General features: G+C 40.9%; 2 protein-coding genes across 3 annotated transcripts in view; one reads left to right on the top strand and one right to left on the bottom strand.

Moving 5' to 3' along the window:
- DLL1 (delta like canonical Notch ligand 1) overlaps nt 1-7,946 on the bottom strand; it is an 8,854-nt gene extending 908 nt beyond the window's left edge. The window contains exons 1-10 of the mRNA XM_086744277.1: nt 7,045-7,946; nt 6,491-6,802; nt 6,161-6,221; nt 5,634-5,891; nt 3,127-3,187; nt 2,517-2,647; nt 2,201-2,370; nt 1,846-2,062; nt 334-1,126; nt 102-216 (exon numbers count right to left, since the gene is read on the bottom strand). Of these exons, the coding sequence (XP_086600403.1) occupies nt 102-216; nt 334-1,126; nt 1,846-2,062; nt 2,201-2,370; nt 2,517-2,647; nt 3,127-3,187; nt 5,634-5,891; nt 6,161-6,221; nt 6,491-6,802; nt 7,045-7,104 (2,178 nt within the window). The 5' untranslated portion in view covers nt 7,105-7,946. The remainder of the gene's footprint in view (nt 1-101; nt 217-333; nt 1,127-1,845; nt 2,063-2,200; nt 2,371-2,516; nt 2,648-3,126; nt 3,188-5,633; nt 5,892-6,160; nt 6,222-6,490; nt 6,803-7,044) is intronic.
- A 6,615-nt stretch (nt 7,947-14,561) lies between these two features.
- On the top strand, nt 14,562-64,998 carry FAM120B (family with sequence similarity 120 member B). Of its 2 annotated transcripts, XM_086745071.1 has the most exons (11): nt 14,562-14,584; nt 17,093-17,258; nt 17,755-18,800; nt 22,022-22,202; nt 28,753-28,848; nt 34,627-34,799; nt 38,454-38,546; nt 54,237-54,443; nt 58,381-58,489; nt 59,764-59,877; nt 64,012-64,998. In XM_086745071.1, exons 3-11 carry the CDS (start codon nt 17,781-17,783, stop codon nt 64,071-64,073), a joined length of 2,055 nt encoding a protein of 684 aa, XP_086601197.1. In that variant the 5' UTR covers nt 14,562-14,584; nt 17,093-17,258; nt 17,755-17,780; the 3' UTR covers nt 64,074-64,998. The 2 variants fall into 2 exon arrangements, with proteins under 2 accessions (XP_086601197.1, XP_086601198.1); XM_086745072.1 differs by lacking the exon at nt 17,755-18,800.
- The last annotated feature ends 6,491 nt before the right edge of the window (nt 64,999-71,489 follow it).

Raw genomic sequence — 71,489 nt, 5'->3', positions numbered from 1 at the left:
ACAAACCGCTGTGGCACCATGGAAAAGAGTTTGGCTGCCCTGATGTGGGTTGTGCACCAAGACTTTTCTCTGCTGTTCCAGCTGCCAGGCAGTATACTAACCTCAGTTGCTATGATGCACTCATCTTTCTCTTCTGATATGACATACACCGACTGGTACTTTGTGTCCTTTGAAGTGGAATATACTGAATCTGGTCGTTTTCTTTCAGAAGTATCACTATTGAAGACAAAAAGAGACAATACAGGTCAGATGGCTTTTGTTTAACGCTATCTACGAGATACACACATGCCCTTCAGAGTCAGGCTGCCCCCCGCACTCAGATGTGAGAGGTACCTCTTTAGTTGTACTGCACTTTTCTCCTCTGCCTCTGAATCATATGTTTCACACTTGGCTTCACATTTGCTGTGCTCCTCTTTAACAGAGTCCTCGTTCTTGAGTTCATGCACCAAATTGTAATCCACTGATGGGTATCTGACTTTGTAGCCATTTTTGTCGGAGTTATCGCTGTGAAAGTCTACTTTCTTATTCGTGTTTTTAATCTGAGTGGCACCAATGACACTTATGGAAATGTCCTTCTCGCGCTGGCAATTCGCCAGGTTGTTCATGGTCTCAGTCTCACTCCTGCAGGCATCAGGCTGGTGGTGCCTCTTCTGCACTCTGAGCCTGACGCAGACGACCACAGCAGCGCACCCCAGCAGCAGCATGAGGACCAGAATAATCCCGGCACAGACGGCGATCCAGGGGAACTGGGCGTTCTGGCCTTCCGTGTACTTCTCGGTGAAGTCGACGATGACCGGTCCCTGAGGCGGCTCGGGGAGCAAAAACTGGCAGTTGAGCCCACCGTACCCCCGGGCGCACTCACAGACATAGCGGTTGTTTCTTTCATGGCAGGTGGCCCCATTGTGACAGGGGTTGTGTTCGCATCTGCTCACCGGGGTGCTGCAGTTCTTCCCATTGTATCCTGGAGGGCAGGTGCAGGAATAGTCATTGATGCCATCCTGGCAGGTCCCTCCATTGACGCAGGGAAAGGAGGCGCAGTCGTCCACGTTATCATCACAGTGCCTCCCGGTGAAACCAGCCTGGCACTGGCATATGTAGGAATTCCCCAGGTCGACACACTGGGCTCCTGCAAGACATCAAGAGGGACGAGTGCTGAGCTATGGGCAGCCAGACCAAACAGCCTCCCACCTGCAGCTCTCAGGGCAATCGTCACAAGCAGCAGCTGAGAAAAGCTTTCTTTTTGAGAGATTAGCTCAACCTCTGCCAAGTCTGATCCACCATAAAAAGTATGAGGGCTTTTTTAAGGCAGATATTTGTTAATCAGATCTACTTTTCATTCACCATCCTATTCCCTTTTTGACATTTCACTCAGCTGGGACAACAAAGCTAGTCCAGATCAGGTAAACACAACAAACTCATGTTATGGAGTTTGAGTGGCAATGAATGAGGAGGACTGCAGTAAAGAAAGTCTTCATTAGTTTAATCAAAACAGGAAGATTACTGTTACCAGATTACAAGTAATAATATTTAGCACTTGTATGGCATTTTGCATCCTTAGACCTCAGAGAGTCTTTGCAAAACATTTGCAAGTATAATCCTCCACATTTTTATGCATGAAGCTTCAGGCCAAGTTACCTGGCCACATTCACCGCTTGAGAAAATGCTATCTGCAGCAGTGTCCCAAACCACACCATTACTTTTTAAGTACAGCTCCTCCACCAAGTCAACTACTGACATGACGTGGACCATGATTGATCAGTGGGCCTTGTTATGAACACCAGACCAGAAGCTAAAGTAACTGGAAGGTCTCCTTTTAGAAGGTCACCGTAGCATGTTTGGTCTTACCATTAGCACAAGGGCTGGAACTGCAGTAATCAATTTTCTTCTCACAGTTGAACCCAGAATAACCCAGTGGGCAGCGGCAGCTGTATCCCCCATCAGGGTTGTCAGTGCATCGCCCACCATTGAAGCATGGTCCGTCAGCACAAGTCATTGCGCTCAGCTCACAGTTTTTACCATAGAAGCCCGGGGGACAGGTGCAGGAATAGCTGTTCTCAAGATCCTGGGGGAAAGAAACAAGAATTGCTCCAATTATTTATCTGAAGTTGCTCTGAAATCCAAAAAGGGATTTTGGAAATCAGTAAAACTAACATTAACTCCTCCCTTGGGGTTTCAGATGGCACAAGGAACTCAAACTTACAGTGCAGCTTCCACCATTCTTGCAAGGGTTGGCGTCACATTCATTGATTTCAATCTCACAGTCAGAGCCTGTGTACCCGGGTCGGCAAGAACAAGTGTAGCTCCCCTGACCAGTGTTGGCACATGTGGCACCATTCTTGCAGGGCTTGTGGTGGGTGCAGTAGTTCAGGTCTGTAAAAGATTTAAAAAAAAAAAAAAAGAGAGAGCAGTCAAGATACTTGCTACTTTGCAAGGCTAGCGCAGGGTGGGTGAGCTGGAAATAGCTGCTTGCTTTCTGCATTTTAAAACAGACGTTCAGGCAAGGACTGAGAACTCACCCTGGTTGCAGAAAAGGCCACCCCAGCCTTCCTGGCAGTTGCACTGCCACGGCTGCTGACAGGTACCATGAAGGCAGCCTGGGTATCGGATGCACTCATCACAATATCGCCCCTGCCAACCCACTCTGCATCTGAAAAAAAAAACCCAACAACAAAGTCTCGTCAGATTTAGACTTCTCACAGTTGGAAACCCTATCGCAAACTCTGCAAACACACTGATGCCAAGGATCAAATTTCCTAAAAGCCCTCAGTGATCCTTCATGTGAGAAAGTCACGGAGTCCAACCGTAGCATCAGCTTTCATCAGTCCCAGCTATTTCTTCCACTTCTTTAGATAGAGCCATGGTTCCAGGTAGTTAATTTGTTTACTCTAACAACAAACAGCTAAACTGTACACACAGCACTGTAAACTCATTAGGTTAATATTAATGGCACTGATGTTTGACTTGTAGATTGATACTTTGATCTGGCATCACCTGGATTTCTCAAGTTACCATCTAATATGAAGAAAGGCACTGAAACTGACCCTTCGAATGACCAATGGCTTAGTTAACGCCAGAGTATCAATGATAAAGACAAAGAAGGGAGTTGGAGGGGAGCAGAAAACTTACTTGCATTCCCCAGGTTTGTCGCAAAAGCCATGTTGCTCATCGCATCCAGGCAAGCAAATCGCTGTAAACAAACCAAGCAGGGAGAGACATCAGCACCGGGGCCCAATGCCTGCCTTTTACAAGTCTGATCCCGAGAGCACCTTGCGGGTGGGGAGCGAGCCCCTTTTACTAGGTCGGGGCGGTTAAATGCAGCTGAGTTAATCTCTGGAGTCTGCAGGAGTATTGATCTCGCCCCGTAACTGGGCACTTTACTTATCGCCGGGGATGAGCATTCTTCTTAATACAGTTGCACACAGACAAAAGAGGGCTCACAATTGCTCCCTTCCCCACAGCCCCTCACCCCCCTTCCCTTCCCAGTGAGGGTCAGAAGTCCTTTTTTCCAATTCTATGCACACAGCTCCACCTCTTAATATCCCCCGAAAGTGTGTGTGCAGATAAGAGTGGACAGCTGGTGTGCAGGGTGCCAGTGCAAGACAGCTGCTCTATTGTCTATTCTCTCCCAGCAGCTGCCCCACTGCAACAATACCCCGGTCCCGGAGCCAATGGGGCCGGCGGCCGGCGGCCGGGCAGCCTATCCCTGCCCACAGCTAATCTATGGCACGCGCGTGATTTCGTTGCAAAAAAAAACTTTTTTTTTTTTCTTATTCAAATAAATAAGTCTAAAGTTCTTCCTCCCTCCTTCCCCCCCCTTCTCTGCCCCACTCCGAAAAGGGGCGGGTGGGTGGGTGCAGCACTGGTAAAAGAGGTAAGCGGGCCAGCGGGAGGGAGGATGAGGGAAGGGAAAAAAGGGACTTCTGCTCATTACTTTGCCTGGTTATGGAACTCATTAAGCAGGCACTGCAAAGTTTTAATTCAACAAAGCCAGCCGGAGACAATGGCATGCGAGGGGAAGGCGAGGGGGGAGAAAAAGAAAGAAAGAATCAGCGCTGATAATCAGATCGCCTCCAAGTTGGAAAGAATGGAGCTGGGGGCAAGGCGACGGGAAGCAATCTGCGACTGGCAGCTCCGCTCGCTAACGGCAAAACATTCTTTTTGCATGCACACATAAACACATCTCCCCTGCCTAGTAGGTTTGCATCACTGTCACAAGCTGGTTTTTTTTTTTTTTTTCTGAGAGGGAAAGGAAAGCGAAGAGCGTACGTAACAAGTCGAGAAAGACGGATAGCCTTCTGCTTTGCTATGGGAAGAGGAGCAATGTACAGGCATCCAAAAGTGCTGACAGCCCTGAAAGAGCTCATTACCAAAATGCTTCCCTTTTGCCCACCCCTTAACGCAACTGAGCTAGGAACTTTTGATCATGGGAAAGGTTGTAGTTCCTATTTAAAACATTTTCAAAGGAAATGCGAGCCCCTCTGCCTGCTATTTATTGTGCAGCATTGTACCATGAACTCCTAAAAGCATTCTAGCAGTCACCAACAGTGTGAATAATCAACTGGGGCTCGTTTGAGAGCTGAGACCACAGTGCAGGTGGGCTTGAAGAAAAATGAAAACACAACAAGGAGAAAACTGAGAGACTGCCTCACAGCCTATAACTGTTTTCTCCCTGCCTGCCTGGCCCTTTGATGACTGGCGAGGAGCACTCGCCCAGTACGTCATCTGCCAGCATACTTCAGATCCGTGTGTACACACAAACAGAGAATGCCACCACACGCTGCAGCAGGAGCTCTGTGTGCGTGTCTGGGTGTACACCGCTGTGTAGCTACAAAGGGCTGTAATCTTGAACAAAGCTGCAGATATCTGACATCCCTGACTATCCTCTCTGTGATCGGCTGACTGTCCCAGCTTTTCCTGCTGTATCAACACACCACACTCCCCGGCAACTTCAAGCTCAGGCATTCTTTAAAACCCACGTCCCTCATTGCTTTATTAGTAGTAATGATCCTGGCAATGGCACAGAAGGGAGATGGGGAAGAAGTTGCATGTCCTTGTGGCTCCAGGTGCAACAGTCTCTGTTAGTGGCAGTTTATGAGTACCTCAAATGAGAAATGCATGGTCTAGAGGCCACAAAGAATATCTTGGACCTCCCAATACTTTTCTCAATACATCAGACTGTAACAAGCCTACCAACAGGCCTGCCACATGAATGCTGCCAAAGCCTAGCTCCCTCTCCTGAAGCCATGTACCCCGTAGATGATGATACCGATGTACCATGGTTGAAGGGGTGGCCAGGTATAAAAAGTAGTCCTGATTATTTTAACAAATCCTCATGCAACTGCTGAACACTTTGCTATCAGATTTGATGTCTACAGCAAACAAGCAAGAGTATAATGTTGGCACTGACGTTTTAATAGCTTTAGAAGGGGCTGTCCACCTTAACTTTCTGTGGCAATCCTGAGGACCTTCCATCCCCCACACCCATAAAGCCTGTGCACACACAGCAGATCTCCAGCCACTGTAGCTTGATTCCCTCTCTCCCGTGGGGCCTGGTGTCAGAGAAACACCCTCCCAAGAACTCAGGGGACACTGCCGCAACCGGCACCCAAGGATATGAGAAGGTGGACACTCACGCTCAGTGCAGTACTGGCCTTTCCAGCCCGGGTTGCAGACTTTCTCGCCACGCTCTCCACAAGTGAAGTGACCAAAGGCATCGTCCCGGGGGCGGCAGAAGACAGAGCAGCCTTCTCCATAGTAGTGCTCGTCGCACACGAAGCGATAGGAGTACTTGAGGTCAGTGCGGCCGCTGCTGTGCAGGTCCTGGGACCACTCTTCACCCACTGCCAAGTGCCTCTGGGTGGCCAGGCGGCTGATGAGGCGCTCGGGGTTTTCTGTGTGAAAATGGAGAGGAGAGGCGCAATTAGGGAGCCCAAAGTGGGAAGGGGCATAGGAAGATGCTCAACGGGGGCGGGGAGGGGTTCTGGTGGGAGGGGAACATGCAGAGGCGGGATGTGTCAACAGGTTGGCCTCCCTTCCCATGGTCTCCCGATGAGGAGAAGGGATGGAATGCAGGAACGCGCTGCACAAGGCAGAGAGGAGGGCCGAGTGGGGCCGGAGAGATGGGACTATTCCAGGGAAGGGTCTGTTTCAGGACAGTTACCTGTGGTGAGGTCGTCAGGCGAGTCTGTATGCAGAGCCTCAATGATGAGCGAGAAGGTGCCCTGGGGAAAGAACAAGCAGAGACGCCGGGAGAGTGTGAGAGCAGGCAGGGCCGGGAAGCAGCTCCCCCAACCCCCAGGGGTTACTCATCACCACCAGCACCCCACCCCCCCTCCGCCCTCAAGACACCCTCGGTGGATCGGCAGCCTCTCAGATGGGCGTTCGCCCGGCTGGGGCGGCCGAGGGGTGTGGGATGGGATGGGATGGGATGGGATGGGATGGGATGGGATGGGATATGAGTCGCCCTCTCCCGCGGGTCCCCCACACTCACAGGCCAGGTGAAGCCGAAGGGGAAGCGGATGGGGTTGCTGAAGGCGGGGTCGGCGCCGCCCGCGCCGTCGGGGACGCTGAAGGAGTTGGCGCCCAGGACGGGGGTGATGGCGCTGCCGTAGGTGCAGGGCGGCTCGGGGGAGACGCTGGCCTGGTAGTGCTTGAGGCAGACGCGGAAGAAGGTCTTGCAGTCGCACTGCTGCAGCCCGCCGCCGCCGGGGCCGCCCCCGCGGCAGCAGTTGCGGTTGCTGAGCAGCCCCTTCTTATTGACAAACTCCTGCAGCTTCAGCTCGAAGACTCCGGAGCCGCCGACCTGCCGGACGGAGACAGCGGCCGTCAGCCCCGCCGAGCAGCCCCCTCCCCACGGCCCGATCCCACCGGCCCCGCCGGGCATCGGCGGGACCCACGCCCCCTTCCCCGAATCCCCCCACCCCCCTCCCCGCTTTTACCGGCTGCAACAGGCGGCGACAGTCCCCAGCACCCCCGCGGGACCCCCCGGTGCAGGGGCCACTGCAGGTACCTCTGCCCTCCCCCCCGCGCTCCGCGGACACTCACCGGGCAGCGGCTCAGCAGCACTGAGAGGAGGGCGAGCGTCAGCAGGAACCGACCTCCCATTTTGGAGGGGCAGCTCTGGTGCCCTCGCTTTCCTCCCCCTTGTCTTCTCGTCAGAGGGGAAAGGGGAAAGTGTCTCTCGGGAGAAGGGGAAAAACGCAGCGGCCAAAGCCGCTCGCCCCAGCAGAGCTGGAAGAGTTAGTGTCACGGTCTCCCTCTTTCAGGAGTGTCTCTGACTTTTTTTTTTTTTCCCCTCTGTCGATACCTCTACGTGTAGCCTGTCGGCGAGTGACAGCTCTTTCAGATGGCAAAAGAAAAAGAAAGGGGGAAAAAAAAAAAGAAAAAAAATGTTAAGATTAATCTGCTAAACTCTTTTCCTTTCCCAATCCACGGTGCTCCTCCTTCTCTCCAGGAAGAAAAAAAAAAAATAAAAGCAACTTAATTCCCAACAGAGGCAGAGAAAAGGCTTCCCAAGGAAGATTAAAAAGCGGCGATCTGGCAATCCCTGCAGAGGCAGCGGCGGACGCGGCGGTAATTCCCGGTGCGGTGAGATGTGGGAGCGGCTCTGCGCGGCACTGCGCGGCTGCGCTCGCCCTGCGCAACGTCGGGGCTGGCGGGTGTCAAACGGCAGCGGGCAGCAGGTCACGTCGGAGCCTTGATCCCCTTTTTTTTCTCCTTTTTTTTTTTTTTTTTTTTTTTTTTGCCAAAGAAGCGAAGCTCTCTTTCCTCGTTGCGGGCTTACTTTTGTTTTTGGAGGAATCCCAGCCAACAAAAATAAGCTGGTGTCTCAATAGCGGCGCACGGAGCGTGTCCGGGTGTGCTCCTCCGGGGGAGGGGGGGGGCTGCCCTGCCCTGCCCTGCCCTGCCCTGCTCTGCCCTGCTCTGCCCTTCCCTGCCCTGCCCTGCGCCGCGGCTCTCTCCCAGGGTGAAGCGCTAAGGATCTGCCTCTCCTTGGGCGCCTGCCTCCCTTATATCCCGCCGGCCGCCTGCATGCCTAATGAGATGCAAATGAGCAGCCCCCCAATCTGGCTGGAGCTGTCACAAAGGAGCCACTTTTCCAAACCCTCCTCTCAATGGATCGCCAAATGGTCAGTGAGCTGTAAAATGTGCAATCCCTCCTCCCCCCTCCCCTCCGCGCTCCACAAAACGCGCTCATTTACATTCCTGCAAATTTGGTAACCGCAAGAATCCCCCTTCTGCTCCGGGGAGAAGGTGACAGCCCCTCTTGCACCGGAGGGAGAGGCAACACGCTCTGGCCAGAAAACCGTCCCGGGGATCACCTCTCCAAACGGGGGAAGCAACTGCCTTACCCCCCCGCCCCCCCCCCCCCAAAAAAAAGAAACAGTAGCTGGGTGCTCATGACCACTTCCGAGGGGCATCTTCGGCTTGGAAGGGACGAGGGACGTGAGAGCCAGCGAGCCGCAACAAGGGGAATCTGATCCCTTGAAATTAACACCGCGTTTCCCCTGGCATAGCCGGGAGAATTGGGAAGGGGTTGGGGTGGGAGGGGCTGGAAGGTGAATTTGCGCGCCCCGAGCCAGGGCTCGCTCATCCCTCGGCTCCGCTCCCAGCGCTCACCCCGCCGGCGGAGGGAAGGGAAGGGGGAGAGAGGCGGGAGTCCCGGGGGTCCCGGCGGCGGGGGAGGGCGCGGGTGGGTTCGCGGAGGGGACCCGCGGTCCCGTCTCCTTCAGCACCGCGGCCGGAGAGAGCCACCCGCTCCGCGCGGGTCCCGCACCCCTCTATGATTATCATCATCATCGCCAGCAACCTCTCCCTCTCTCTCTCTTTTTTTTTTTTTTTTTTTTTTTTTTCCTCCTTCAGCTTAGTAAAAAGTGAGTTTGGTGTGTGTCGTTCGCGTGGCTGTCATTAAGGCCGTTTGTTATTGTGTGAGGGCTGAATCAGTTAGCTCTTTGTGCTCTCAGCTGTATGGTAATGTAGACAGCACCTGCTCCCTGCACAATGCGAGGGAGAGAAAGAGCTCCCCTCGGCGCACGCTACTGCCTCTACAACAATGTCCGCACATTTTTTAAAGAAATCTCTTCCAGCACTTCCCCCCTCCGTAAAAAAAAAAAAAAAAAAAAAAAAAGCAAGCATTACCACACAACCCAACTTCACACCAACCGTCACCTTATTATTTTTTTACATATCCATCAGACACTAGAACTTTTGTTTTGATCTTAAAAACATAGGAAGGAGTTTACCAGTGCGGTGAAAGAGGGATAGGGATGATTACCACTTGAGCAGTTTCTTAATGACGGGTGGAAGCGGGGGATAAAAGTTGGAGGGCGACTCTGGCATGTCACTCCGAGTGGGGTTTTCCACTTTGTTCGGGCCCTCTGTTTAAACACCTTCGGTAGGCGCGGGCGGATTCATTAGGATGCAAGGTGTAACTGTCTCTGTAAATGTCATCTTAATTGTAACAGATCATTTCAGCGCAGATTAAGCTTGTGTGCGAAAGGAGAGGATTTGGCTACAATAACCTCACTGTAGGTATGCCGTGCTAAAAGCCTTATTATGGCGACTTTATTGGGTTGAAACGTGCATTTGCATGGCAAAATGTGACTTTCATTGAAGCAGATGTCTTGATCACAAATTATCTTACAATGCGCTAGGGGAAAAAAAAATTCTTAAAGACTTCTTAAAGTACAAGCATTGGGTAATACCAATTAAAAGAAAATCACTAATGAGTTCATTCAGCCCAGCTCTTCTTGACTGTTCCAGGACTGTCGCTGCCCACGTTCATTTCGTAGGGGCTTGGGGCACCTACCCCAAACCCAGGCAGGTAGCCTCCGTACTTAAACAAGTATCCAGCCTTTTGCAACGTTTCGCCGCTCAACGTCTGCATCCTTTACATCAAACTTTGGTCGAACGAGCCACCCGCATCCTGGCACTTCCTTCTCTCCCCTCTCCCCGCCTCTTGAGCCTTAAGCGAAAGCTTAAATGTGTAGGAATGCTCGGGGTTTGGGGTTTGGTTTTTTGGGTGTTTTGGTTTGGTTTGGGTTTGGGGTTTTTTTGTTTCTTTGGGGTTTTTTTGTGTTTTTTTTTTTTGTTTGGTTTTTTTTTTTTTTTTTTTTTTTTACCCCGGAGTTCTGCCTGGGCAGAGAGGAGAGCGGCGATCCCGCCGGCACCGTGCGAAGGCGGCCCGGGAGCGGAGCGGGGCGGGCGGCAGGGCCCGGGTCCCCGGAGGATGCTCGGCCTCTGCAGCGGGGACCGGGGACCAGGGGGTGTGGGGGGTGTGCAAGCCCCGCGGCAACGCCGGCTTTCACCGCACATTGCTTTTGCCACCTAGCGTCAACATCTCTGCAAAGTGGCTTTGCCGCTGCTTCACAAACTTTGCTGCGGCGTTATCCCCGGGAAAGGGAGAGAGAGGGAGGGGAAAAAAAAAAAAAAAAAAAACCAACAAAAAAACCCCACTTCGTATGGGGTTTACTAAGCGAGTGGGGCGGGGCGGGCAGTATCTGTCTTGAAATTTGGGGGCAGCTCGTCGGTGAAGGCGAGAAGTGATATATCACCGCGGATCTTTTAATCGACGAGAGACACAAAGTTGGTCCATTAGCATCCCCTTGCTTAAAAAACTGGAAATAAAGTTACACGCGCGAGGGCTTTAACTTGCGATAGGAGGGGAAAAAAAAAAAAAGACCCGAAAAAACTTGCCCCCAAATCCTTAACAACCCCCCTTCGGTACCGGGTATTTGTTAAATTGACGTGGCACAGATTTCTCGATTACCGCTGCTGAGCGTGACTGAAAGGCGCCGTGAGAGCCGGCAGGATCCTGCCCACGGCGCTCATTCTTCTCCGGCTTAATTTATGCCACGCGATTCTGTATTGGGGAAATCAAGCAGAAAGCTCCTTTTTCTGCTTTTTTTTCCCCCCTCTCCCTCTCTCTTTCAGATGCCGGGCTAACGGGGAGACTGTTTAACTTAAGTGTTTCTATAGGAGGCTGTTGTAGTTTAACTCCTGCCCACCAGTAGCTGAGGCGAACAAAGGAGGGACTCGAGGTCTAACTATTCATCCATTCTCTGCACTTTAATTTTCATTGATTTCGAAGACAAGGGGAGCCCTCAGGGATTCTCGCTGAAGGGGGATGACACGCCTTTAGACGCGATCAGCCCCCCAGCCAGCCATCTGCTCCCAACCAAATGGCGCTTTTTCGCTCCCAACCGCGTGTCTCCGCACCGCGCTCCCCCCGCCCCGAACCGCCCCGCCACCGCCGCCCCCGCGGTGTTAACCGCGCATCGCCCCGCCGGACCCCGCTGCTGGGGATGGGCGGCCGGGCCCGCCCCGTCGAAGTGGAGCGGGCAGTGGGATCCCCATCACCACCTCCGGGAGTGGGATCCTCTCCTCCCTGGGGGGGGCAGGCACCCGTCGGGGCACCCGTGGTGGCCCCGGCCCCACCCCTGGCCGGGGTGGTTGGGGGTATCGTGCTCCCCCCTCCCTGCTCCTAATTGATACCCTACCCGCAACGCCGGCCCCAGCTCCCGCCCCGGCGAGGATTTACGGTCCCACCGCGCAGCAGCGCGGCCGAGAGCTCCCCGTCAGCCGCAGCTTTTATTGCTAAGCGAGCCCGATTATGGGAAAAGTCACTTCGGAAAGGGGAGGCGGGGGGAGGGGGGTGTTAATTAGGGGGACGCGCTGCCATCGCTGGCGCGCAACCCTGAATTTTTTTTTTTTTTTCTTTTCCCCTTCCCCAGGACGGAGGGCTGCGGGCATATGGCGAACGGTGCGTGGGCGGAGGGACGTGTACGTGTGGAGCTATGTGTAGCCGACTGTGCATAATATTTTAATTAGGTCTGTAGTCCCTACGGAGGTATGTGTGTGCGCGGCTGCCCCTCCGCCGCAGCCCTCCCGCACTCCCCCTTCACCTGTCCCCACCCCGGGACGGGCCGGGCCGGGCCGGGATGGGACGGGATGCTACGGGACGGGAGGGGAAGGAGTGAAGGGCAGGCTGGGCTCTGTCACCCCCACCGGCCCCGAGGCTGGGCGGCGCGGCCGGGATGCGGGCGGTGGCCGGGATGCGGGAGCTGCCCGGGTCCCCGCCGCCGGGCGCCCCGACCCGACCCAACCCGAGGCGGGTGGGCGGCGGGCGCGGAGGTGCCGGAGGGGCCCTCCGCCGGCCTTGCCGTGTGCGAGGAGGGGGGATTAAGAAGTTTAGCGTGTAGGTTAGCCCCAAGTTGCAAAGGCATGTGCTGATTAGAATAAGAAAGGGCAGTCGCGTGGCTCAGCTGGCACACAGCGAGGCCAGATGATAGATAAGCAGCTCTGGGCCCTCCCTCCCCCCTACCCCCACACCCCCCCAGCCCCCTTTTTCAAATCGCAAATCATCTGCTCCGGCCCTATCCTAGCCCCTCATTTTCATGACAATGGTTGTGTGTTTACCTGTGATCCTGGGACCGACGGGGCATTCCTTTGTCTCCCGAGGAGATTACCGCAGCCAGCTGCTCTCCAACCCTTCCCTGGGCAAATCCCGAAGCGGCCCCTATATGTGTTTTACTGATCGCACACGAGGGAGAAAGCGAGCCCCCCTCCCGCCCCCCGCTCCCCTGCGCTACTTGTTTGTTTGGGTTTGCTCCCGGGCTCGCTTCCGACGGGATTTTGCTTGTGGGAAACTACAAGGGATAAAACCGGTCACTCGTGTGCGTGAGCTGTCGTTGCTCCCAAAGTTGGAAGGGTGAAGGGCTGCCTACCCCTGCCAGGGCGCGCACGGCCCGCCCGGGGGGACAAAGCCGCAGGGTCTCCCGGGGACGAGGGGGCGACAGAGGCCTGGGGGAAGGGGGCTGCCCCCCACCTTGCTCTGTCCCGGCTCCTCGGCCTCCCCCGGTCTCTGCTCCGCGACACGGCGATTCAAACACTCTCACCACCCGCACCCCTTTGGAGAGCAGCTCTGCCTCGCGCTCGGAGATCAGCCTCTTCACCCCTCCTTTAATTCCAAGGACGCTCACGATCTTCGCCACGCTAGACACCACAGATCACGCTTGTACTACTTCTGAGGTCCCTTCCAACCTGAAATATCCCGGGATCCTGAGATCTACCCTGTGCCCTAGCACCCCATCTGCCAAGCCCGGCATAACCCTATGCAGCGCTGAGGCCTGGCTTGTCTTGGGAGGGTGTCACCGAACAGGGCGGGGTAGCGATCGGATTCAGATCACGGGATAAAAAATGCGATGGCACTTCTCAGAAAAATGTTTTGTGTTCCGAGTATGAGATTTCCCTGGATGGCTTCTGCTGCTGACCTCAGTAGCAACACTCACTGTGTTCACCAGTTCTCATAGGGAAAGCCCCTCTTCTCTTTTTCCCGGTTTTACTAATCATCATGTTAAGCCAGAACTCCAAATAGTAGTTGCAAACTACCACTGCACAGGCCACTCTTCCCCTATGACAGCCAGCGCAGCGTGCCACTGTACCCTACTGCATTTCATGCATGAAGGGTTTTTCTGCTCCCCCGGGGCCTGCAGCCCCCTTTGCGCGGTGTGCGCATCTTGTGCATTGTGCACTGGCTGTGGTGCAAAACTTTGGAGGAGGGGTGGGAGCAGTGCGATCGTATGTTTCCAGGACTTTCTGAGCCACTTCCAATTTGTGTTGTTTTTATTTCTTTCCACATCTCTCTATGTGCAGGGAAAGTGGGGGGAGGAGGGAGAAGGGGGCAGAAACTCCTCTGCAGAAGGTGATTACGAGAAAGAGGATGGGTATGGACGGGGTGGGCCCAAGCTTTTGGAAATGCTCTCCCCTTTTCTCAGAGCATCTGCCCGGAGACGAACAGATGTGGGCACCTGCGGTGACAGGCCACATATGCTCCATCCTATTCACAGGCATTCAGACACGGCTACAATGGCAAGGCTTTGTCCGTGCGGAGTCACCAAATATATTAATCTGCGCTCCCCAGAGCACCGCTCTGTTTAATTTTTCACCAGCAATAACATCTGATCTAATCCTCCCATCGGCTGCCCCACGTCCCTCTTTCTGCCCCTGGAAAGATGTGAAGTTATTCGGGTCCCCACCTGTTGCTGGTGGGTCGGAAGCGGGTCACACTCCCGGCAGGCCCGCGGCCAGGCCGCCATCTCGGGCTGTTCCCGGGGGAAAGAGGGGCTCCCCTCCGCTGGCAAGCGCCCAGCAAAGCCAAGCGACCTCCGCCCCCTCCCGGTGTGTCCCCCCGGGGCCAGCGCGGCTCAGCAGGCCGCACGGCCCAGGCCCGATATAAATCTTCCATGCCCCACTCGAGGATTTTCAAGCCATTTCGGTGCGCGACGCTTTCGTCTCCCCACGTCCCCCTCCCCGTCCCGGCTGGATTTGTCAGGGGGCTGCCGAGGGACAGCAGGCCGCGGGCGGGGACGGCCGCGGTTCAAACCAGCGCGGCCCTCCCTCGTCCCTGTCACGCGAAGAAGCCCCGCTGCAGCCGGCTGTCGCCGCGCAGGGCCGGCGCTACGGGCGGGCAGGGCCAGGGCTGGGGACAGCGACAGCCTTGTGCCCCCAGGCCCGGCCGCTCCGGCGCAGCCGCTGGGCCGCATGCGCGGCCCCGCCCCCGCGGGAAGCGGAAGCGCAGGCTCGGGTCAGTGCGGGGGTGCCGTTGGGAGGCGGCGGGCGGCCGTTTAACGGGCGGCCTGCGCGGGGGCGAGGGGAAATGGGGAGGCTTGTTGGGGGTGAGAGCGACTGGAGGTCCGGTTCTCACTCGCAGCATCGTCCAGATGCCGCGCGGCCTTCTGACGGAGTGGCTTCGGCCCTTCCGGGGCCGGACGCAGCGGCCCTCGCACCTCGCCCGGTGCAGGCCTCGGCCCTCCCCTCCGCGGCGGGCGGGTACCGCCGGCCCTTCGCCTGCCTGTCCGCGGCCTCCCACTGTCGTGCCTCTGGGACGGGCTGCGGGCCTGTTAGTGTGGAGGCTGCTGCATGGCAGAAGTGGAGGACTTTGCTCCTCGTCCCTCGTAGGCCTCGGCTAGAGAGCTCTTGTGAGGGCTGGAGCGGTTACTGTGAACATGTCTGCTAACAACCCTTTGCAATGCTGCACGTTATTGTGGGCACAATAAAGTTTGTGTCGTGGTAGCTGCTTGCTGACAAGGTGGTGTTTAGTGCTACCGTCATCTGTTGTAGGGATCTTTTCTGAATTTTTATGTATGTATGAAATGGGGGAAATTTTTTTTTATTATTTAAATTTGTGGAGAAGACCTTTTTTTTTTTTTCTTTTTTTCTTCCCTCCTGCAGATTCATGCACTTGATAGTTGTGCAATTGAGATCCTATGGTAACCTGAGGTCTCAATTTTGCGGAAGTAACATTTGAAATAAGTGTCTAGCCTTAAATTGTTCATCTGTTGCACTGAATGTCCATGTGTTCCACTCCTGGGAGACGTAACATTACAACATAAAACGTTCTAGTCCTGATTCTCCCAGCTTTACTGAGGTGCCTCTGACGAAAGTACTTCTCAAGTCAGTGGCTTTTACTTGTTCTCTTTTCTGCTACTGTGATGGATTAGAGAGTGATTTCCTTGACATGACTTACTGTTTAGTACTGAAACAGGATAGTTGACAAAATATAAACTATTATGCTTTCAGTGAATGTATTTGATAGTAGTATTAAAATGCTAGTTGTGGCTAAGGTGTTTGCTTATGTGTTTGGGTGTGGAGTTGCTATTGATTGAGCTAAACTAGTACTGGTAATGGAAATTTTTCTCATAATCTCTATGTCATAGACTTGCTTAAATTGTCAGATTTCTCAGATCATTTAGTCTGACCACGTGTGTTAGTGATTGAAAGATGAAGACCTTTGCACTCATTGCTAGGTCTTCATGGAAAGTAATAAAAAATGGTAACCTACCAGTGGTCAAACTGTTGAGAGTCTGAGGTGCAGCTTTCCTGGAAAAACAAATGGCTGGAGTCTTAAGGGCAGCCGGGTAACACTGGAAGTAGTATCATAGGGAGAACAGTGCCCTACTTTGTATCCATGTGCAGCAATGAAGCAGATTCATCCATATTTATTTCTGTTTTTTTTTAACAATGAGGTCTGCTCTGTGATCTCAGGTTAATTTTATATTGCATTGTATAAAGAATAAATTTTTTACGATCAGGATGGTGAAGCACTGGAACAGGTTGCCCAGAGGTGGTGGATGCCCCATCCCTGGAAACATTCAAGGCCAGGTTGGACGGGGCTCTGAGCAACCTGATCTGGTTGGAGATGTCCATGCTGCTTGCAGAGGGGCTGGACTAGGTGGCCTTTGAAGGTCCCTTCCAACTCAAACCATTCTATGATTAAAGAGGATTACATTTAAAAACTACATCTGGGAAGTATTAGATATTTAAACTCCAAGGACTCAGGAATACCTTTAAAAGCTGTCAATTCAGGATACTTTTGTGAATTCAACTTCACTTTTTTTCTTTTTGTATACCATAAGCATGTATATTGTAATGTAACACTCCTGAGGCAGTCTGTAATTGAAATGTCAGAAATCAACAGTGTGAAAACAGGGAAAAAAAGGTATCTGTTTAATTAAAACATAGTGAATTTCTTCACTGTTTAAGTGAGAAGAGTTTTGACTCTTGAGTAAAATAAAAATAAAAACAAAATGGATTTTCTGAGAATGATGAAGAAAACAAAGCTTGATGAAGCTTGCTACCTCAATTTTTCCATGGAAAGTCCTTTAAAATAAAATGGTGCTGTGGTAGAGGAAATTAATGATGTCGTAGAGAAAAAAGCATATCTATTGTGAAGGCTGTGCCAGGCTTTGAGATTTCTAGAAATAAAAATGGAGATTATCAACGGTTTTAATTTTTTCCCACGACTCTCTTTGTATGGAACGTGTAAGTTGGTTCATTTGACATGCTATTAGGTTCTGCCACAGAATTTGGAGAATCTCTTCAAGCTTTTGGCATTTCCTAAACTGAAAGTAGGATTATTCCATTTTTAATTATTTAATGTCTAGCTAATGTTTGCATGCGTGCCTTTTAAAATAGATCAGTTCAAAATTGTTGTGCATGTTAGAAATCTCATTTACTGTATTAACTTCAATGTTAATGATAGTCAGATTTCTAGATTCACAAAATACAGGTAAACCTCTAATTCTTTAAACAGGCCTTGAAAATTATGTCTTCAAATGACAAGATGGTAACATTTTTGATTCAAAGGAGACCCAGTGCTACCAAAAACATTATGGAAGTAGAGGTATTGCAACTGGTGCCATATCAATGGACTACTGTCTATAGCCTCAGGTGGTAACTGAGCCATTTGCATGATCAAGGTACAGGACTGATTTCCAAAGTTATTCAATACTTTTTTTCCACTGACTTCTGTTAAAGATGTTCGTATACTTTTGTATGACAATCAAGCCAGTAATTCCTGTGTTGTACACTTGTCAGCTAAGATGTTATAAAGCTTTTAATTATGTCTATACTTGTGGTTTTTTTTCTGGCAATACATGCTTTGCTGTGTTTTACACTATTAATCTGAACTTTTAAAAGTCATGTTTATGAAAACCTTTTGATAGTTACAGTTTTCACTGATATAAAAAGCAGGAGTGGAAGGCAAAATGAATGGGCACCCATGTCCAGTTTGTTGATGGGAAGAAAACTGGTTCAAATTGTTTAAAGGCCAGGACAACACAACAAGCCATCAGGAAAAGCAGAAAAATAACAGTTCCATTTCCAAGCTGCTTTTGTTTTTTTTTTTTTAACTGTAGAATTTCATTGTGTTTCTCAGTATTGTATTTTAGAATGTTGTTTTTATTCTTCTTTCAGGCTGCTGAGCGTTTCAGAGATCAGCCATGGGCATTAAAGGCTTGCAGGGATTTATGGCAAGAGTTTGCCCTGATGGATGCAGAACAGTAGATCTGAGAGAAATGGCAGAAAAACATCGCATTGATCATCCCAATTTCCCACCTGTTATCGTAGTAGATGCGATGAGTTGTGTTAGATTCTGGTACACACCAGAATCTTGGGTGTGCGGTGGCCAGTGGCGGGAGTACCTTGCCGTCTTAGAGGATTTTATTAAAGCTTTTATGGCAGCTGGTATCAGGTTGGTGTTTTACTTTGACGGAGTGGTAGAAGAGAAAAAGAGGGATGAATGGATCAAACGGAGGTTGCAGAATAACAAGGAAATAGCTAGGCTATTCCAGTTTGTCAAGACTCACAGGAAACAACCAGGGAGAGAAATGTTTGTTCTTCCTTCAGCTTTGCCTACTTTTACACGTTTTGCCCTGAAGTCGCTTGGTCAGAAAACAGTATGCACGTTGCAAGAGGCAGACTTTGAGGTGGCTGCATACGGTTTGCAACATAACTGCATAGGAATTCTTGGGCAAGATAGTGACTACCTGATCTATAATACGTGCCCCTACTTTTCCATTGAGAAGCTCCGTATGGACAGCCTGGTCACTGTTATGTACTCTCGAGAAGATCTTTGCCGTGTGTTGGGTCTTAGTTTGACACACCTCCCTCTCTTTGCTTGCTTGCTTGGCAATGATGTTGTTCCCGAAAGCTTGTTGGAAGGCTTTTGGCATAAATGTTTAGCCACCAGTCCCCACAGGAATAACAGCTACAACAGAAGAGCAAACATACTTCTAGCTGTAGCAAATTACATCTCAAAAGTTCCATGCTCGTACAGCAGCCTGAAGCACTTGGAAGAGATGCTGCCTTTGGGATCAGACAAGACATTACTTTACAGAGGAGTGGAGTCCTATCTTTTGCCTGGGCAGCCTTCTCCATGGATTCCTCCCAATGTAAGAAACTGCCAGATGTTCTCCCTTCAACAACAAACAGCAATGTGTCAAGATAAGGAAATCTTTCAGGTACCTTGTTTTTTAAAGCTTAATGGTCAGTTTATTGCTATGACTACTTAGTGGAAGTTGGTAATTAGTACACTGAGCCTATTGATTTAAATTTGCTTGAGCAAAATCTTTTGTCTGTTAAGTACAGCCATAGTTAGGACTATTACATGCATCTTGATGAGGGCAGATGCAGCACATTTAATTAAAAGTGGTTCCTCACTTTTGGAAGCATCAGGCAGGTCAAATAATGGGGAGCAGCTTTTGTATAGGCCTATAGCTGGGCATAGAGCTGTGCTTCCCACGTATTGCACGATGTAATGAGTTGCTTTTTGCTTTGAGAATCCACAGGTCAGGTACAGCTGGATAGCGATCTGCTTGGCTGTGCCTGGCACGTGCAGTCAAGGTATCAAAGGGCGCTGTGCTTAGAATGCAGAAGTTGAAATTGCATTCAACTTCTTGTGGAGTTGTGGAGGAGATGAGGAAACTTTGTATAAATCTGTGCTTCGTGGTTTTTGGATCAGGTTAGTTATCCTTCAGATTCATTGTCCCTGAAGGAACCAAAAGCACTTTGGGTGGCTTGTTAATCCTTAAAGGGCGGGGCTGTGCTAGCAACTTTGACTTATGGCTTCCGGCATGGGCAGAAATGCTCTGGTGTTGGGGTGAGAAATGGTACAATCAGATTGGGGCACTCTGAAAGACCGGATATGTTAGCTAGGGTAGCTTACCTGGCTGATAGAAAGCTGAGCTACCTTGCATCAGAGTTTATGCAATAGTAGTAAGTACAGAAAATCTATACAAGGTAGTGTATTTCAGACTCTATATTAGCCATCTGTTCCTCTCTGTTTTGTTAGGTACCTATAGACTTCAGATAAAGAGTCTGTTGTCTGTCTGTTACTTACCTTGAGCATTTTCTTTAAAACTGTTTTTCTCTTTCCTCATATGACTCTGAAGTAATCCTATACTTTACATTTTCCTTTTCTAAAATGACCCTAAAACATTTTAAAACTACATTGTAACCTGTGCAGTGCTAATTTCAGTTAAATTGTAGTTATATTTGAGTTTTTAATGAACCACACATAGATACAATACATGTAACTTTTGACCCTGGTACTTCAATAGAAGATGTTATTTAAAAAGAACAGCAAAGCTGCATCCTAATAAAGTGTTGAAAAATATTGTTTATGCTTAAAATGCAAGGAAAAATAACCAGAATGTAATTATCTAGGTTGGATTATGACCAGGACAATAGTGGTAATATCCTTGCTCCTTAAGAGAATATGCCATGTGGTCTTTATGACAAGTGGTCATTATTTCCTGGCTGGATCTTTCATTTGAAGACTTGCAGTTCTCGAGCATCATGCTGAGCTACTGCTGTAATAAAATAATAATGTTTAGAAACTCCGTTGAAGAATGCCTCACTGTTGCTGCACAAATCCTCTGTTAAGCCAGTCCCTGGAACAAGGAAATTACAGTCAAAGTTGTAGACATGTTAACTTGTCTTTTGTTTTTGTTACAGGTGTTTAAATATTTGTATATGTAATGTGTGTGCTTTGCTTCATATTTTGAAACCCATAAGTAGTTCTGCTTACCTTGTACATAATCTGAACTGCACGTGAATGACATGCACAGCTTAGTTCCAGCCTTGAGGATATAGCCTCGTGTTGCTGCCTCTCAGAAAAGAAGAGCATAACTTTCTAGCTGATTGTATATGTAAATTGGAAATATTTTTCAAGATACAGCATTTAGTACAGCAATATTTTTGGAATCAGCTTGTATTTTTTTCAATACATAAGGATGTGTAGATTATTGACAAATTGCACAAAACTAGTATTTTCAGATTATCTCATATCTGTGACAGAAGTTTCTATGAAATAGTTCAATGCTTCATTCAAGTCATGCTTAGAAATACTTAACTCTTGTTTTTGTTTTATACAGAAGTGGATTTGGGGTTTTGTATTGGTTTTGTATGCTAGGAGTACTGAAGTATTTCTTCCAGGGCAATCATTAATTTATTGCTGTAAGCAAATGCTCTGTTGGTTGGCATTGGACACAGAAGCCTGTTATTGATTTTATGCTCATGTGAGATTTCTTCTGAAAGGATGACATTTCAGTAGAATTAGTTTTGATCAGTAATGACTCAGTGATTGACTGCAACTTTGACCTGCTGATTTCCCAGGTTTGCAGATAGCAGAATTCTGCAGAAATGGTGAATTTTGTTCTGGCCAGTGGTCTGGTAATTCCCAGTGAAAGAGGCTGAAATAGCTGTGTGAATGGCACAACCCAAATAATACTGGTAGCGTGACACATGCAGGGAATGCAGAGGAGAGAAGCTACAGTGCCTGCTCAGCATACAGCATAGGTCCAGGAGAATTTATTAGTGGCACCCCATGGAAATAATAGGCTCCGCTCAGCTGTTTGAACACCCCCACAGTTTTGATCTGAGGTTGTGAAGTGGAAGTCTGTCTGGCTCTGCACTTGGCCAGTCCAGGTTACAAGGGTTACTGATTGAAATTCTGCACCGCCTGGGAGCAGCTTTGTTGCTTCTGCATCTAAGCTGCTCCAGACCAGCGGTCCCTGTTGGTACTGAGGCTGCTTGTAGCCAGATGTGTCTGCATCCAGTTCGTAGTTAATAGGCGGCCTGGGTGATGCTGTGATACTGCTTTTCGGCAGCAGCCTGCAGACCTGGTTTTCCTCTCTAGAGCAGATTGTATTTCTTTTCTTGGGGAAGATCTATTGCATATTAAAAGTGTGGTAAACTTAAGTGTTAAAATTTCACCACAATGTAAACTATGCAGCTCAGGAAGGAAATGGAGCTGTGTTATGTCTTGCAATAAAATTAAAATTCGGGGTTTTGTTGTACCTTCACTCACTATTTGAAGAGGGAAGATACGTTTTCAGGTGAATGAAGGAGGGCAGCTCATTTTTCTATGTCTGAGTTCAGAATTCATTTTAAGAACGATTACTCTCTAAAAAACTGTCACTAAAACCTGCAAGTTTTAAGAATTCAAGGAGGGCCTAAGAATGGCAATGATGGGCTTCCTGGGCTTTCTTGTCCACAAAAAGAAAGATTTCTGAAAATATACTATACTGGTGTTATTTGAAAAAGCACCTGTTCCCTCCCTGGCTATTCCCTCCATTTCCATTGCCAGAGAAAGTACTATTTCCTGGAACAGTGAATACATTTTGTTACTTTTTGATACTTGTTAATTTTGGAGGTAATGCCTTCTTTCTTCTTTGAACAGTTAGCTAAAGAACAGCATATCCAATCTGAAAATTATACAATCTTCAATATCCTGAGTAGTGGAGAAATTGAGTGCAGCAACTCTTTGGAAGATGAATGTGATACAGAGATTCCTGGACAGGCACTTATCTACCGCCCTGCTCGTCAGCATATTTATTCTGTCTTGTTGGAATCTGGAAAAGGTAAGGGTTAAACTACTTAACACCATTATTGAAGTATACTTTCAGTTTTGAAATATGAAATCTTGAATTTGTTATTTCAGTGGCTACATCAGTATGACATTTAGGATAAAACTGTGGGCAGCTGTAGTGTGCTTCTTAAGGAATTGAGAGAACGTGATAATTGAAATTGCAGGTTTTCTACATGCTGTTCAATTTCAGTGCTTTTAAAGAGATTTTTTTAAATTGTAATTTTTTCCTTGTTAAATGGGAAATTGTGAAAGTTATCAAAAGATCGAGCAAAACAATTACATTTGGAAGATTTTAAAAGTTTGAGAGGGTATGAAACCTTGTGTTGCTTTGATAAGTATAGCTCCTAATGAATTAGTGAGTTGTAATACACTTCTGCAAAACAGTAATGCACTGTTACGGTTTTACCTTCTGTTGATTTTAAGTCTGCAATTTAACAACAGTGGATAGACAAATATAGTTACTGTGGTAACACAGATACAAGTAGTCATGCCAGTGATTATTAGTTCTTTCATCAAAGTGCAAGAAAATATTATTTCTTTACCAGCGGTGTAAACAGATTCTGTAGCAGGTATCTGTTCTTCCATCCTTCTGCTTTAGGACAGAGAATTCTTTATTCGTATCGTTGGGCAAACTTTATGTTCTTAAGACTTCCATTAGTTAAATGTTACCTTTACAGTGTCTTTTAGGCAGTGAGTTGAAAATTGAAAATGTACTGAACTTTTATTCTTTTTAATATGTTGATTTCTCCTTGGTAATCACTTTACATTTTATTGATGAAAGTGCACCGCCGTCAAACCTCATAGTCACACTATGTGCTTAGAAAGGCACAGAAACGTAATTAAATACCTGACTTCCTTCAGCAACTAGAGGTTGAAGTTGTGCCATAATAGGAAGAAAAAAATAGGAAAAACTGAATCAGAGTTTACATAGTCATTTGGAGAAGGTAACAAAAATCTCAGCAGTAATCATGCACATCTGTCACTTTTCATTTTTCGGCCTACTGCCTCTAAATTTTGTAGACAATTATAACTTGGTTCAGTTTTGTTTATTCCTCTAAGCAGCAGGATATTCACTGATGTTTTCAGAAACACCTAGACCAAAACTTCTAATTAACAATTGTTGCTGCGAGACAGCAGGGTAGTAGGCAGATTTGCATTTGTGTTACAGTGTTTGTAGTACTCAGATGAAGAAGATTAGAATTGAAGTACAGAAACATAAATTTAGAATCTTACTGAAAATTAAATTTGAACATGGAAGAGGTCTCCTTTTAAGAAAGTGATTTTAGAATAAAACCACAGATAACATGTATTATTTGTTCTCAGTTCATGATTCAAATTCCAGAGATAATTTTCTAAAGTAAATCATTAGTGCACCCTCAATCTTTAACCCTTCCAGAAAGGTAGGTAGAATGTGTCTAGAAGGGCACCCCTATTAAATCTCGGTTTTACTGCATGTATATACTTCTAAGGGCTTTAACCATGTCACTTAGTTAATGGGGTTTTTATTCCAGTGTATAGTTGCTTCTAAGTCAAAAGTGTGCACCATTAATCAGAGTCTGTCTGGGAATTCATAAGTAAATGTCAGCATTATTTTTTATTAATTTGCTGCTAGACCTACAAGGAAGTTTTATTCTTTACAAAGTAGAATCCTTTGCCAGTTACCCTCAAATGAGGTCAAGTTGACTGTTTTTTGTAATACAATGAGGAGCAAGATGGGAAGAAGTAACCTACACTGTATGTAGGTTGTAGTATAATGTAGAATTACTTTGGAGTAGCATTAGAAAGGAGTTTATTGGAAGGAGTCAGGCAGTTAAATTACTCCATGTGGAGTCTGCTGCCATTGTGATACAGTTGCTGATGTAGCTCATTTGAAGCTAACCTGGCTAACCTAATGTTCCAGTTTGCAGTGGAGATGTATTTATTTGTTAGTTATCCTCTTTTTTGTTCCCGAAGATCCCTCAATTATAAGATTCCTCTGTTGGAAACTGGCCTCTTTCAGGTTTGCAGATCTAAGCAAGTTTAGTGTTACATAGGGATAGAAAAGCAGCCAACATTTAGTAAAAGTAGCGGTTGCAGTTTTAGTAAGAACAGGTTAACAATAATATAAACTGTTTCCTGTACGCTGAAACTGTTAGTTTTGAATGTCTAGGTTGAGATTTCCAAGGGTGCCTAACAGACCCAAGAATCTATAGGAGCTGGATGTTGTCATATCCCCTGAAATCACCTGCCTAGACCATGCCACTTTGCCTGAAGCCATAGCGTGATAAGCGTTTCTTTTGCTGTCAGTGCTGCTTTAAGTGATTCTCTTGCACGGCCACTCATTTCAGGCCCTGTGCAACCTCTCAGTTGTGCTGGTGCAGCTGTTTGTGCAGCTGCGTGGTGCCCTAGTTTGAGAAGCTGAAAGTAGCCCCTCTCTCTCTTCCCTCCCTTTCTTGCAGTCAGGTAACTAACCTGGTTCTGTTTCCCCATCTGATTCTTTGTGTAGCCACAGACAGCTGTGGTGAAACAGCCCAAGGGAATGGCAGGGAGTGGGAATGAGCAAATCAGTGGTCGCCTGTGAAAGTGAGCAGTGCTGCTGAAGGAAGTGCTCATGAGCTTTTGCCTTTGGTATAGTTTGGTATATGGTAAGCATGTGCATACCTTTAGTCATGGAAATGTTGCTAGAATCACAGCTTTATTTTTGACCCTACAAAAAGAAATAGGTGGTTAATGCTGATCCTGATAACATGGCTTTTGTTGCCTGTGTATTTTAAAACTATCTTTATAACTGAGCTGTTTCTGATAATTATGTGAAATACTGCATATAGTGACATATAAATTGTCAACTTTTAGCATATTTCCTAGAAAAACAGTATTATTGGAAAAATTCAAGAAGGAGAGAAAAGTAACAGCAAATAATGCACCTTGATAGGCCAGCCAGGCTCTTTCTTTTGTGTGCAATGAGTTCAGAACAAAGCCGGCAGGTTTTGGCACCAGCTCAGTCCGTGGAAATACCTGCATCTGCGTGACTGTTACCAATTAGGAGATTGTGTAATGTAGCCTAAGCCTGTGGCCAGCTCCTGGAAGTCCTGGCATCACTCCCAGTTCTAACATTAGCAGGCCAGACTGATCCTTGCTTTGACACTGTCAGAAACAGTCCATTAGCAGAATTTTTGCCAGTTATCACCAGTGACAACTCAGGAGGGTGGAATTGTTGCAGGTGTAGAGGAGCACACATAACAGCATTTCCAACTGTCTCGTGTTTTTCACACAGTTGAAATTTTCCTTAGGTTGCTTAAGCACTGCTTCCACAGGTGGTTCAGAATCTATTTCAACCGAGAAACTGCTGTTTTAAAAATTTCACTTATGATGTCCTGTATGTGCATTGTGGGGAAAAAAGTTTGAAAAATTACTGGGTTTTTTTTTTCCAGGTATATTTCCATGCAGTGAGGGTTGGCATCTAGTAATCACATCTCCATTTTGTTCTTGATATGCTAATGTGCTGTCAGTTTGCAGGACCTTGCTTTCAACTGTATTTTTTGGCTCCTTATGTGAACAGTAATATACTTCTGCTACTAACGGACTATAATAGTGAAAAGCTCTGAGCTGATGTGGTGGTACATCCTGTACCAACATTCACATACATTAAAAGAACAAAACTAGAGATTTCCTATTGATGTCTCTTTTTACTGCGCTTCAGCTCAGTGGATGATGTGAAAGTAGTACTTCACTGCCATTTGTAACTGAGAGACGTTTTGAGAAGTTGTTCTGTGAGTTGTGGAACTCACAAAGAGTGATTCTTCCCGCCAGCTTCCCCTCAGCAAAGCTTTTCTATTTCCATGCTTCTTCCTAGCATCCTTTCAACTTCTCCCCATGTCTTTGATAACTCCCTCCTCCACTATATAATGTTCTCAAATATGTTCCTTATTGCTTCCTGTTCTCCCCAAATGCCATCTACCTTTTTATTCAGCTTTAGCTCTTCCATAGCTACTTGCATATTGATTTGTGCAAAGCATGGACTTGTGCAAAGCATTTGACACCCTCCTGCACGACATCTTTGTCTTTAAACTGGAGAGACAAGGATTTGACAGATGGACCACTCGGTGGATAAGGAATTGGCTGGATGGTCGCATTCAGAATCGCGGTCAGTGGCTCAATGTCCAATTGGAGACCAGTGAGGAGTGATGTTCTTCAGGGGTCGGTATTGGGACTGGCACTGTTCAACATTTTTGTTGGTGACATGGACAGTGGGATTGAGTGCACCCTCACCTTCAGCAAGTTTGCCAATGACACCAAACTGAGTGGTGTGGCTGACACGCCTGAGGGATGAGATGCCATCCTGCTCCTTGCAGGGGGGTTGGACTAGATGTTCTTCAAAAGTCTCTTCCAACCCAAACCATTCTATGATGATTCTGTTCTATGATTTGCCATTCAGTGTGTTCAGATACGACAAGTAACTTTACTTTCCTACCTTTTTTTTTTGAGTTGGTGCCATAATGGGATCCCTCTGTCAGCTGAGTCACCAGTTCACAAAATGTTTAGGAATTTAAAACATTTGAAATCTCTTTTCCTCTGTCAGATTTATTTGAAACAGAGCAGTGCATCCATGAATTAATTATAAGACAGATGTCCTAATTGTATTAGGCTTGCTTCCTTAAGAAGCCAGGCTAAAATCTGTGAGGCTGAGTGAGCTGAATAGGTTGAATAAAGCAGAGTAATTTACATAATAAAACTTAAACCAGAATGCTAAAACATCAGAATGTTTCTGAAAGTGACTTTGGGATATTAAATTGGAGGGCTTTGTTAATGAAATAGCATTATCATAGGCAGTGATTTATAATCAAGATGTAAGATTATTCAGCTACTGGAATGTGCAGTTTAAGCCTTCCCCCCCTCCCCAGTGTAGGCATTTTTCATTTTATTCTTAGTGTCATCGGTTTTTGAACAGTGAGGCATGGCAAGACAGGTGTAATACTGTTCCTTATAGTCCAGTTGTTGGTTCTTCAGTCCCTTGCCTTTAGCGAGTGTTTGCGTTGCAAGCCCATGGGTAAGGAAGGAAGAAGAAGCAGGGCTGTAAGACAGATTTAGTTGTGCTCTTTTCCCCCTCTCTTATCCCTCACACTAGAACTCCATCTGAGGAATGTCTGCCCTTGCACGCAATGTCATAGCACACTACTTGTTCATTCATGCTAACAGTCATTTGCAGTGGTGAGCTATGAACGAAATCAAGAAATTGATGTGACCAAGCTTTTTAGGGTGGTGGCAGGAAGGGAGACTGTTGGAAAGATTTGTTTGGTTTGCTTTAAGCCAGGTGAAGTTTTTGATTAAGGTGCATAATATGGCATCAGAAATACTTGCACAGTAACGTGCAGGGTGATTGGGATTGATGATAAAAACCAGGAATTTTTAAGAACAGTGGTTTCGGCACTGAGTGAGAGCTAGGAGTTATTAGAGATGCAATTCTGTGAATCTGGAAAGGGACAAGGGGAAGGAAAAAAAAGTTTTGAGATTTGCCTGGAAAATATTTGAAAACACTCTTCCATGTACCCGGGACTAGCTAGATCTGTTTACTTCATACTATTTACCAGACTACACAGTGTGGAAATTTAGGGCACTATGATGTGGTTACCATAAGCAAAATCTGGACAGAATGCAGAAGGACCATTTATAACAATGATAATGATTCTAGGGTTTTGGGTTTTTTTTAATGACAACTCGCATTAGAATGATTACAAGTTGACTATTGGAAATTGGATAGACTGCATTTCAAAAATTCTTACGTGCCTGAAGTTGTTTTTTTTTTCTGAGGGTGTTTTAATTTTTTTTTTAAAGCATCGAGTAGTTAGATGCACAAGTCAAGTAGTGAAATTTTTAATTTAAGGGGCACCCTACTCTTTACTGGTGGGCGGGGCAGTGTTGAGGTTGAGGCATAGGAAGCCACTTGAGCTATTATGCGTAAACAATTCCTTTATACTAGATAAAAGGTCTGGAACAATGGGCTGTAAAAGCTCTGCATCTGATGGTGGGATGACTCCATTGCTGTCAGCTTTCAAATAGCCATCAGGGCCTCCTTATAAAGATTTTGTCTCAAACGCTGACACAGGAAATGTCAGGGCAAGTTGGGAGGAGAATCATATTAAAGACTGCCTGCATAAGTGGCAATTTGACAGCCCTGAGAGACTGAGGTAGCTCATGTAGTTCCCTAAGCTATGCCAGATGCCTCCAAAGCTTCCTGAACTGCCTTGAAATGGGAAGGCCTAAAATTGGCTGAAAGCCATTTTAGAATGCTTTCTGCAGACTCTTGTACTTACATTTTTGGCTGCAGTTCCCAATTCTAAACTCATGTTTATAGTACATAATTCAAACTCCCTTCATTTTTTCTGATCATTTGTCATAAAGATACTAAAACTAATTTTTCTTGGTTTGTTTTTAAAGAAGCTGAGCAAACAAGTCATTATGAAGTGCCTTCTATTATTTTAGAATCCTGATCATCACTGCTTCAAACTTTTGCACTAGTGTCAATATTTGTGTTTGACTTACTGATTCAATTCTGTCTTTTTTAGATGGAGCCTATCCTCTGGTAAAAGAGTGGTTTGTCTATTTTGGAAATCCTCTCCGGCAGCCTGAGCTGATACAACCTGTACAACCTTCTGTTCCAGGTATAATAAAAATGAGTTTATATCTGAACTGAAATAATGACATCACTAAAATCAAGGTAGACAATCCATCATCTTATGTTTGATATGGAGTCCAAAACAACCGTGGAGAACAAGGAGCTGAAGTAGAAATGCTGCATGCTTGTAATTGCTTTTAATTACTTTGTTTAACTCTAATAGGATTCAGCTTTGAGCTACATGTTATTACTATGACTTGTTAGACCCAGTGCTATTTCAAATTGCTATTTGCAAAATGCAAACAATTTCTTAAATACTGCTCTGAGGCCAGAATAGGTGGTGTGTAGGGCTGTATTAAAATTCTTCAATTAAGCTGTTTGAGAGAATGTGTTAAAAGACTGATGGAGGATATAAAAAAGGGTAATTTTTAGATCATCTGTGACACCCCAAAAAGAAAAAACAGTTTCCAATAAAATACAATTAGGGTATCTTTTTCTGTGAAGTTGTTTCTACTGTCTTAAGTGTCAAGTGTTTTGTGTGTTTTTATCTTCTTTGCTTTGGTAAAGGACATGTTGATGAACACACTTAGTGAAATTAGTATTATGAGGAATAGGTTTCATTTACAAGGAAGTATCATACACTTTAGTGAAAGATTGAGTACCGTATATGTCACTCATCTCTTTATCACTAAATTGTATGATTTCAATACAAGTTTAGGATAGGAAGTAAACAGTACTGTATCAATTTTGTTATTTCAGAGCGAAAATTGTTCTAATTGTTCATTTGTCCATGCTATTGTAGTCATAACCCCTCTATCTTTACTCTCACAGCTCCTCTGTCGAGTCATCTGCTATCACGTGGATTAGGAGCTCAAAGGTTTTTGTAGTCTTTCAAATGAAATTAATTTATTCCATTGATATACAATACCATTGATATCTTGTTAAGAAAAATTATCATCTACCTCACTTTTTGAGAGTAATTACCAGCGCTTCTTCCTTCAGAACCCAGTGCTTTCTGTAGCAGTCCTTGTTTTGATCTGGTCTAAATTCAGATTCAGAAGAAGTTGAAATGCATGCACTTTTCTATTGTTTTTGTTTAGAGATTGCTTTAGAACTTACTTGATTTTAATTTTCTAGGATTATAGTAAATTTTATTTTAAGGTATCCTAAGATTATACGTTTGTCTTCATATTTGAAACTTCTCTATTTAATGAGTGTCTTCAAATTTAAGGATGAAGGAAAACCAGTTGCTCTTTAGATATGAGCCTTTTCTAAACCCTTTTGAAAGGAACTGTTTGGAAAGAAAAGAGTTACATAGACAAAGCACAAACAAGATTTCATTTGATATACAGTAGTTTCACTGTCCAGTACCCCCGACAGAATATTAGGAGAGTGATTAACTAATTGATTTGATGATAGCATTAAATTGCTGTGAAATTTTCCAAATGCATATGAATATGCAGGATAAAAATGGATCGATTTGTCCTAGGCAACTGTTTTATTTCAGCATACAACGGTCTGGGAACATACATTTGTAAAATAAGCAAACAAAACTCAATGAAGTATAAATCATACCTATGTAGTTACATTTCAGTTTGCGTGGGCAAATGTATTGTACTTATTGTTGTGAAATTTTCCTTCCCAGATAGCATTGTACCTTCCTCCCTTTCTGAAGAGGAATCCACTCAACCTCATGTACTCTGGTTCTACTGCTCTGCAAACATGCTACACATAGAACTCACCTTTACGTTGACAGTAAACAGTATTTATAATTACTGTGTTTGTTTATAGCAAACACATAAGAGGAGTTTTTAAAACCAGCATCTTCTCAGCCATAATCTTTACTAACTCAGTAATGAAAGGCTGTTCAAGCAGGCTATTAAAAAAAGGGAGGAGGACTTCTAGTGTTTATTTTTAGTCCTCTGTTGTCATTCCTTCAGCGAACAAATATTTTTCTAAAATTTTTGTAGTCCATATTTGTATGCCTTACATTCGCTCATGCATCTTGTATTTTCCACAGCACGACTTTCTAATTCACCAAATAAGGTTCTCAACAGCGCGTCACATTTTTCAGACAGGGATCATATTTAGAGCTAAATTTAAATAAGACGTTGTAGGAAGTTAGAGTTCAAAGCTGTCAGTCAAGATCATGTTGCTCAAAAAGAGGAAAAACCTGACTAGAAACTATTTGAAAAAATCACAGGTGAAATTAATCTGGGAAGATTCTTTATTTATCTCTTTTGGAAGAAGTTATAACCTCATCATTACAACTACTTTAGAAGTGTACTGAGAATATATGGGAAATCCTGACTCTATTAAATTTGATTTAGATTAAAAACTCTGAAGAAGGAATATTTGATATGAACTTTGAACTGCAGTGTGCATAACTATAAATATTTCAATTTTCACATTGATTAAAAAAAAAAAAAGGAGAATTCCCACTGATTTTTGGTGTGTATAAAACAGCAGAACTGTCTTGCATCTGAAAAGCTTGCAAGTGATAGACTGAATGTTAGGTTTTTTTCCTAAAATGAAGTATCACATCCTAAAGGCTGTAAGATGATAGCTTAAAATATATTTAAAATATAATGCGTATGTATTTTTCTTGAGAGACAGTCTTCTGAATTAGCATCTGCGCTTGCTTGCATTCTCTGTCGCTCGTTTTCCCTTCTGGAATGTTTGCTTTCAATTGAATGATTGTGATCATGATGTTTCCCACATATTGACAGAACAGCACTTAAATTGATAGAAAATGTTCCTGAGACGTGAATTTTGTTAGAAGATTTGTGGTCAAACAAAATACTGTTTAACATCCATATCTTGTGAACATAGTGGATCTATTTGATACATGTACAGTTTATATGGAACAGAGGAAGTTTTAAAGCCTTTGCTGGAAATGTATGGATTCTGCTTTTCATTTCTGAAAATGTTTAAGATATTGTAGCTTCATACCACAGGAGTTTGGATGTATTTTCAGTATTCTAATCATTGCATTTTACAGGACTGTGTCATGAATAAGCTTATGTTCAAAATGCTGTTTCTGGAATGCTTCTTTAATGGTCAGATTTAATTGGCATTTGGGTTTGTGGGATCTTTAAAATTTGCCACAGTTGTTGACAAGTTATTGTTGAGTGTTCCTAGCAAGTACATTTTTATAAACTTACTTTTATTGCTCAGTATTTACCTGAGCGTGTAAAATGATGAAGTGTTAAAGTTCTGTTACTGGTGTTATAAAATGAAATTTCAGTAGTCGTTACTTAAAATATACATGAACAGTTAATATTATATATTTATATCTACATACATAGTGAGTACATGTTTTAAGTTGGTATGAATGTGAGGATAACCTTTGTATAAGCCTTGAGCTCAACGATATCATAGTATTAATGCATTCCACAACTTTTGCATGCATTGCGTATTCATAAATCAGTTATTGAAGTTCAAACAAATTAAATAAATATTTGTGTTCCCTTGAAGTGCTCTTGTTTATCATGATGCTTTCTATAAGACAGTGTCTTTAAATGTGTGAGTGAAAAGGAAAAGTATAATTCAATCAGTGCATTTTCTCTTAACTTCTCCTCCCTATTCAAGTAAATTTCTCTCTTCCAGAAATGTTTACTAATTGCTCTAAAGTGTGTAATGAGGATATAACTAGAGAAGATTGGGGGTTCTACTGTATGTGAATCTTAGGTCTGTTGTTAACTGTACGCATGATGGGAGAGTCATTAAACTTCAGTGTATTTGTTTCTTTGTTTTACTTATCTTTCATTTAAGAGTTAATATAATGTCTCACTCTAGGGTATTACATGGAATTTAATTACTTGTAGAAGAGATCCTTTCAGAAAAATAATGCTTTTGGTTGGCATGTTCCAAAAGGAGATAGCGTCAATTTTTCTTTCCCAGAGTAAATAACTCATAATTCATCACTACCTCTTTTTCCCAGGCACAAGTAGATGCTGTTTCTGAAAGTATAACATATTGTTTATGGAAGAGATGTCTTGAATTTTTTTTGTTGAGCTCTCTCGATATAGATTTGTAATCTTGATTATTGATGTAGTTCATGGTTTTACTCTGAAGAAAGAAGAAATTCTATTATTAGGTATACCCCTGGATGCAGTTCATTTAAAAAAAAAAAAAAAAAGCCTGTACAGATGGAAAGAGTGCTTTCCTTTAACTGATTCTTGGCATATCTTTTCATATGCAGGGGATGGGGAACCTTCTGGAAAGCAGAAACCATCAAACTATTTGAGTTTACCCATACAAAAATTGTCTCACATATTGGTCAGAAAAGTTGACTTTATTTTGGTTTTATGCATGTAATATTTGCTTTTCTTCCTGGAAGTCAGTCTCTGCTGTTCTTTTTTTTTCTTAAGGCGGTACTTACCAATATCAAAAACAAAAATCTGGGTTTTATTGTGGTATCTGTACTGGCCCGCTCAGTACCAATGTTGTGTTGTCATTAACCTGCATTTCTAAGTCCAGTCAAGCAACTGGCATTTTTATAAATATATTTCCCTACAAAATAAGGTTAGAAACTTACAGATGATATTATAGTAGTTCTTTACATGGTTAAAACTTTTGAAGGGAGAGTTAGTCTTAAAAATAGTAAAAGAGACATCCACCAGGGGGATGGAGAAAGAAAATACTCACTTTTCTTCTAGTTTCCCCCTCTCCAAAGAATTAGTACCATTTGGTTAATGGGCTTTCTTGGCCAAATAAACATTGTCTATGTAGATTTCAGCACCTTGTCACTTTAACCATTTATTATCACCAGTGTTCCTAACTGGACTGCAGCTGCTGCCTGTCACACAAAAAAGGAAGAGGTGTTACCAAATGTAGCTTAATTAGTCCACATTTAAAATTCACACCTCGTTTTATTTAACTACAGAAGCAGCAGTACTTTATGGGAGGATTCTGTCTTTGGTTTGGATTCTTAGGCATAACTAGTTAGCTGTTCTGTTATTTCACCTGCATTAGTGTTTATTTTGATAATGGATTAAATGTAATTTAAATGGAGAACAAATTTTACATTAGTTCACACATGTCACAAATTGGGAGATCACAACATGAGGTAAATATTAAGGATTTAGAGACCAGGATGAATGATACTATAGAAAGTCTGGAAAGATACATTATACATAACTGATGACAGTTCTTTTGTGTGTGTTTGCAACAGCGTTTCATACAGTAGCCTAGGAAGCACAAAATACCAGAAAGCCTTGGTTTTTGTTCTCAAACTGGAACCTTCTGCAGAGGAATCATACCAGTACAGTGTTTTGTGGAGAATGCGTGTTTGCCAGCAAACAGCATAGGTGACCAGTTTGTTCATTAAAACAGGTGATTATAAGGGAGATAATGCAAGGGTCCTTCAAGGACTCCTGATAAACTAATGCTAGGAGAGAGACAGAGAGAGAAGAAACAGATATGGTTGCTTTCTGCTGAATCACTATTTTATGACGAAGCTAACCTCACTTAATGCTGTGGATCCCTAAGGGAAAGGGCATACTTGTAGGCAAACTTTGTTCTTGCAAAGGGTAAAAAGCCTGTTGTCTCAAAGTTGTCTATATTGTTGTAACAATTGGATTCAGTCCACTCTATTTAAACATGCCTATATTCAATACAATTTGTTTAAATTACATGCCTTATTTTTTTCTGTTATTTTTTTTCTTTCAAAGGCCAAGTTCTGTTAAATACACTTTATTTTCATCTCTGTCATCCTTGCAAGTGCCAAGAGCAGGGATCACTTGTTTCCTTTCAGATTGTACTGAGGTAGGCATGTTTTATCTTGCTGCTGCCAAGATAAAATACTGGATTTCTTTTGTAGGTGGAGCACCTAATTTGAAAACACTGTGGTTTGCCAAAGGACCTGATGTGGAAAAGCAACGGTATAGTACCTTTCTGGCATGCTTCCACCTTCAGGACTGGATGGAAGAGTTCCAGGCTCTAGAAGCACCTGTTGCAGCATTCTGCTGCTTGCTGGCTTATCTTATGATGCAGGTAACTGGGACAGTTGCTTTTTCTTGAACTATCAGCCCTGATAGATGTGATTGACTAAGAAACTGTTTCTTGCTTGCCTGTGCTGGATTTTTTCTCTTAATCTTTATTGTAGGCATAGTTGATAAAATATAATAGTACTGCATTACAGGATTTTTAATTACTCCATTTAACATGCATCATCCTGTTCAAGAAACGTGGGTTTTTTTAGTAGTTAATCATAACTTTCACATGCCCCTGACAAAGCCCCTTGGGCAGTTTAACAGAGAGAGTATAAACTGAGGGATTTCCTCTGCTTTTTGGGACCTGTTTGCAAATTAAAGCTTCGCTTTTTGTGTTTCCCTTGTGGCATCAGAAGAAGATATTCCCTTGGTGACTATACAGGCTGTGCAAACAGACAGTATAAATATTTAGTCAGCTCTCACTACTTCTTCACAGCATCTTGTCAATCTACTCAGTTTCAAGCCAGAATTGAGGATATGGCTCTTCTCATTAAATTCTGAGTAATAGTGGGTCATTAGGCAGCAGTTCTGTTATAATTCCAAACATTTGACAGCCTGCCGACTACCTTAATTGTAATAAAAGGTAACACAAGATTATATACAATATTGCTTCATTATTTACATTTCTCTTAGTTATTTAATATATTGTCTGTACTTGCCACCTTTCAAATGCTGATCTCAGAAGCAGATTTTCATCTCTGAGGATGAGAAAATTATAATGCATTTGTCTTTTGTTTTGGGACTTTGCTCAATAACAGATTTATACTGGTGGGAGATACATGAGAACAAGATCTCTCTGACTTTTCCTTTCTTTTTCCTTCATATATGTTTGCTCAGACTTAGATGATGCATTGAGGAAGTACATATGGAAATTATACAAATGATCCCTATTTATCTATTTTCACTGTTTCACTTATTTATTTTGCTATCCTGTATACCCTTTCATAGCGGGTTACTAAATTATTTGAGAAGGGTTTCTTTAGTGGGATTAAGAAGAGTAGTAACGGGACAGAACACCTACAGAAATGTGGATTTACTGAGCCTTGATCACAGCATGTTAATAAAATGGCAAAAATGCTTATTGGGAATATGGTTTTCAGAATTTCTTATCCAATGGCTAATGTTAAAAACAGATGAAAACAGTTTTGCAGCTCTAGTTTTCAACAAGAATAATAGCAGAGAGATCATGCAGAGGGCTTAGTTTGATGGAAGGTTTTTCATGGCAGTACCAGTTTCTCAACACCTATCCTGTCTTCCTGCTTCTCTTCTGCCCTCTGAGTTGCACTAATACATTCTATCCTGTGAACCAGACTGGGGAATTGATTTGAATTAAAATATCTTTCATTGCTGAGTTGTATTAAACTTTGGTGAGTTCTCTGATATTGTCCATTTGTTTTCTTGGGGTGTGTGAGAGGAAAACATGAGAGCAAGAGTGGCAGCAACCATGCTTTGAGCTGTCCATACTGCTTCTATTTGTTTGAGCAATTGTAGGTTGCTTTGAAGCAAGCTAACATCATTTCCTTCAGCTCATATGAGGGAGAAATAAATTTCTTAAAAATTTAGTTACTTATCATTTAATCTAACCTAAAACTTAGGTTTTTTTTCAGGAAACAGCGTACTGAGGAACCCATGTGACTTCCTCAAAATTTATATGCAAGTATTTAATGAAAACTTCAGATGCTTTTCTTTTTTTTAAAGTGAGAAAAAATTTCAAATAAGCGAATCTTAACTATGTAAAGAAAGAAGCGTAATCTTTTCAGTGAGAGTACTTTCCAAATATCCTCAAAATTAAGAACAAAAATAGTGAAAAAATTACAAAATAATAGGTCTGTCTTTAAAGTTGGGGAAAGGAGTGAATGAGTTCAAATATCAAACTGTGGAGGCTCCAGAAAAAGAGGAAATTTCAAGCTATTCAAGATATTTCAAGATATTCGTAAGCATTTTGGCTGATCTGCTCTGTCAGGGGCATTTCCTTGCTGTTGTACTTGCAAACAATCTTTGATTTACTTTTCTTAGGACAAAACTGTGCAAGTATTAAGAGTTGTTTTGTAGGTGAAAGTCACTTTTGCTGTTAGTGCAATGTATAAAATGTGCAGGTTTAGTAAACCTCTCTTGTCGCCATCTTGTTGCCACAAAGGCGACACCTGACTTGAAGTACAAGGTAAAGTAGGGCCGTTATCAGATCTTAGCAGGCAGGTGCTGTTAATGAGTACCAAGGAGCATTTTGAAAGCTTAAAACTTTTCTGATATCCCTCACATTCTTGTGCTTTATGCAAGTTTTAACAGCATCATAAAGGGGAAAGTATTTTGCAGTGGGACCAGCAGCAAGGCTTGATTTAGGAAAAAAAAAAAAGAAGAAGAAGAAGAAAAAGAAATTCTCAGTAGTGGTTAAATAATTTTTACCTTGAGGAGGAAAGAATGAGTTACTCCTTCTAAACAAATAAATGAATTAAGTAATTATAGATGGCTCCTTAGTGGGTTTTTTTCCTTTTTCTATTGACTCACATAAATAGTTTTTTGTTAATTTTTCTCTCCTTCATTTTTTTCTGTCACTTTTTGGTTTTTAATAAGTCTTAATAGAAACTCTTAATGAATTGAAATGGGATGTACTCAACATTCCTCGAAAATCAATCTGTTAAAAGAAGGGCAGTGCAGGGTTTTAGGCAGCCTTTTAACTGCATTGTAAGCCCACAATGCACGTTTTCACACTTTGGAAGAGAAATCTTCCCTTAAGTTCCAATTGATAAAGAATTGTAATGCTTTATAGATCTCGCTTAGAACCCTTTTTATGGCCTCAACATTTGTAATGGGTATTTGGTCTTGGTGCACATGTATAATCTATAGTGTTCTTAAAAGAGGAAGTTAGCACTCAAAACTGAACTGGTACTGTCAGGGAATCAGCTCAGCTAGTCTAGAGGTGCTGTCCCTCTGAGGTCACCATGTGACTTTATAGAATTTACAGAAAATCCCGCCACTCTCCATTTTCTGATACAAGTATTAGAGTGAACTGTTACATGAATTTAGAATTTTCCATTATGTTTTCTGACTTGAACATTTTAGGTCTAGTTTTCTTATAGTTTTGAGTTCTTCCCCATTCAATATGTAACCTAAAAGCAAAAAAGAATCCAAATACATTTTGTTAAATCCTGAGATGTAGGTTCAAATAAGGAATTGAAATACTTTAGATTATTTTTAAAGTTTCCAGCAGATAACCATCTAAATATTTGAAAGAAGTCCTAGTAGTAATCACATCTGTGGCTCATTGAGATTATTTTTATTCTGGGTCTTGATTATAAAGCAATTAATTTTTTTTTTTTTTTACTATGTTTAGTGTTATGGAGACGAAGAAATTTCCTATTATTAAGAAACTCCAAGGGAAGAGGAGAGGGGAATACGTTAAGGGTGGGCATTTTGTTTGGTGTGTGGAAATCCGCATATGTACACTATACATGGGTATTGGGGTATGCACTTCGTTCAAGTTGTGAAAGTATTTTGTTCCCTTTAAGTGTCTTTTCCTAGACAATGCATTCATGGTGGTCATAACTTCATGAGGCCATTGATTTAAGTTTGATGTGCCATGATCAAGAGGAGCCAATTTTCAGAAAGTTCCTCCTCAGAGCCTTCAGATAATGTGTTATTTTTTAATCTGTTTTAGGTCAGTAGCCTGTCTCTGGAGGACTTAAGTGCATTTGTGGCAGTCATTCTCTGCCTCAAAGGGAAGTCAGCTCCTCAACTGGCAGGTTTGCAGGTATGGACTGGAATAATTGAGCAACATAAAATGTTCATGGTAATTTGGGGATAAATATTTTTTGGGGAAAATTCTTCTACACTAAGTTTTTTTTTTTCCAATACAGGAACTGAGGGTCATAGTCAGTATATAGGCTTTTAATGTTCTGCAGTTCATGTGAATACTTAGAAAGGACATTTTCTAGTGGTTGCAGTCCTAGAGTAAGTCTCAGATTTCTTCCAGACTTCCAGCTGATGGCAGATTTGTAATGGTGAATCCTGTCTTGCAACATTGCTTCATTCTTTTTTCCTGAGGAGGATAGAATTTTGGGACATAATTTGTATGAGAATCACTACATTAAATAAAGTTTAGCATTACTGCTTGTAGGAGAACATAAACATAACATAAACCTAACCAGAAAAAAATGCTTTATTACCTAATATGACCCACTGTAGTGAAGACCTTTTGGATCACACTATTCTGTAATTATTCAGTTCTTTTAAAAATGTTTGTATACTGTCTGCAAATCTGTTTTTTTTTCTTTCCTATCTTCTTGAATGCATGTGTGAAAAGCAGGTTGTTAGATGGTTTTTGCAGTAGAACCATCTAAATAGTTCTTATATATCTAATTATACAAGAGTATTTTCAATCTCATAGCTTGAGATTGTATTTCAAGTATTAGTAGTGTATGGCACAGACTGCACATGTCAATAGCTATTTGAGTTGTGGGTTTTCTTAAAAGTAAGGAGGAAAGTGTTAGAAATGGTTAGAAGGGTTAGAAGATTCCAACTCAGAATTACTTAAACTGTTTTTACTCATTACTGTGAGTTTTACAAAATTGAATTATACTATTATTTTAATAGATGGTAAATAGGTTATCATTAGTAAATAGCTTAATTTTCTAGGTGTTTGTGTTTAAAATCAGTGGAGGATTCAAGTGCAATGACTTACACTAGTACATAGCTAATTAATATATGGCTTTTATAGTAGGAAAGTAGAAGAACAGAGTTTAATCTGTTTACCATACTTTTTCTTCTCCACTGAGGAGTCAAACATGATCCCTAGCAGCAATTTAAGAACTTCCAAGGAAGTTATGTTAAAGTTAGCATCTGCAAAATTTTATGATAATGTTTACTCATTTGAATTTCAGACGTAACACTATATTATTATTTTAAATGTAGAAAAAGTGTTTACTCCTTGTAAACCGTTCTGTGAAGACCACTGATTTGGTTTTAAAAATTGCTTTGGTTCTGCAAAAAGTCCATTAGCAAATATGTTTCAGCAGAAGACGACTTAACTTTCACTGTGAAGTATGAGAGAAAATATAAATAGAGCCAGCTCTTCTCATAGGATGAAGAGGTCTTTTCAGCCTTCATTTTCAAGTCTGCTTTCTGATATGCTGTCCGTACTTCATAGTTAATGAGATCCATAAATCAGCAAATTTATGAAACAGACATGTCCATGGTTTGAATAAAGTGGGTTAAAGCCATAAAAAATATAGTTTGTCTCGTGCTGAAAGAAAGTGGGCTGTGGACATATAACTGTAATCCACATTAAATTGTTACTTTCTGAGAATAACATGATGTTTATACATGAAGATTTGATTATTTTGCAAGATCAGTGGTTTCAAAATACCAAAATGTGCACACGATAGAGAAGATATTTTATACGTTCTTTTTCTCTAAGTTTTTTCTAGTTTCCTTGTGCCCCCTTATATGGTAGATTAACATTCTGCTTTGCCCAGGCTTCCCATAGAGCTTATACATAAGGTCAGAATTAAATTTTGGACCCCAGGTTGCCTGTTTCCCTTCTTTCTGTTTTGATCTGGTGTGTGGTTTTGGCAGAAAGCCCAGAGAGCCATCAGTCTGACTTTGAGGCCATTGTAGAGAAAAAGAGGCACCAGCAGTCATGCTTGCAGTCTTGTTTCTTGTGTTGTGTTGGCCCTGGTTGTTTACAAGTGCAATTATAGATAATCTTTCACCTGTAATGTATGTAAAACACTGTCCAAACAGGAGAGGCTGTAGTGAATTCTAAACAGAAATACATTTCTGCTAAGATTTCTCTATGTGAATATATGAAAAAAAATTGTATTGGAGGTGGAAAGTTGTGAATCACATCTCTTCTGAACATTGTAGCCAAAAATGAGATAGGAACATTTGGTTAAAAAGGAAATATATTTGGAAATTGGTAGATTAAACTTGCGTACTGTTAAATGCTTTTAAAAGTGAAACGTGCATCAGAAAATACAAACTCGAAGTTAGTAGCAGATGCCTGGGTGGACATACATACACATCACTTACTGCTGGAATTCATGGCATTCGCAAGGTCTTTATAACTTTGCCATAAGATATCCAGTTATGCCAGAATATCTACTTTGGAGTACTTACATCTTTTGTGCAACTTGTAAAAGGAGCAGTGTGGCTGTGTATGAAGTGTAAGAAAGTCACATACTGAAGTGTATTCCTTCAATTTTTCAAGTGCTTTTAAATAACTACTTAAAAAGTATTACTGATATGAAATCAGCGCAGTCATTTTGGATCTTAAATTATAAGCTCCAGAGAGTCTTTGCAATTTGATTGCAAATGAACTTTCACAAAATACATATTAAATGTTACTTCATTAGCTTTTGGAATTATTAAAAAAAAATACTCAGCAAACTAGTTAACTATTTCACAGGCAGAAGTAGCTTTAGCAAGAATTGTAATTGCATGGACCCTTTGAATATTTTCCATTGTACAGTGTCATGAAAGCAGAATTATCTTGGTAATAGTATTATAGCAACATTACATAATATATTTTTATCTGAATATTTTCTGAGGGATATTTAGCCACATGCATGCAGAAAAGCAGTGTGTTTTAGGGTAGTGTGTAAGTATCTTGGTTAGGATCCTGCAACTTTCAGACGGATGGTGCTAAATCTATGCTGTATTTTTAAACTCAGTATTCCTTCTCCCTTGTCATATGGACAGAAAAGCATAAATAATACTCAGATTCTGAACATTCCAGAATTTAAATCTTCTGACCTATTTGGCAAGCAAAGATACATTTGTTAACACAATTAGGTGTGATGCTTTTCAGACAGACTCCAAACAGGCTTTATGAGTTATGTTTTTCAAAATATAATTGTTTTAAAAAAATTCTTACTCCTCCAGGGAGTGTATGTTTATTGTGCCTGTGTGACTGTCTCCTAATAAATATTTACCTGAAGTCTAACTGGATTGAGGAAAACATAAAATACAAGTAGGAATATTGTAAAGATCTCAAATGTAAACCTCTCTCACATACTTAGGACCTGCTTCTTTGATGTATGTTGGTATTAACTAAAGTGGAATTTGAGTGTATTCCCAAATGCTTTACTGAATCAGGGCTTTATATTCCCACTAAATTTGCATCTGTCAAAAGTGTGTTTAAAATGATACGTGAGATTGTTACTGGCAGGGAATGGAGAACAGGGGGGATTGAGGTAGTTTATTGATCTTGGTATTGCTTCCCAGCCCATTCTCTCATCTGCAGTCTTCAGGTTTTCTCAGTGTTCTGGACTAATCTGGACAAAAGTCAGCAATATGGGATGTGATTGCAAGCTCAGATCAGTTCAGTCTCTGTTCAACCTCAGAAATACAACTTTTTTTTCTCATTTCTTCAAGATAGTATTAAATTAACTAATCCAAATGGAAACACTTTTAAGTCTTCCAGCAGCTAAATTTGGTTTAAAACATTAAAAAAAAAATTACATGATTAATCGAGAGTAAGTTGCATCAAATGAATGATCATAAATGAACCTGCTTATATTAACTCTGTATATTAAGGCTGAACGTATTCAGGCTTCCATACTCTACCATTCTCTTAATAACTGTGTTTTGGCTTCCCAAGCCTGCATGCCTAGTTCAGTGTCGCAGAACCTGTTTATTTTCTCTAATGACTTTGAAGTGGTGAGTATGGATCCCCTGTTCTGTTACTGAGAGTGAAATATTGCATCTGCATAGATCAAGCATTACTGCAAATACAATTATATCTCAGGAAGTAAAGTTAGTCACTGTTTTACAGTATTTTTTAAAAGTCCCATTTTTAAATCTGTTGCTATTTTCATAATAATCTTTTGAAGTTCTGAAGAAATTCAAGTTTTCTTGGTCCTGTTGCATGGACAACTGGCTCTACCTTTCTTTGTTGCTGTTGGATCATAAACATATTTTAAAAAAACTTTCTTAGGTTAACATTCCAGACAGGTCAACTTTCAGACAGGATTGCTGTTCTGCCCCACTCTCCCTCATTTTCTTCTTTACCAAGTTGGGTATATTTATTAGTATGAGAATCTGTTATGCTGAATATTTTTTACATTTGACATAAGCTCCAGTGTCAGAATTCACTTAACTGCATGAATTCTTTTATATGTCACTGCCACAAATACAAACCCCGGCATAGCTAGATCAGCTCTTCTACCTTCTGAGAGAAATGCATTAATTTAGTTGGATGCAGTTTGCTTACGGAGAAAACCTTGAGCAAGATTTTGAAAAAGAGCCTTAAACTAGAGAATTAATATCTCTTTTTGTGGAAGATGATCTTGTATTTTTGTGCATAATTGTATGAATTTGCTCTGCTTTTCTGTGAGTTTTCCCCTTTACTGCCATGTAACTCATTAGCAAGGTTTCAACAGCAAGGAAGTAAGAGCAATGTTTCAATTATACAATGCTTTTAGGCTCTATGCAGCATAAAGAATTTTTCATGATGTTTAAGGTAAAAGACACTCTGGAATTTCAGATAACAAAATTACTGTTAATTTTTAATCCATGCTCAGTAATACTGCAGAAGGTGACATGTAGTCATTGGTAGTGAGAGTAATAAACTTCTCCCAAAATACTATGCAAACCGATAGCTTTGAAAATGTCCGAGATAACGTATTACAGAGAGGGAAAATAATAATTTCTGGTATCAACTGACATTTTCCTGCCAAGCTTGTATTGGTCAAAGTGTACGTTTACTCATGAGATAAATAGTTTTCACTGCCTTGCATATTGTATGGTAGAAAGAACAAGCACTACGTGAGGGTTGGAGGTGGTGTTTGCATGGCATAGGTGGGGTTGTTCTCCAATGCCTTTAAGGGCTGACCTGTGTCCCCGCGGGGCAGGTGACATGCAGGGACTGGAGCCGGGGAGGGAAGGGAGCGTGCCGTCAGGAAGCGATGGCACGCGTGCACCTGCCTGTCATCTGCTCTGGGTTGCCTGCACCTGCCTGTGTGCCCCTGTCACGCCTGAGCAGGAATGCAAGCTGCACATCTGCCTAGGCTTTCCCTGGAGAAGCAGATGGCTACTTCGGAGAAGCAAAAATGTTTTCTGAAATCACTTAATGGGCCGTTTATAGCTGGATGGAGAAAGAAGATAAAACAAGCCTTTAGGCATGTGGTTACATTGCTTTGTAGGATGTACTGGAATTTTTCAATTTACTGTAGTAGAAATGTTCATCTTAAAGATATCAGAAACAGCAAGGCTGACAAAGAACTGATTTGTTCCCTTTCTTTTCATGTGTATTCTTGATTGACATTATCATTGTCCAGGGGTTAAAAGTCAAGATGGTGGCAGTTCCTATCTGTTGCTTCCTCTATGACTTTGGTCAAGTTGTTCAGTTCTTTCTTGTATTTTAGTTCTTACTTGTAACATTCATGCACCAGTACTCTCAATAATAGAAGTTCTTTAGCCAAAAGTACTGTATGAATGTGAATTTTAAATATATTCTTAACATTAATATTGATGTCGCACATATATTCTCTTCCCCTTCACCTTTATTTTGGGATTATTTCATGTGACGTTCACTGAACAGTAGCTGAGATGCAGTTAAAGGAGCTTTTTGTAAAGAAATGGAGCTGTGTTAAGAGACAAGTGATGTGCGTACATTATAATGTCCCTTACCAGCATTATATCTTTGCACTTCAAGACGGCATCACTTGTTAAGACAATTTTATCTTAATGTTATACGTGAGGAAACAACACACAGGGTCAATAAACACCAGATGTGTAAAGGTGGTTGTGTGTTACTTCGAAACAAAATTAGTAATTTATGGGGAGATTTAGTTAGTTGTTTAGGAATCTACTCAGCGTGCCTAGTGTCACACCAGCACTAGTAGGAAGCATATGCACATTAACTAAAAAGGTATATTACATTCAGCTAGGCTGCTATATATTCCCTTGATAGATGTAAAAGAAGAGACATTCAGTTCCTTGCCAAACACAAAATTATGTATGTGTGGGTTTTAGCAAGGGCAGTTAATGCACACCTAATCATCTCCTGTTTAGCGATAGTTTTCTGTTTACTTTCTGTGTACATGATACAGAAATACGTCTTGGCAGAAAATATTTCTATGCTAGAACTGAAGTTCTGCAAGTTCCTACTGAAGTCAGTGAGGGCAACTACTGAATTTTATAGAAGCACAACTATGCCAATACACTTTTGAAAAAACATCCGCCAGTCTGCTCGGTGTTATTTACTTTTTAGCAAAATTATACAATTGTGTGTTGTATTTCTACTTTGAGGTTTCAATACAACAGAGGCATACTTCAGTCTAGCAACAATGGCAAGTAATGTTTTTCAGTTATAGGAGGCTGAAAGTGTAGCAGTTCTGCAGGAAGTTTATTTTGGCACAACACCTTGTGCCAAAAAAAAAGGTACCTTTTTTTTTTTAAAATGGCTGTGGATCAGTTCCTGAGGCTGGAAAGTCAGTGAATGCTTATTTCGTCAGCAAAGCGCCTGCAGAATCCAATGCTGGCTGAAGTGCTGAGATCCCAAAGTTTTGCTTGTTAGAAAGTATGCATTTTCTTTCAAACAGCATTCTTCTCTGTGTTAAGTACACCTTTAGAAATGGCCAAGTCACTCTCACATAAACTGTTTCCCTGTTTGTATTCAATTTGCTCTGACATAGTGCTGATGAAAGAAAATGTAAAATATTACAGGTAAATAATGTTATTTTCTTTAAAACCTTTATTTGTCGTCAGTTCTTGAATAGCTCAGAAGACCATCTTTATGCAAGAGCAGTGTACACCAAACAAGAATTCTCTAATTTCACTGTATGTGTTCATCTAAACTACAGCATAGGGTTGATGTTCTTGTGCTGAAATGTAGCAACTTTCAACCAGTGTGTGGCAGTTTTCCGTTCCAAAAAAAATAGGTGTTCTGGAAGTTGATACTCTTTTGCAGCTTAATTACAAATCAGTCCACAGTGTCTTGAACGTACCTGATCACAGGTTGCAGGTTGGCAGCTCCTTTCATAGGTTATCTGAGATACTGCTGTGTTGATTCATAATTTGGTTTGTCTTGGACCTTGGGATTGTCATGAAATAGAAGCAGACCAGTTCTTCCTTTCTTCCTCAACCTGTGGACTTAACACCTGGAAAATTCCTTAGCCAGAACGGTTTACTTTGGACCACATCACTTCAAAAGGTGAACTGTAGTATCAGCAATCTTATTGTGCAGCTGCTTTGCAATACAAAGAAACCCTAGGATTTAAAAAAAGCCCAAAACCAACAAAACCTATATTGCACTAGCAAACAGTATTTTTCCTCCTGGAATTCTCTATACTAACCATCTTGGTTCAGTGAACTTCTGAAGTTCACTAGTCTTTCTGTTGGTTTCAGTGGCAAAAAGATCAGGCCCTTAAAAAGCATGTACCCAAAACAGCTTAAGAGAGGGAATGGTCATACATTAGGACAATTAAATAGATCTTGAACATCTAGTCTGACTCTGGGGAGGGAAAAAATCCAAAACTAATTTTTAAGCTTGGCTAATTAAGCCTTGGACAGTTTTAGCAGTGAACTCCCACCTATCAAAATGTATTTGTTGTTACAGTGATGTCTTAATCCATTACAATGGTTTCACAGTACACTGAAAAAAATGCCCCTAAGGTAAGCAACCAGATAGCAGCACGCTGGGCAGTTGCATGCCTAACCAGTTATCATTTACCCATGTAGTCTGCCGCTGTGAAAGGACGCTGCATTAGCACAGGTAGCCCAGTAGTCGTGTTGGTGGCAGAATTTTTACTCCTAAAACTTTGTTCCATGGACCAGTCCTGTGATTAAAAAAAGGGAAAGGGCTGGGGTGAGGTGTGGATAAGGACTTTAGATCAGGAGTAGGGTCAGGATGCAGCCCCTGATTTTAAAGATTTTGGTAAAAGAGCTGGTCAGTGTGGAGTAGAACACAGAGATATATGTGGAGTGTGAGAAAGTAAAGGAGTGGAAGAAGTTTGATCTCTGAAGGCTTAACAATTAAAAGTTACTGGAACTAAGAGAAGGAAGTGACCTTTTGTATATTTTTAAAATTTTTCTCGATGTCCCCTAATAACTTTTGAATATGTTGGCTGATTTCAGCCACGTTTGACAGAGATGTAGGAGTCTGAGAGAAATAAGTTACTGCTAATGGTTTTAAATAGACAGCTGAGGAGAAGGGGAAGGCACTCTAAATTGCCCAACAGGAGGAAGCTTTAATGTGACATCACATTATTAGGGCATCCGTGTGAGAGGGAGACATTGCTACAGGCATGGGAAAAAAATTCTAATAATTACTGAACCATTTCAGATGCCAGTGACATGGCACATACAGGAGCCCATCAGTTGCTGGTGTAGATGTACCAGGAGTCTGAAAAGCTTTGTTAGTTGCAAGGCAAACTAATACTTCTAACTAAACCAATACTTCCCCTTCTCATAATTCCACAACAGTTAACTAATATATGGAAAGAAAAAAAAAAAAAAGAAAGAAAGAAAATGTGATCATAAGAGTTTGCAGAGTCCCAAAGAAACAAAATATATTTTGCTACCAAGTAAATCCAATATTATCTAGATGAGGGAAAGGTCAGGAGGTTCAAAGATAAGTATGTCACCAAAAGCACGAGCACATATTTAAGACAGTAAAAATTAAAATACTAACAAATCCATTCATTTTTATAGAAAGGATGTGGCTGCTGGCAGGGCTACAGTCAGATGGTTAGCCTGATGACTGTGACTTAAAATGTGAATGTTCTGTAACACTATTTTAAACTGGTGATTTTCATCATCACAGAAATGTCATTTGTGCTGGATTTTATTGTAGATATGTTTAAGAGCTTTGATAAAGGCCAATATTTTTAAAAATTAAACAGGACATGAGAAGCATGAAGGAGAACTGAAGGAGATTTTTATCTGGTTGCAGATTGGTTAGCAGTAGTGTTTTCGTGGGGTTTTTTAGGGTGCTTAAAGGTAAAAGCAATTTTGAAGCTTTTTTTTAGGTTGACTTCACTGGAGTTATTGGCTTGATGTAAATAAAGAGAGGTATCATTTTACATCAAACTCCTGATAAAACCCAGTAAATAAACTTTCCTCAACATATAAACACTAAACAATTGGGTTGTTTACTGCTAAATATTTACCATGAAGCCTTAGAAGTGTTTAAAAACTGGTTTTTCTAGTTTCTATTGCAGCAGATGCCCTCACGAGATCTCTTTTCAATTTTCCTTTGCACACACCTTGTTTAAGCAGGAAGAGCTTAATTTAAGCCGTAATCTTTTATCAGAATAAACCTTAGTCCTGTTTACAAAATACTGCTGCTCCTCTCCCCGCTCAACTTGACAGGTCAAGGAAGCAGGTGATGTACTGCACTCCCAGCAGCCTGTTGCTGAACGCTGACTGATGGCAAGTAAACGTGCTATTTCACCAGCCCATCTCTGTAGGATAACGCTTCTGAAATTTACCACCATTGCACCAGTTTAGGTTAACTTTGCTCAAGAACAGAGCATATAGCTCCAGTGCACAGGGGTTTTAGCATCTTGTGACAGCTCACACTGGAAATTTATACTAATGGCTGGAGACAGGAAGATCTGGAATTCAAGAAATGACCCTGTCTTTTGGTTGAAATAATTTGTTTGGTGGTACTTTCCATTGCAGAAAATGTAACTTTAGTGAAGTTGTCATCAGTTGACAGTTTCTCTCTCTCTATTTGGAACACAATGTGCCTTACCTCTCCCAGGCCAAGCTAAGCCTTACTGTTTTCATGACAGGTTCCTGAGATAGGATCTACCCGCCTTTACTGCTCAAGCATAAATTGCCTGTGGTTAAATATTTGATCATTTAAGATACAGGTGAGTTTGAGGGTAGTAATGTATGAAGTAGTGTACTGATAACATACTGGCTCAGTTCAAGTGGATCTAAAAAGAACCAGCTAAACTAGGGAAGTACTCAGATTTTGATCACCATTACTTGAATTGCAGCAGTTTATTGCTTGGGTCAGATTTAATTGATTTTTAATTATTGTTCTTCAATTGATTAATTTTGGATAGAAATTAGCAAATACGAACCTGTCCTTGAGTGTTGTGTTTTCCTTTTTATAAACAGAAACAGGTATGTTCTTTTGAGGGTGGGTGGGGTGGGGAAGGAGGGAAAAAATACTTCATGTAATTTTAAAGATACTTCTTTTTAAATTTGTATTTCAAAATGTTAGCCGTAGTCTTCTATATTCAGCTCAACCACAGGAAGAACGTAACAGATTAGCAAAAAAAAATTGAAAGCATAAGAACAACTTTAACCTTGGTAACAATTATTAATAGAAATTTTTTTCATTGAAAAAGTGTATCACCAGAATGTTGTTGAAAATCCTACAAAAGGAACCAGTTCTTAAATGAAATGTATCATTTAGTGCATCGAGATACAGATGACGTGTAAAGTAGCGCAAGTAAAGAATTGTAAAATTATTATCTTACCTTTACATTTCTCCTTTCTAGAGAAAATTATTATCTTACCTTTACATTTCTCCTTTCTAGAAATTAAGATAGTGAGGTGACTTTGCCAGCAGGTACAGTTCTGGCCTTCACTTGTGTCTACTGACATCTGACATGTTCAGATACTTGCCCGCACCTTTCAAGTGCAGTAGAACCTATTCATTCTTTTAACAGAATTTGAATCCTCTGAACTCCACAGGGTAGAGTGGTGAAGAAGTTGTGGATTTTTTTAGTATGTTCTTGAAAATAGATTGTACAGCTTTCAAAGTGCATAGGATAAAGTTTACACCTATATTAAAAAAATCACTTGTCAATCCACAAAGAAGACTCAGAGGATTTGTAGTATTTCCTTAAAGCATAAAGGTATTTTTACATCCTGATAATTTTTACTATTATTTAATTAGATGTAATTTGAACTGGAAATTTGCATTTCGTACACAATATCCATGTATTTTTCTTCCTGTAAGTAAAAACTCTTCAGCAGGGTATATTCTCTGGGTCTAGATTTGCAAACTGCTCCTGTGAGCAAACCCTTTTTCTTCTTGCAAAGCCTCTTCCCGTTGTCAATGAGGATGTGCACAAGCACAGAGATCAGCTTGAACTTGTGGTCCACTTGCTAAATCCCTGTGTTTCTAGAGCAGAAAAAGGCATGATATGCGATAAGTCTATGATGATGGCTTTTCTAGCGAAGACATTTCTCAAATTGTTCGAAAAAAATATTGTACATTAGTGATGTAGCCATGTAGTGACGTAGCAGTGTAGCACTTCTCTTGCTCTTTTCAAGTGGGCTTACCCAGTACAGCTCAGGCCTTCTAAGCACCATATGGGTAACTTCTGCTGCAATGATACAAGTGGACTGTGACCTTAGAGTTCTATTCTCAGTCTTCAGTTAATGTTGGCAAATAAGAAAAGTATTTTTTTTCCCCAAATGCTGAGAGGGTGGGGAGCTGCAGTTGTGGGGAGCAGCAGCAGGGGCACAGCACAGGCAGCTGGTGCAGGAGGAGCCGTTCTCACACACTCCCTGTCTCTCTCACACAAATGTAATCATAGCAGTAGCAGCAGTGGGATCACAGGGGTCTATCTCACATGATTCACTGGGGTCCTGAGTTTATAAAAATAGTAAAAAGAACAGACAGAATTTCCAATAAGAAGTATTCTCTAGGGTGTAATGCCCTGGAAGGCAAGCTTTCTTTTCTTTTGGAATTTTCCACTTCTCCTCATCATGACGTCTTTGCATTGCAGACACGAAGCAGTTGTGAGCATTCCCATGGCAAAGCAAGTCTGTGGTTTGCCATGTGCACAGGCTCATTGTTAAAGACTCACTGTGCTTTCATTTTCTTTGTTTTTCGTTGCCAGACATAGAAAATAGAAACTACCCTTTAGTGAATGTATTTCCTGTCTTATTAAAATAAAGAAATCACTGTTGATAGTTCATGCCTTGGTCTTGCGGATATTGATTCCCATTAAAAAAAAAACAACGAAAAAGCCTTACCTTATCACCATCTCCCCAATACTTAGTGCCTTAGGAAAGTTCTAGATTGATATCCCTAGACAGTGGGGTCATCTACCTGTAAAACCTGTCACGGCAACATTATTTTATCTTTTTAACCAGTGTGTCTCAAGTGTAGTTGAAAAGAGCACAGTTGGGGTTGTATTGCTGGCTCAGACCTCATACTCACTTAAGTGGAAGTAACAGTTAGCATCAATGACAGCACTACACTGATCTCCAGCTTGATACAGCACTCAAAGTCCTGTTCTGTACCTTATTATTTTGGGCATCACCATCACAAGCAAAATTTTTCAAATTCTCGTTTAGACACTTGTTTTGCAGATACATGTGCATTTGTTTTTTGTTTTGCACTAGCTAGAATAACATCACTGAAGAAAGCCGAGTTCATCACATACTTGTGTTGGGTGTGTCCTTAGAGTTTTCAGAATAAAGTGAAGGTATAAAAGCTTTATTTTAAGATTTATGGCTCAGATGGCATCCAGCATCCACATATAGTATTAGTAATCTGTTTTAACAGCTGTTTTACATCCTTGGTACCAGTGGGATTAAAAAGAACAGTAAAAGTGTCTTTGTCAATAAATGACAAAAAGGTATGAATTAATAGTCATATAGTACACAGCCGTTAGATTAGAAGATGGAAAATTGCTTGCTGCAGATGACAGCATTTACACTTTTCAGCAGCTTAAATACTTGTTTTCCTTATTTTTCTTGAATGTTTGTTTTCAGCAATTAAATCTTTTGATGTTATCAGTACTTACTGATAATTCAGTGACAGAAGATACTGATTTGTGTGACAGGGAATTTCAGTCTGGTTTTGTACTGATCTATAGTCGGGGATGTCCCTGCTCCTTGCAGGGGGGTTGGACTAGATGACCTTTGAAGGTCCCTTCCAACTCTAACCATTCTATGATTCTATAATAAAGATACTGTTGGTGGTATAAATTGTATTGATATAAATTTGGCCAAGTTTGATACAGCTGGTTGGTGTGCTACTGTCACTCTTGGCCTCTACTGCTAATTGTAGCAACTTCACATGTCCATTTTCCTTACAGCTTAAGAGCAGAACTTTTCCGGTTGTCAAAGTGCTCTAAAGTATTTTATTGAAGTTATTTAAAGTTCAATTTATTGTTGTGTTGAGAACAAGACCAGAGTGCATAAATTCTGAAAGAATTCCCTAGCTGAATTAATTCACACAAAAAAAAAAAAAAAAAAAGAAAAATAATTTTTATGATTCCCACCAGTTCTTACTCTTTGTACTTCCCACTCATAGAGTCTAACTTTGTGACCACGAACCAAGCAGATTCCATTTTAAAGCTTGTAATGATGTGGCCTGGTTTCCTTAGCAGGTCTTAAGATTTGATCAGGTGATCAGAAACAATTTGGTTAGTGCAATATAAGAATCTCTCAGCTGCAAAATGATAACTGGCTGTGTGCACTCTTACAGTCTACTTGAGTACAAATAATACTGGTTCACTTAAAGCACATTTCCTTTTTCAAGTACTTTTCAGCATTGTTAAATGGTTTGCCAAAACCTACTGTACTTGCCAGAGCAAGGGAGGTATGAGTGTGCATATAGTTACTGCTCTCAGCTGGCAAAATGATAGCTTACATCTGGAGGCAATAACTTCCTGAAACTCGATAGCCTGATCCCATACTGAAAATACTTTTATTTTAGAGGGGGAGGGAGAAGCAGCTCTCCATTACTCAAATATGGAGTGTCACAGTCAGAAAAGGATGGGCCTTTCATTTTCTAAATGACTGCTCAAATTAGCTTGTTGTCTGCATTTGTCTGGATGTCAATGGTTGTCTTCAGTTGGCTGTATTGAGTGAATTTCAAGTACTGAGTGTCATGTTGGGTCAGTGTGCTGCTGGTCAGCTTGATGGCTTTCCAGGAATCACTAGAGGCAGAAGAATTTCTTCCCAGAGGGCTCTGGACCACACTTGTGCCTGCATCATCATCCCTAGATCCTCTTTTGCTTTGGCACTGTAGAAAAAACAGCCAGTGGAGGTACACCTCATATCTTCAGCCTAACTGACCCTTGCCTGTGGTTAAGAGGAACCCTACAACAGAAGCCGGTTTCCCTTAGTCAAATTATGCAACAGACTTCAGCTCATTGCATAATAATACAGAAAACCTAAGTCCTTGACCAAGTTTTAGCTATATTCCACAAATGATCTATTGTTTTTGTCTTTTGGAAGAAGCTTTGTAGCTCCGTGTTGCTAGCAAAGGTTTCCTGATTTTGTTACGTGGATGTTAAGGAGGAAAAAGTTCTGATCCATTCGTACTGTGTTTCATGTTGTTTGCTATTACTTGTCTTTTTTTTTTTAAATAGGGCACTGATGGTGTATTTGCATACCTTTAAGTCTTTTGGGGATCTTGTAAGATGTTGTTATTGTTAGTAAAAGGCCAACCCTTTTCATTGCATTTCAGACAAACTGTTCACAGCTCTTCAGGAGCCAGGGCTAAGACAAATTTGAGCCACATTTTTGTCCTCTCTGTTCTGAACTGGTTTGGATGCTATTCCATTCCTAGTATAATTTATACTGTAAGGAAAAGGGGATTGTAAGGGTACAACAGCTGTCATGGATTACAGTGTTGATGGCCACACTGTTATGAAGCCCACTTGGTTGTGACAGACTGCTTTGGTACAGACTGTGGAAAAGGCATTCACCGCTGAGGAGCTTTGTACTGCTTACACAATACTTAAAATCACAGTTTTCCCTATGTTGGATTCAAGGCTGTTATAGCTTGCTATGCCCTGCCACAGCAGGATGTTAAATTCACCCATCAAGTTTATTTTGGCTGTGAGTTTTAATTGTCTTGTAGAGTTTATCATTTTGCATTTTCTGGATGTTGTCATACTATTCCAGTATTTCTTCTGGAGACATCCATGTTGAAGTGAAATAATTTGACTTTCAGACTTCAGCCAGAGGAAATTTTAGTGTTTAAAATAAAAGCCTGGGCACAATAAACTTTGTTCTGTCAAATCTTATAATTTAAATTATCTCTAAGTGCTGTAACATTTCTCTGTTGATCAAGCTGTGGAAGGTCAATGGATCACTGTGCACATCATTTTATGCTCCCAGTTCATGTTTTGTATTCCACTAATAGAATTCTTTCTGGGGAACTGCTAAGGCTTGAGAAACAGTATGGAGAATAGCCATTTATTTTTCTTTCTGTTTTCATTTTGAATGTATCTGTCTTTAAAACTTGAATGAGATGCTGTATTTGTTAAAACAAACTTCACTTATTTCACTTTATAGAATAAAACTAGATACAGGAACATTTGATTAATTCTACTGTGCAATAGAGGACCGTCATTGTCAGAACTTTGGGACTGTTTATCATTTGCTCTTCTGTTTGCATGGTTATATGTGATGGTAAGATTGCTTATGTTTCCTGATTTGTGAGGCTTACAGGCTTACCTTTTTTTTTTTTTTTTTTTTTTGTGTGTGTGTGTGTGTATGTTAATAGCTTGCACAAGTGGACCCCAGGGCTGTGCACCTTGGCGCTGTCTTTGTCCGTGGCCTTACAACTTTACTCATGGCCAATAGTGCCTGTGGCTTTCCATTCAGAATGGATGATTTGATGCCTTGGCAAGTGTTTGATGGAAAACTTTTTCAAGAAAAATACCAGCAGTCACACCGAGGTTGCTCTTTGGAAGAGCTCTTGGAAGGCAAAGTGAGTAATTGCATCCTCTTAGACAGTTCTGTATTCTTTGAAAAATGTACCTGTTCATGTTTGTTTGTTTTTTTAATATTCATGTTTACACTGGTCCTCTTTCTTTCTGTTTTTCCTCTCTTCCTTATTCCTTTTTCCTCCTCTCCACCAAAAAAAACCCCAGGAAGGCAGACTATGAAAGAAGCTTTTAATGTTACCTTTATTTTTGTTTCCATTACTCAGAAAATAATATAAGGAAGTGTCAAAATCATAGTCAATTTCAAACAATGAAAATGCCTGTAATGGTTTTCTAGTACTAAGATATTAATGAGATCTTTTTCCTGCAAGATTTTAGGCAATATATTAAGAATATCTTTAATCATACTGAGTATAATTTTTAAAGTGTTTAAGAGTGATATTTTTGAAGCTATTAAGAAACCTGAAGTTTGAGATGAAGGTTTGGTGAATTCAAAGAGGAGCTGGAAATCAGAGGAAGGTATAATATCTAGGTATTTTTTAAGAATCTCACCGAGTACCTTCCTGTACCTCTAAGTACTTATTTAGTTCTCAGTCCCACTTTTCAGAAGCTAGGGATTTTTTCAATTTGCATGCTATGTTACCAGATAAACAGTATGGCTTAAACACGTCTGCCCAGACAAGGGCAGGGACACAGCAGAGTCTTGTTGGGCACGGGCTGTATCTGATGTCTTAGGTTGACGTCATGTCCAGGCTCAGAGGTAGGGTCTGCCAGAGTGGGTGCAAGGTTGTAGTAGTGCACTAGTGAAGCCTTGAACCAGACCTGCTCATGCCCCATGGGCACAGAATATCTGGACCGATGCTTGGGTAGATCTGTACTCATCTGTGTAGAAAGCTCTTAAGACCTTCAATTAATATGTCTCTTTTCAATGTGGAACTGAAAAATCTGTATCATTTAATTACTTTTGAAAATTTTGCCTTTACGTGTTTTTACCTGCTGTTACATGTATCACTTGAGGTTAAAATGAATAAAAGTGATTACAGAGAAAAAAGTTTTCAGTTTTGAATGATGTTAATCTTACACATTCAATATCAGTTGTTGTATAACTAGTTTTCTTTTCTAATTTTGTGTCCAAATACATACATACTATCCTGATCGGGAGTGATGAGTGGAATGCATGTGGGTGGGTGGAATGTATGTGTTTTCAGCATGGAGGAGGAGGATAATCCTTTCCGCATGGAATCAATCATATGATTAGGACTAGAGCCTCTATCCAAATCCTGTGGTTCCCGTTAATTGATCCGTTGATTTCAGTAGATTCTGGACTGGGCAAGTGGATCATCCAGTTTTTCATGTAGGACTTTTGCAGAACAATAGAAGGCCTAAAGAATAAATAGGAAAATGTAAAACTATACCTCTCTGTGTGAAATCGATACTACTTTTCCATTTGGGTAGAATTCAGGTTAGTGAATAACTTTTACAATATGTATCAAAATCTGTACAAAATTTATATTGGCTGAGAGGTATTTTTAAATATGATAGGTAGTATGTTTTAGCTAACATTTGAAAATCTTGATGTCGTCAGGTTAGTTATATTTTAACCTGCCTTAGAAGGAAGATGAAGGAAGATGCTTAAATCTCTAGAACAGAGTTGGAAATTTGCTTGATCAACTAAAATATCTAGGTTAGAGTTTTTAAAAGCCTGATACTCTAGTTTAAACAAACCCCAGATAAACTGTTCTGATGTGGGGAAAAACAGTCTAGCCCTGTGAATTTTTAGAGTAGTTCAAATATCTTTTTCTTTTTTAGGTATGATTTTATGGTACATATATGGCAGAGATATCTCCCAGACTAATAAAATAGCTTTCCAGCTTATCAGTTTGAGGCAAGAATCCGTTTTTGGGAGAATTGTCAAGAGATGCCAGTTTAGCTGGGGACACTGGCAAGGCAACAAGCATGTGTGATTGGTTTTTCCTATTATTATAAGTTCAGCTTTAATAAATAAGATTGGTACTTAGTTCCTGGCAGAGCTCAATGTACCACTGGAAGCCAGGATCTTTCAGCACTTGTTTGTTAACTATCTGCCCTTGAGCACCATAAATCTAATCCGATGATAGCGAAGGCATTGTGTTCAGAAAAAAAAGTTAGTCTACATGGGATGTTTTGTTACAGAAAAGATAAGTCATAGGAAAAAGTTACTCCTTTTGGTGTTTGGTGCTTTTCTCCGAACTCCTGAGGTCCCTTCTCTGTGACCTGGAGAGTTACATTACTTCAGGGAGCGCAGGAGATCTCAGAATCAGTGTTGTTTTGATTGTGATGGGCTTAAATGCCGTTAACAGCTTTATGAAAATTACAGTGGAAATACAATCTTGGTTAAATATTTACATGTATACTAGAAATTTTGAACACTTTAGGGTTTGATTCCCACAGAGTCTTGTGCCAAAAGAAGAAAATGTATAAATTAAATGCATTTGATATATTTATGGGCAAGTTTTTGTGTAGCTCAGCTCTTTGTAGCCCTAGCAGCTGTTAAAGATAAAATACAGAAAGCTTCTGATAAGAATAAAAAATAGAGCCATCTTGCTTTTTTAAAAAAATACACTAAGCTCATATTATGCTAGTTCTGTTTTTCATAACAGTAATCATATTAGTTTGTTTATCCACACAGAAAATTGGATATAATAGTCTCATAAAGCAGTGAGGCAATGATATTATCACTTTATTAGCTTTTTTATTGTGCTTCTCACTAATGAGCATGTTCGTGACCAGTTTTTTTAAATTAAAACCAAATTACCTAATGGGCTCAGCATAAGTGATCTGTTTTGTCCTTTTTTGATTGTGCCTTTCATCCAACCTTCATAAACACATTCTGAATTTATTCTCTCAATAATAAAATTATTTTTTTTCTCATTAGTCGGTATTCTTCACAGACTGTACTCAGTTGTGTTGAAAAAAAAATGTCTGTGGGTTTTGCTTAAGGCTCTATTAAGAGGTTTGTTAACTCAAAAAATGTGCTAGGAAAGTTCCCGGGAGGGTTCAGGGATTCAGACTCTACCTCTCATTTACCTCTAGTTGTTGCAGTCTTGCCACCTATTAGATTTTTTACCTTATCCTGTAATCTTCTCCTCTCCTTCCTGCTCCCCCTCTGCCTTGGAATTGTCATCCTGTAAATAGTCCAGTTTTATGAAAATCACTAATTATGCTATTGCTCTAAAAATCTGTCTTTTCATAATTCTTTTCAATATGTACTACTACCCACATATGCAGTACAAATCAATAAAAAAGAAAAAGATTCTAAGATCTGACACTTCTTCAAAGCTCACTGAAATTAGTGCAAATTAAGGATATATCATAGAATCATAGAATGGTTAGGGTTGGAACATCTCTTAGTATTACATCTTTAAATAGCTTCAGCTTGTCCTTTTGACAGTAGAACTTTTTGTCACACCACAAGGTAAATATTTTTATTTAATTCACGCATTTCTGTTTAGACTTGGTTATATTTTATCAGTCAGGAGCTGGGGCTGATGTATTACTATTGTGTTAAGTTTTGTTTCTAACGTTTAAGTTTGAGGCACTTTGATTTTCACTGCTGTGTTTTCCATGAGTTCATCAGTCCTTACCTGGATGCTTTAACCATCTCTGCCTGAGGTATTGCTGATAGAAGTCTAGTTAAGTATATCTACAGGTGCAAGGTAGTAGACTAGAAAAGCAACTGATTTACAAATGTGAGCAGAGAAGAAAAACAAACTTCGCTGAGAAAGAGGAGAACATTCCTTCTGCACCCCTACTCATCCACTTTTCTTATCAAATGTTTGAACTTTGTTTCCTGAAAAAATGCAAGTTAGATCTACCACCTTCCTATATGCATGAGTGTGGCTAAGACGAGTCTTTTTAATTGTTGTATATGCGATTGATTTGTGCTACACCTGAAGAGAGAAATGCAGAACAGTCATTGATTTTTAATCCTGTTGTCTGCAGGAGTCTTTGATTACACCATTCCAGAATCTGAAGTCTTTAATTTGCAAGGCTTGTATGGCAAAGAAAAGAACAATACAGAGGAGACCAAGAGGGAATGGATTTATCACAGGTTGGCATTGTGCTAATTTTCTCGACAAAGTCAATATATTGATGAGCTCAATTATCCTTCAGCAGCAGCAGCATTTACGTAGGCATCAAGCTGTGTAAATTGTAAGGTCTTTCTCCAAGAAACCAATGGAGAGATCCAAGAAAATATTTCCTATTTTCAGGAATTCATGTGAATTTGATGACCCAAGTTTGGATAAAATAATATTTCCATCAATCTACATAGTTAGTGAGACTTATGCAGTAAACAAAATATGATTCACTGGCAGAAACATCACTGCTATTTACTCAGTCACTAAAGTTATTTTATAAGAGGAATTAGGTGACTCAGTGTTTTTTCTTCCTTTCCCTCAGGGCAGTTGTTTTGACGTTGATAGTTGAAGGTCTGAGTGAGGCACTGAAGAGAGAATACTACTTACTGTACTGACAGATATAGTTCAAAATATAAGAAAGTTTTTGAGCAACCTGGAGAATGGCTTTTTTTTTTTTGCCTAAGACCTTGCGCTTTTTTCCCCTGGCTTTATGGCTCAGTTTAGTGAAGATATTTGTTTTCTCCAACTGATCTACCTAACTTTCAGGAAAAAAAAAACATCTAAAAGGTTTTCAGCATCGTTCACAGATCAGCCTGAATGTTGAGGCTTTTGAATCTTCAAAATAATTCACACTGTATCTCAGTGTTTATGCTGGTATTATCTTTATTACCTCCTTAATACCTGTTCAGTTGTAATGTGTGTGAGGATAAAAATTACCCCTTCAAAATTCACCAAGCAAATTACAACAGACAGAACGATTTTCTACTAGTTCAGTACTTTGCATTATGTGACAGAAATACTTCTGATGTGGTACTACACCATACTGGTGCTGGACATTCAAAACTAAGGGTAATCTGTTGGTGATTTATGACATCAGACCTTGTTATCATCTGCTGTTGCTCGAGAGCTGTACTTAACCATTTAAATTATGATTTGTGATTCCAATTTGGACAGAGATTTCTGTTTTGTTTTAATGACTGCAGTCTCTAAATCTGTGTCATAAAATTTTCATCTGGTTTCTAAACACACTTGTTAACAGCTTGTAATCATGATGTGCATAGATGGAAATGAGGACAAGAACCATACTTATTAGGCTGACTTTAGTTTGAAAAAAATCATGATTGTGCCTACGTATTTTGGCATAAAACTAAGAAATATTGTTTCCCGAAAAAGAATATACTGTCTCTCTTTTTCTTCATTTAATCTCATATACAGTCAGTGTTGCTTAGTAAATACTGTTTTTCAGGAACACAACAAGGAGAATTTAATCCCAGGTTCCAGCAAACACACAGAAGTTCTTTTGTTCCTCCATATCATAACCAGATGAGGGGGTTCCTGTGGAGAAATCCTCAACCACAAGGTAAAAAATGTGTGCATGTGTGTGTATTTGGAATTGTCTCTATCAATAATATAACAGCTCTATGTCTATATGCAGTTTGCATTTGTATGTACGCAGTTACCCCATGGCTACAGCAGTCAGTTACAAAACTTGTATCAGTTACAGTTGTATACTACCATTAGCAAAAACTAACTGCAACTTGAGTTAGAGTGTAGCGTTACAATCTGAAGCAATCTTTTACTCACAGTGTTCTGGGGAAACGAACTTTCATGTGGTATTTAAACTTTCCATGCTTGGTCTCAGATGAACTGTGTTAAAATTGTAATAGTTGTAAAACAAATTGGCACAGCTGCACAGAAATGTCTGTCTGAAGTCTTCAGCTGCAGATCTTAGTTCATGCTTCAACAAAACACTTAAGCATACGAATAAAGTTAAACACATTCTTAAGTGGTTTTCTAGATCAGAGTCTCAGCTTCCAGATCATTGTCTAAGTAACAGAAATGCAAGTTCTTTCTTGTCTTGGCATTAATCTTAAGTCATTCACCAATCTCACTTCTTGAGCAGAACAGACATTTTGCTGAAGCATCACTGTGGATAACACTGTTGAGCTGACATAATTCAGTTTTACTTCCTCATTATAACGATTTAAAGCATATACACATAGACTAAAGAAAATAAGCAAAAGGAAGAGACGTATCTAAGAAAGATCAATTATTTTATTAAGTCTGCAGAGCCTAAATTTCTTCTGTGCTTCCAGGTGGGGTTTTCAAAGAAGACTGATGATGTGATTAGGGAGGATAAATAATAGATAAATAAAGTTTTGAAAGTGTTTCAGCTGCCACTGTTGTATGCTTGAGAGTGAGATGCTATAATTTGATTCACAGATGAGATTGTTTGATGAGATTGATTGTGTATGTAAAATGGAAAGCTAAAATACAGAGTTTTCACCCTGACTGTAAGCAGAATGAAAACTGGTCATTGTTACTGTGACAATCTCAGGAATCTTGCTATTCAGGGATCGGGTCATCTCTGACCAGCTGCAGAGATCTTGCGACTAGTTGTATTCTACAATATATGTTCCACAGTAACTATGCTGAATTGTGTTATAAATGTGTTTCAGTAGCATTATTAAAACATCTTGGCTTCTTTTATACTAGCCCTGTTTACTACCCTCAGGACACTCTTAAAACATGATCCCATAAGTGCAGTTAAATTGCCTCTGTTATAAGTAAAATAGATTTATTGGAAAAAAATATGTCTGTCCTTACAAAAGAGCCTTGCAAGGCTTTAGAGCTCCTTTTAGACTGATCTGCCAAGATGACTCATTTTGAAAAAGTTTCTTTTTCCTAAGTTTGCTAATATTAAGACAGGTATTAAGGTTTCTTCATTGTATAGCTGTTCTCTGCTATATGTGTGTGTCTCACCAAAGAGAGAGAAAAAAGAAGAAAAAAAGTAGCAATTTTGTGTTCCATGATAGCTTACATGATAAAACTTCCTAGAAATATTACTGATATGTATCCCATCTTTTATATACCTTCCCATGGTATACTGTTACGGTTCCTACTGTTGCATATTATATATAAATCATTGGATTAAATGTCTTAAAAAGTAATGGAACAGTAACCACGGGACCCATATCTTCTGTGTCAGGAGTGTACCTAGCAATCAGGCAGCCTTTGCTCTCTCTTACCAGTTAATGTGTAAGAATTCCATGACAATGGCTCAACTGCAACAGTGGAGGAAAGAATGCCTCCACCCAGAAAGAATAAACCTAAGAAGCACTGGTATTTCTCTGAGATGATGGTTTGAATCCCTTCAGGCAGAACAAGAATTGAACTTAGGCATCCCTCATTTTATGGTGGCCGCTGATCTGTTGTAATTAACATCTCATCCTCTCCCTGTGTTTTGAGAGAAGGGAATTCAGCTGTGGGTTTGGGGAGGGTTTGGGCTTTGTTTGGCTGGTTTTATTTATTTATTTTAAGTTCTCTTCATGAATTTCTTGACTCTGTGTCACAAATGGAGACAGTGCATCCATGTAACTTAGAGCAGGACATTTAAGCCTGACAAGGAGGTAGATTTTTCCCTTAGTGTTTCTTCTTTGTTGATTTAGAATATTTTCTGTTTAGCATGCTGACTTCTTGAGTGTCTCTCCATTCTGATGGTTGTTAGACAGATCGTAGGTGTCTAACTTAAAGCTGAGGTTGGGGTTCTCTACTGGGATATAAAACCTTGCATTGCAGCACTTTGTAATCTGCATGCTTTCAGTTTAAAACTCTTGCCTGAGGTAGCATAGATCTGTGTAATAAAGCGTGACTTTCTGGATTCTAGATTCGTGACTGAAACACCACACCACATGCCATATAGCATATTGGTAGACAAAATGCTGTTAATTAGCAGTTAAGACCACTAATACCTTGTTTTGAATTACGTTGTTACCTCATTCTACAAATAGCTAAAAATAAACCAAGCACTGAAAACTATGGAAATCACTATTGAGTATCATGTGTCTCTGTTGCTCTCTTCAGCAGTCCAGCTGATAAACACTGAGATTGTTTGTCATAGCATATAGATTACCACCTAGATCTAAATTGACATACAAAAGATAGCAAAACAGAAAATAAAAAAGTAAGTCTAACTTTATCTATGCCTTGTCTTACATACTTTTATAGCTATATTTTAAAATTTCCGTGATTTGGACAATGATTCTCCTACTAGTACTCAAAAACTCATCTGAAAAGTGAGCTGAAGATAAGGGAAGGAGATAGGGAGGAGAATGTCTATGGGACTGTTTGTAACAGCTACATGAATGGTTGAAATCAAGGATACCCTAATACATTAGAAATAGTGAAAAGGATTGACAAGGGTATAGAATTTCTGCCTATGATAAGGTGGACATGAGAACTCTCATGGACCCAGGGGAGGGATGAGGGGATAATGAGTAAGAGCTGTCAGAGAGCTAGAAGTAATGGATGATAATTTCAGCTACCAGTCATCTACCCCCAGAATCATAAACAGTGAGAAGGGCGAAATAGTGAAGTGTTTTGACAATTTCCTACTTGCATTTAGAAGCTGTTGCGTTTGGGGGTCAACTATATTCTACCTAAGAAAATTATGTTCTCGGCAAAAAAAAATAGTTTTGCTTTCTTTGTTTCTATCCACCTTTGCCTTATTTTTCTTCCATCTCTCTATTGGAAAAGAAGAAAAAAGGAAAATAGGCAACTTTTGCTTTTTAAAGGATTCAGCTTAGAAAATATCACTTTTTCAAAAGTGATTTATTTTTCTTTAGAAACAAGATCTTGGAGAAAAGCTTTTATGGAAAATTAAAAGCGGCTTGTTAGAAAAAAAGGAAAGATGAGTGTCAAGAATTGTGTCTAGTCAACAACTAGAATTGTTGGAGATGTGTCTCACTCAAAAGAAACTCTTTTGTCCAAGACAAAAGGGAATTATCCAGAGTCCCATTTCTTCATGGAATGTAATTGCATCAAAACAGATACAGTCACTTCAGTCGTAGCATGCTGTAAACCATGTAGCTGAACATAACACAACTATACTGAAAGATCTGAGTTTGTAGCAAGTTTCCATTTGCTAGGTATTTAATAAAGGCTTCCACACTTGCGTTGCTTACTCTGTGTTCAAGCATGTTTCCGATTAATAGGATTTTGACAGAACTGTAACGTAAGTGCGACTTGGTAGAACTTTGGTGCTGAAAAAAATATTTAATTTACAGTTTGAGTACTACTTTGCTTATAGGAATCTGTACCTAAAGCATTATTGTACACAGGCACACTTAAACCAGTATGAAAGTGTTTAATATAGCTTATGTCTGGTCCTAAATAGTGTATTTTCCTTTCCTGAATTCACACAGTCTGATCAGCCGGCCGCAGTGTATGACCTGTGTGATTCACTATCCCAACCCATTAATTGGACTAGACTTAAAAGTTACAGTGGCCCAAGAGCTTTAAGAAGAGCAATGCCACCACGGACTTTAACCTCCAACATCTCAAAATACTAGCCAGTGCACCAGCTGGAGAGGGACGTGCTCTTTTTTCAAAATATGTATTAATGTAATTTTTCTTGTAGACTAGCTGAATAAGCTCTTGTTTTCCTGCTTTAATGTTAATTAAAAATATTTAATTCCTCTCCTGTTCCCTCCAGGTAGAGAACATAGACCAGGATATCCAGACCGGAGGAGAAGATTCCACCTTCCTCCTCAGTAAAGGGTACATGTGTACAGGTAGCAAACTGAAGACGATGGGATAGTTACCATTGAGCTAATTTTTGTCTATGAGAGCTTGTTTTTACTAACTTTATGGAATAACTGAACCATGTAACTGCAGAGTAAAACGCTCAAAGCTGAGCATATTCAGCCTGTTAATCACTTGTCGTGTTAGGTCTAAGCTTGCTATGAGACTGGAATCACTAAAACTTAGGTTGAATGTACCAGCTGAAGCACAGTAGCATCACAATATAGCTACATTGTTTTGTCTTTTTCACACTGGAAGGTCTGAAGTGTTTTCACAACATTGCTAGATATTCCTAACTGTAAGTTTTAAGATGTAAACTATAAGTTTTGCATATTTTTATTATAGTTGTGTATATTAGAAGAGTTTGCTCACCATGAATAATGTGGAATATCCATGCTGAATTGTGGTTTATCTCTTAATTGTGGATAATATCTTTATGTTGAGGGTTATACCATTGTTACCGAAACCTGTTGAAAAGTTTGAAACGTGACATCACTGATGTAAACATCATCTGTCAGTGAAACAAAATGACCTTCCTGTAAAATGCAGTGCTTTCTTTCAAGAACCAAAAGTTGCTATTACTTTTGACACTTCTAATTAAGCAACTTTTTCTATCTCAGCTGACTGCGTGGAGTTGAACCCACATCACTGCTGAGGAGAGGAAGAATCTGGGTCTTGTCATGCTTTACTTCTGTAATAAATATCACTTATGATAACTAAGCATTTTATTCCTGTCCAGAATTTGAATGTAAACCCTTATCTTCAGAATTATTTCTTAAAAATTGATAGATTTCACTTTGTGATTCAATTTCAGTGATGTGTGTGTTTCTTTAATGATAAAATTAATTAATTTTAAAGAAATGTAATATAAATAATACTAAAGAATTGTAAACTAACAGAGCACGTGCAATTTTTAACAGCACCATAGGATCATATATTGGTAAACTGGTACCACAAAAGCCCCTCTTGAAGTTGTTACTTGTGTTTTTTAAGAAACTGTTCTAGAGATTACAACGTTCTTATGTCTTCCATTTGCATACCCATTCAGTTAAAAATAATCAGAGGTATTTTACTTAATTACTGTCTTCAGGGAAAAAAAAAAAAACAAACAGTTATGTAGAAATCTCATTTTAAATCATGAGGTGTAAAAATTGTCCCAGAGGAAAAAGTGTCAACAACACTAAGTGGGTGACACACTTAGAACTGTAGTTCTCTTTACTGATCTGCATCTCAACATAATTCAAAATTGTCTCCATCTGTGTAACCTTCAACAATTGCATGCTTTTCTTAGGTTTCTAGCAATCTTTGAATTGGATTAGCTCAAGTGAAGGTTTATGGAACTGATGGGGTTTTGTCTGTTTATGTGCTTTGGAATCAGAGTATCTTTAGTTTTGTACTGAAGCACTTTCAGTACATGAAGTTGTATAATAACCTCTCCTCCTCTCATATGGGAGATATATGATGAAATTAAAATGAAAGCCTGATGTCCTGTTCCTGCTCTCAAAAAAGACTGAGCAGCAGAAAAAGAGGATATCCAAAGACAGAGGCAAAATATTAAGAGTAAGTTTTGAAATCTGATACAGTTTGCAGATTTTCATAAGAGCATGTCTAGTTATTGAGGATTATGACTATTCTAAAAGTTAAACTTTGTATTTACACAGAGAACTGTCGCCTTAATATTTATCATGTTAGGAAATCCACTCTTTTGGATTATTTTTCTTCTTTTTGTTTTGAATAATATTGATTAGTATCTTGTTCATGTAGTTTCATAATCATCATTCTAGACTTTACTGATACAGAAACTGTATCTCAGTCTCAGGTTTCTTATTGTATTACTGCCAGGATTATTTATTTTTATAAGCATTTGAAAATTAAATGTTTATCTGAAAACTATCTCATGACCCATACTAACAGAAATTAGCAGATGCTACAAAACTGAATGGTTGCATTAAGACTTGCAGAACTTAAGGTTCAAATCATAACTACTGATCTGGATAATTAATACATAGATCACTAAACCCAGAGCACATCGTGATGGTAGTTTAATCACCTGCATAATACAGATCACAAAATCTTACCCTGCAGCAGGCCGTAACTTCTAAAATTGTTTCAGTGTTGATGTTTGTGGGTCTCATTTGGCTGGTAACAACTGTTTGTCTTTTTGATCACCCAGGTGACCCTACTCATTACTGGAAGTGGATGAAAATGGATAAGAGAACAAGATAAATTTTTGTGAAATATTGTATACTGAAGATCATAAAAACTTCATCAGTATTTCAAAAATGGTGATGGGAATGCTGTAATCGGATATATATCATGCCTAATTTTAGTTCCATTGTATTTTGTGTACTTTCTTTCTAGCCGATAGCTTAGAGGAGTAAATTATGGAATGTTGTGAAACAATTGTATAATAATTTAGGTTCCAGATTATATTGTTTGGAGCATTGTACAAAAACTTTGATGACACAGTTATGAAAAAATATCATTAAAAAAATATGTCTAAAAGTGGAGGCTAGTCCTAGGTGTTGAAGAAGGCTGCAAAAATTTAATTCATCTGAGTCTGTTGTCAAAACTATTATAGAATCATAGAATGGTTAGGATTGGAATGCGCCTTCAAAGGTCATCTAGGCCAATCCCCCTGCAAGAAGCAGGGACATCTTCGACTAGATCAGGTTGCTCAGAGCCTCATCCAACCTGGCCTTGAACTTTTCCAGGGATGGGGCATCCACCACCTATCTGGGCAACCTGTTCCAGTGTTCTACAACTCTCATTGTAAAAATTTTTTTCCTAATATCTAATCTAAATCTACCTCCCTCTATTTTGAAACCATTACCCCTCGTCCTGTCACAACAGGCCCTACTGAACAGTGTCTCCCCATCTTCCCTGTAGGCCCCCTTGAGGTACTGGAAGACCGCTATCAGGTCCAGAGCCTCCTCTTCTCCAGGCTGAACAGCCCCAACTCTCTCAGCCTGTCCTCATAGGAAAGGTGCTCCAGCCCTCTGATCATCTTCATGGCCCTCCTCTGGACTTTCTCCAACTGGTCCATGTCCTTCTTATGCTGGGGGCTCCAGAATTGGACACAGTACTACAGGTGGGGTCTCACCAGGGCAGAGTAGAGGGGCAGAATCACCTCCTTCGACCTACTGGCCACGCTCCTCTTGATGCAGCCCAGGATGCAGTTGGCCTTCTGGGCCACAAGGGCACATTGCCCGCTCATGTTGAGCTTCTCGTCCACAAGCACTCCCAAGTCCTTCTCCTCAGGGCTGCTCTCGATCCATTCTCCGCCCAGCCTGTATTTGTGCCTGGGATTGCCATGACCCAGGTGCAGGACCTTGCACTTGGCGTGGTTGAACTTCATGAGGTTGGCACGGGCCCACCTCTCCAGCCTGTCAAGGTCCCTCTGGATGGCATCCCTCTCTTCCAGCGCGTCGACGGCACCACACAACTTGGTGTCATCGGCGAACTTGCTGAGTGTGCACTCTATCCCACTGTCCATGTCGCCGACAAAGATGTTGAACAGGGCTGGGCCCAACACGGACCCCTGAGGGACGCCACTCGTGACCGGTCTCCACTTGGACATTGAGCCGTTGACCACCACTCTCTGAGTGCGGCCGTCCAGCCAACTCCTTATCCACCGAGTGGTCCGTCCATCAAACCCATGCCTCTCTAGTTTAGAGAGAAGGATGTCGTGCAGGACAGTGTCTATTATGTCTCTTCTGTTAAACTTTTATGCTCTATGAGACTGAAAGTGCCCAGTCTCAAAAAAAAAAAAAAGGTACTTTTTTTAAAGTGTTTATAACCATGTCACAAGTTTTAAAATGTTACTTTTCTGTCATGTGGCTTATTTTCATAGTTCCTCAGTCTCAGAGAATGAGAAAAGGGTAGCTAAAACATTCCAGACAGTTATAATATTCGTTTCTGTGTACAAAACTGCTACATCTTTAATTCCCTGTTGTTTTGGTGCCTTTCAGAGCTGAGTCAAATGCATAGTCCTCTTCTGGAATACCTAGAATTCTCCTCCATATCTACTGAGTCATTTACAAAACTTTTAAAGTTTATGCCAGACCCTACATCTGTCTTCAGCCTCAAAGAGAAGGTGTCAGTGTGAGCCTCTGGCCAGTATAATTTTGGAGGAAATTCTAAATCAAGGGAAAACTAACACACACATTTTAAATGCATTCTTTTGTTGTTGTTTTTTTTCCCTAAATGGCAGGTTTTTTTCCCCTATTGACGTCATTGGTGCATCTTTTGCAGATATTAGTGGCACCATGATTTCACGGTGTACTGATAAGGTAGTCCCAAGAGATCAAAGTAAAAGGACAAAGAACAGGTAGGGCAATCGACTTTCTCCTGTGTTAATTTTCACTGGTTTATTACTCATCACGCAGACTTTATTACTACTTTGGAGATATGTGTATTTTTAGAATAGTACACAAGTACATAATAGTATATAAGTTTGTAACCCAATAAATATATTTTTTCATACTCTGCATATAGCAACAGTCTAGCTAAACAAATAGATTGGCAGCGATACAGGATTTCTAGTTGTATTAAAAGTTTGAACAGACAGAATTTTTACAGAACACAGTGTCTGATTTGCATTCCAGGGATCCTGTCATGGTAGGGTCATTCCTGCTTCTTTTTTCTATTGATTTGTCACTGACTGTAATTGTACTACCACTTATTCTGCCCCTCTCCACCCCCTTCCCCCAACCTTTTGGAATAATGGGATCTGAGTTTTATAGAAAGTTCTCTAGTTTCAGGAATCTCATGATGTATAATAGTATATTTGAAAGGAATGTAACTGTGCCATAATTTGTTGGTAATTCCCCCTTCAGACTTTGATACGAGAAAAGATTTCTGTTCGCCTCAATAAACAAAGTTAAATACAGTTAGAGTGGGAGTTTTGCTGTGCTAGTTGTGGTATGTTATGAATTGTTGGTAATAATTACACTGACTACTGAAGAATTGTTAGCTTCTCTGTGAGAGTTTGGTTTTTTTTTCCTTCTAATGTTAGAGCATAAGCAGAAGCTACGTATTATTATTTCCAAGCCAAAAGATTTTTTTCCCACCAGGAATCATAGAGTGAAAGGAAAAACATGAAGTTGAAACATAGAGGTGCAACTTTCCTGTCTCACTGAACTTCTAATTGGTCAGAGTACCAGAAATGTTATGTGCTGTAGAAGGAAAACATATGCAGCAACAGTCTAATAGAGTTTCCTTAATATATGGACTACAGGGTTACTTTGGATGGGTACAGGACAGAGGAAAAACAGACATGGATTTGAAGCGAAGGAACCTATGTTTGTGAGGAAAAGCATTCTTATTTGGCTGTATTGCTTCCCGTCTTCTGTAGCCTGTGTGCTGGGTAGTTGCCTTTCATCAAATTTTCACTGAAATTGTGGATTTACTTATTAGCTTTATTTTTCTGGAAGGGGATTGAGAGAATATTAATTAACATCAATAACTTAGTCAACTGTGACTCAACAGAAATCGTGACATGGTCATCGTGGGAGAAAGAGTGACCAAGAGGAAGACATTTGTCCTGCTTTTAAAGTCCTAGGTAGGTCATTAGGTGTTACATTTAACCTACAGTGGCTTGACGAGGATTTTTTCCCTGGAAGTATGTAGTTCTCTGAGGGCTCTGTAGTTGAGATAACACATGATGAGTTGAAGAGCTGTCTGTAAAGGACAAAGAGGCAGCTGGCAGGGGACTTACCAGCCTAAATGTGTTATTTAATCTTACTACAAAATTAAGGACTAAGGTTTGGTTTTGGATGTGTCAACTGGGAAAATATATCTTTATTGTATTAAAAAATCCCCAACCCTAAAGTCTTGAATATTGGTTTGTTCGAGTGAGGAATCAAAACCAAGTACTGGCCCTGATCTTATGTTGAGTGCTGCTCGTTACACGACTAGGAGTTACAGTAGTGCACAAGTGAAAACTCTCTAACACGCTTGAAATCAGACTGCAGGCAGGACTAGATGACCTTTAAAGGTCCCTTCCAGCCCAAACCATTCTATGATTCTATGACTTCAGCGGTAGTCATTTCAAATTCTGTCTCCCGTATTTCTATGTACTACAAATAGGGAGGTAGACATTTAACTGGGGCCAAAGAACCTCTTTGACTGCAGAATTTCAGCCACAGAGTGTTGCATTCTGCACTGGGTGTTCATATTTGATATCAAAATTGTGTTTCATCAATAAGCATCACCAAAAAACTCTCCTCTCCTCCTTGGTTGTATTTGCAACTATGGTTCACCAGTCCATTAGAGATGAAGGACTTGATTTGCTAATCTGATGCAATCACAAACCTGAAAATTACACAGTCTAGGGAAGCAAGGAAGAGACACAGAATATGTGAGATGCATGCAACATTTAGTATTTTTAGGCTTTTATATTGTGTTAGTTCTTTTTATTCTCCCACAGTCAGTCATTAGATCGCACTGAATGACCTGTTGTTAGTAGTAGCACCTAGATAAAAAGCGATATATTCATTGTTAATACACTTAATCTAGGCATGAATTTTTATATGACATATATTGATATTTCAATGTATTCATCTTCTCTTTTTCATGCCAGAAGACACAAGAAATACTAGGCACAGAAACCAATCCTGGATAGAAGCCTTCTGAAAATGCTTGATAACTGAAGGCTTTTTAATAGAGAATGGTGCCCCCTGTCTCAAACGTTAAGTAGCCAAGTATGCACTTATTAAGAGCAAAACTGTACTGTAAAAACTGTTCTGATCTCCAACGTGATTTCTAAATATGCTGTAGTAGCTCAAAGTGTCACTGTTCAGTGAAAGCAATCATAATTTTTAGAAAAGTGATGAGACATTGGCATGTCGTCTATGGCATTTGGAAAATTTAAGTCAAAGTAACCATTCAGGCGTTAGCTTTAACAGATCCAGCTTTATTTTAGTCAAAGGTTTGTTTGTTAATAGAAGAGGCCCAGCAGGCTCTGTATTTACTCTCTGATAATACTTTAGTTTTCATTGTGATGATGATGCAGCTCATCTGAAAGGATGTAGATGTAAAATGTGCTGCTTTTTGATAATCATCTTCGCCCTCTGGTTTAATTACCCATCAGATCCTTTAGTCCTTCTGATCTGCTTTCTGCTGGAGGGTCTTCAATTTGAGTAAAGTTTATCCAGGTTTGAGGCATGCTGCTGATAAAGCTGGACCTCTTGTTACCTAACACGCATATGAAAGATCACCGCATTTAAATATGGTGATAAGGCTGACTCCGAATCTTAACCATCTTTGGGCAAATTGCAATACTTCTCTCTTTAACAAAGCCTTCATTTTGTAGGCGTGATTTAATTTCTACAATACCTTCCCTGTGCAGAGGGGAGACTCCACAAATAGGAGAGGTTAAAAAAAATC

This window comes from Chlamydotis macqueenii, chromosome 3 (assembly GCF_036417535.1).
Source record: "Chlamydotis macqueenii isolate bChlMac1 chromosome 3, bChlMac1.mat, whole genome shotgun sequence".
NCBI lineage: Eukaryota > Metazoa > Chordata > Aves > Otidiformes > Otididae > Chlamydotis > Chlamydotis macqueenii.
The sequence above is the reverse complement of the archived record's forward strand: the minus strand, read 5'-3'. Positions and strand labels throughout refer to the sequence as shown.

What these genes read in the sequence shown, in the direction of transcription:
- FAM120B (XM_086745071.1), top strand. Translation starts at nt 17,781, where the DNA reads ATGGGCATTAAAGGCTTGCAGGGATTTATGGCAAGAGTTTGCCCTGAT. An exon ending in TGTACAACCTTCTGTTCCAG is followed by an intron (nt 28,849 to 34,626) that starts GTATAATAAAAA and finishes TTTCTTTTGTAG; the next exon opens with GTGGAGCACCTAATTTGAAA. An exon ending in CTCAACTGGCAGGTTTGCAG is followed by an intron (nt 38,547 to 54,236) that starts GTATGGACTGGA and finishes GTATGTTAATAG; the next exon opens with CTTGCACAAGTGGACCCCAG.